Below are 72,089 nucleotides of genomic sequence, written 5' to 3' on the forward strand. Positions count from 1 at the left end.
TAGAAATACAGAGCAGACAATAGAAATACACAGTAGAAATACATATCACAATAGAAATACACAGTAGAAATACACAGCACAATAGAAATACACAGTAGAAATACAGAGCAGACAATAGAAATACACAGTGGAAATACACGTCACAGTAGAAATACACAGTAGAAATACACAGCACACAGTACAAATACACTAGAAATACATAAGACACAGTCGAAATATACAGTGGAAATACACATCACAATAGAAATACACAGTAGAAATACACAGCAGACAATAGAAATACACAGTGGAAATACACATCACAGTAGAAATACACATCACAATAGAAATACACAGTAGAAATACACATCACAGTAGAAATACACATCACAATAGAAATACACAGTAGAAATACACATCACTGTAGAAACACAGAAGAAATACACAGCACACACTGCAAATACACAAGAAATACATAGCACACAGTCAAAATACACAGTAGAAAAAAGGAGGAGACAATAGACATACACAGAGAAATAGAAATCACAGTAGAAATACACATCACAATAGAAATACACAGTAGAAATACACAGCACACAGTGCAAATACACTAGAAATACATAGCACACAGTCAAAATACACAGTAGAAATACAGAGCAGACAAGAGAAATACACAGTAGAAATACACAGCACACAGTAGAAATACACAGTAGAAATACACAGCACACAGTAGTAATACAGAGCAGACAATAGAAATACACAGTGGAAATACACGTCACAGTAGAAATACACATCACAATAGAAATACACAGTAGAAATGCACATCACAATAGAAATACACAGTAGAAATACACATCACAGTAGTAATACAGAGCAGACAATAGAAATACACAGTGGAAATACACGTCACAGTGGAAATACACGTCACAGTAGAAATACACATCACAATAGAAATACACAGTAGAAATGCACAGTAGAAATACACAGCACACAGTACAAATACACTAGAAATACATAAGACACAGTCGAAATACACAGTGGAAATACACATCACAGTAGAAATACACATCACAATAGAAATACACAGTAGAAATACACATCACAATAGAAACACACAGAAGAAATACACAGCACACACTGCAAATACACAAGAAATACATAGCACACAGTCAAAATACACAGTAGAAAAAAGGAGGAGACAATAGACATACACAGAGAAATAGAAATCACAGTAGAAATACACATCACAATAGAAATACACAGTAGAAATACACAGCACACAGTGCAAATACACTAGAAATACATAGCACACAGTCAAAATACACAGTAGAAATACAGAGCAGACAAGAGAAATACACAGTAGAAATACACAGCACACAGTAGAAATACACAGTAGAAATACACAGCACAGAGTCGAAATACACTTTAGAAATGAAGAGCAGACAATAGAAATACGCAGTAGAAATACACATCACAATAGAAATGCACAGTAGAAATACACAGCACACAGTCAAAATACACAGTAGAAATACACAGCACACAGTGCAAATACACTAGAAATACATAGCACACAGTTGAAATACACAGTAGAAATACAGAGCAGACAAGAGAAATACACAGTAGAAATACACAGCACACAGTAGAAATACAGAGCAGACAAGAGAAATACACAGTAGAAATACACAGCACACAGTAGGAATACACTAGAAATACATAGCAGACGGTAGAAATACATTGTAGAAATACACATCATAAAGTCCAAATACACTGTAGAAATACACAGTAGAAATACACATCACAGTGGAAATACACAGTAGAAATATAGATCACAGTAGAAATACACATCACAGTAGAAATACACAGCACACAGTACAAATACTATAGAAATACATAGCACACAGTCAATATACACGGTAGAAATACAGAGCAGACAATAGAAATACACAGTAGAAATACATATCACAATAGAAATACACAGTAGAAATACACAGCACAATAGAAATACACAGTAGAAATACAGAGCAGACAATAGAAATACACAGTAGAAATACACATCACAGTAGTAATGCAGAGCAGACAATAGAAATACACAGTGGAAATACACGTCACAGTAGAAATACACAGTAGAAATACACAGCACACAGTACAAATACACTAGAAATACATAAGACACAGTCGAAATATACAGTGGAAATACACATCACAATAGAAATACACAGTAGAAATACACAGCAGACAATAGAAATACACAGTGGAAATACACATCACAGTAGAAATACACATCACAATAGAAATACACAGTAGAAATACACATCACAGTAGAAATACACATCACAATAGAAATACACAGTAGAAATACACATCACTGTAGAAACACAGAAGAAATACACAGCACACACTGCAAATACACAAGAAATACATAGCACACAGTCAAAATACACAGTAGAAAAAAGGAGGAGACAATAGACATACACAGAGAAATAGAAATCACAGTAGAAATACACATCACAATAGAAATACACAGTAGAAATACACAGCACACAGTGCAAATACACTAGAAATACATAGCACACAGTCAAAATACACAGTAGAAATACAGAGCAGACAAGAGAAATACACAGTAGAAATACACAGCACACAGTAGAAATACACAGTAGAAATACACAGCACACAGTAGAAATACACTAGAAATACATAGCAGACAGTAGAAATACATTGTAGAAATACACATCATAAAGTCCAAATACACTGTAGAAATACACATCACAGTGGAAATACACAGTAGAAATATAGATCACAGTAGAAATACACATCACAGTAGAAATACACAGCACACAGTACAAATACTATAGAAATACATACAGTAGGTACTACTTCAAAGTGGCCATTTCACTCGCGGGGAGCGAGATTCACGCAACGCGTGAAATGTCAGTGACAACTGTAGCCACTAGGTGGAAGCATAGTACTGAATTGCAGCTGAAACGATTTTGGGACAATTCCACATTTGACCACAATGTAGCTGCAATGGAGAGTGGCGCTGTTTTAGGCTACAGGTAGAGTGAATGGAGAGGGGGACTGCTAAACCGTATTCACCGATTCAGACTGATTGTTTCACAGCGGTGGGACACCTCAGTTATCTGGGTGACCTTGGATAATCACTTGTGCTTTCTTTGTTTTACAGTAGAGCTAAACTACATTAGTCGTTTTTTAAGGAACATTTGTTTACTGGTAAAATTGCCGACCTGAATTATTGTCCCAGTCCGCCCCCGTGAGCATATATCACGGCCTGACTGGATGTTGCTTAAATATAAGAATAGCCAATAAAAATATCTGATACCCTAAAGACATCTGAGGTTGTGATTTCGCTTGCTCGCTCGCTGCAGCCATGGCTAATAAGCGGAGGCAGAAACAATTACGCACAGCCTACAGAATTTTCTACGTCCATACAAGCATTTAAGAAATTATTCTTATCAGTTCCATAATTCAGAGAGGATTTTTACTCAACGAAAAAATTTATAAAGATCATCTTTTAGGTTGAAGACACGACAGCAGCACGTATGTCCAGAGGCTGGTGTGTGTTATGACTGACGTATAGCTCCCCTGGTAGAGCAGCTCCCTCAGAAAGCAGAATCTGCCGCTAGTGTGAGTTCGAATCTCAGTTTAGGCTGTAACTTTAGTTAATGTGTTTTCTTTTCTCATCATCATCATCATTATGATCACATATAGCTCCAAGTTTGAGCAAATAAATGAGCAAATGAGCATTAATTCTCTGCCGGGCCGCGGCACCAGCTTTCCTGCTTGTGTACATAAAATACATTAAATTCTGACACCACAACTGTAGCGTACCGAATATCAATAGATGATAACCAGAAAAAAAACGTTCTATTGATCTGATTCACCGGCTTCATGGACGTCGGAACTATTTTCTGAGAGGGGGGGCGGGGGAAGCACGCACTTTTATCAATGATTAAGGATTTGATTTTAAGTTATTTTATAATGGCGTGCAGTTATAAGAGAACTAGATGGATGAACACGGCATCTTTATTGTTAAGAAAATGAAACTCCAGGAAGCTCCCCACTGCGTAAAAACGCAGCGCAGCCAGGAGCTGCACCTCCGGGCTGAGGGCAAAATTGCAGCGGGTTGCTCTCTGGATGTGTGGAGACAGAGTGATCAGCCGTTGGATCTCCGCACGGGGCAGCCGGTACTTTGCCTGGACAGCCCGGTCTGACAGCACGTCCAGTGGGGAGAAGTGCTGACGCACGTATGCATTTATGTAAACCGTCTGGCTTCGCGCACGGCGACGCTGTTGGTTCGCAGCGAGAATGTGCTGTATTGTAGCCATCGTTTCTCACACGCGCGGACTTTGGCAACGCATTTATATACTGTAGAGTAGCAGGTGAAGCCTCTCTGGATGAGGTTCAGTTGAGTTTAATTACATCTGTTTCCTTGATATCTGTGAAATGCCACAGGGTTGTTGTATTTTTATGTGTAGCAGCCTACTATAAACTCATATGCAGATATGTGTGGAAAACTTAAACGTGTAATTCAATAACAAGGTTTTTTCTTCTTCTTCTATTAGCCTATGTTTCTTGCGCCAGTGGTCCGCAGCTATGAGCGCATTTCAACATTGAGCATTGTTTTATTATTTCGAAAAGTGGAGGATGTAAATTTCCCTGACGCGGCTTGATCACTGAGCATTTGGCTGTAAGAAGGCTGTTAAGAGTGGGTCAGCTCGATCTTACATTTCCTTCTTAGTGAAAGATCTTCTTAAGCTAAGAGCGACTCTGGAAAACACATCCTTCTTTCACAGCGTTCTTAAGAGCGCTCCTAAGAAGATCTTAGCACTTAAGAGCTCCTTAACGAATCTGAGAAACGCGGCCATTGGCAGGGCCAGACACAGCTTAATGAGCTTCTCCACCTCCGAATGCAGGATGGACACATCCTGGATGGTGCTTACTTCTCGTCCCCTACACACATTCCTCAGTATGGGGGAATGCAAATGTTAAGGCATCTGGAACAAGTTGCTTAACTGGAAAGACCACATCCATCCCCCACACTTTTGAAAAGCTTGCTACGCCAGCGCCCCCACCCCCACCCCCGCGCGCTGAGGACAGCAAAGAGGTCTGCAACAAATACATTGATCACTTGGCCAAGGGATCTCCTCCTGCAGGGAGACGGCTTCAGGGACTCAGTCCGCTTTAAATAACCTTCTGTATATCCGACTACTGTGAAGCTGCTGATTATGTATTTTAATAAAGCTAGAGAAAACTGTCTGACATGACGTGGCGTCGTTCTTCTTTCTATAAGCCTGTTGTAGAAAATATAAGGAATAGAAAGCACAAATATTTGTGTTAAATTCTGACACCACAACTGAAATAAAGAAAGCCGGTCATAGACGTCGGAACTCACGCACCCCATCAGCCACCCTACCCACGGGAAGATACGAGAAGTAAGCACCATCCAGGATGTGCATATGGACCTGGTGCGCTCCGAGGCGGAGCGGCGTTTTGATCAGGAAGGACTCCGCATAGCTGCAGGGCGAGAGCAGGCAGTTCTTGAGGCGGCTCAGGGGAAACGAGTGGATGTGGGTTCCTCGGAACTGACCCCCTTTCCATGAGAGAGGTGGAGAAGCTCATTAAGCTGTGCCTGGCCCTGCCAATATCTGTCGCGGCATCCGAGCACTCTTTCTCAGCCTTGCGCAGGCTGAAAACCTGGCTGCACACCATGACGCAGGAGAGACCAACACATTTGACCGTTATGAACGTTCACAGTGACCTTATGGATGAAAGCGATGTCTCGACCCTGCTTAAAATCTTCATCAGTGGGTCAACTGAGAGAAGGTCCACTTTTGGATATGCATGAAAGCCCTGAGTCAGGAGCGCAGACTTTTCTTTTTTTCATTCAAGGGTACAAATAATGCCGTTATGTTCCTTAAATGGCTTGATTTAGTGATCAAAGTTTCATTTTCTTAACAATAAAGATGCCGTGTTCATCCATCTAGTTCTCTTATAACTGCACGCCATTATAAAATAACTTCAAATCAAATCCTTAATCATTGATAAAAGTGCGTGCTTCCCCCGCCCCCCCTCTCAGAAAATAGTTCCGACGTCCATGAAGCCGGTGAATCAGATCAATAGAACGTTTTTTTTCTGGTTATCATCTATTGATATTCGGTACGCTACAGTTGTGGTGTCAGAATCTATGTACACAAGCAGGAAAGCTGGTGCCGCGGCCGGCGGAGAATTAATGCTCATTTGCTCATTTATTTGCGCAAACTTGGAGCCATATGTGATCATAATGATGATGAGAAAAGAAAAAACATTAACTTAAGTTACAGCCTACACAGAGATTCGAACTCGTATCAGCGGGTGATTCTGCTTACTGAGGGAGCTGCTCTACCAGGGGAGCTATACGTCAGTCACAATGTTTTCATGTGCCTTATCTTTCACCGACCCGCTGCCCCAGCTGACACACCAGCGTCTGGACATACGTGCTGCTGTCGTGTCTTCAACCTAAAAGCTGATCTTTATACACTTTTTCGTTGAGTAAAAATCCTCTCTGAATTATTGAACTGATAAGAATCATTTCTTAAATGCTTATATGGACGTTGAAACTTCTGTAGGCTGTGCGTAATTTAAAAGGCTTCATAGTGAAAAAAAATCATTCATCTCATCCGCCATCAACATCATCAACAACTCACTAAGTTTGTCCTTGCTAGAGGGACCCTGTAGCGACAGGCTGAAGGAAGGAGTTGGAATGAGGTGTGGAGTGGGTGAGGTATTATTAGCTACATTCTTGTATTTAAGCAACAATGAACAGAAACATAAATCAGGCAACTCTGTCCATTCCCGTTCATGGTCACTGCTCCCTGCTGCTGCATGTTGTCGTCCTCCTGCTCACAGATGCCACCTGGTGGTTGTTTGGGCACATTGCCGCTTCTCATGAAAACACAATTTATCCGCCACTAAAAAGGTGTGTGATTCTCGCGTGATTCACGCGAGAATCACGCGTGAACTCGGCCACAACGAAGTACTACCTACTGTAGCACACAGTCAATATACACAGTAGAAATACAGAGCAGACAAGAGAAATACACAGTAGAAATACAGAGCCAACAATAGAAATAAACAGTAGAAATACATATCACAATAGAAATACACAGTAGAAATACACAGCACAGAGTTGAAATACACTTTAGAAATACAGAGCAGACAATAGAAATACACAGTAGAAATACACATCACAGTAGTAATACAGAGCAGACAATAGAAATACACAGTGGAAATACACGTCACAGTGGAAATACACGTCACAGTAGAAATACACATCACAATAGAAATACACAGTAGAAATGCACAGTAGAAATACACAGCACACAGTACAAATACACTAGAAATACATTAGACACAGTCGAAATACACAGTGGAAATACACATCACAGTAGAAATACACATCACAATAGAAATACACAGTAGAAATACACATCACAATAGAAACACACAGAAGAAATACACAGCACACACTGCAAATACACAAGAAATACATAGCACACAGTCAAAATACACAGTAGAAAAAAGGAGGAGACAATAGACATACACAGAGAAATAGAAATCACAGTAGAAATACACATCACAATAGAAATACACAGTAGAAATACACAGCACACAGTGCAAATACACTAGAAATACATAGCACACAGTCAAAATACACAGTAGAAATACAGAGCAGACAAGAGAAATACACAGTAGAAATACACAGCACACAGTAGAAATACACAGTAGAAATACACAGCACACAGTAGTAATACAGAGCAGACAATAGAAATACACAGTGGAAATACACGTCACAGTAGAAATACACATCACAATAGAAATACACAGTAGAAATGCACATCACAATAGAAATACACAGTAGAAATACACATCACAGTAGTAATACAGAGCAGACAATAGAAATACACAGTGGAAATACACGTCACAGTGGAAATACACGTCACAGTAGAAATACACATCACAATAGAAATACACAGTAGAAATGCACAGTAGAAATACACAGCACACAGTACAAATACACTAGAAATACATAAGACACAGTCGAAATACACAGTGGAAATACACATCACAGTAGAAATACACATCACAATAGAAATACACAGTAGAAATACACATCACAATAGAAACACACAGAAGAAATACACAGCACACACTGCAAATACACAAGAAATACATAGCACACAGTCAAAATACACAGTAGAAAAAAGGAGGAGACAATAGACATACACAGAGAAATAGAAATCACAGTAGAAATACACATCACAATAGAAATACACAGTAGAAATACACAGCACACAGTGCAAATACACTAGAAATACATAGCACACAGTCAAAATACACAGTAGAAATACAGAGCAGACAAGAGAAATACACAGTAGAAATACACAGCACACAGTAGAAATACACAGTAGAAATACACAGCACACAGTAGTAATACAGAGCAGACAATAGAAATACACAGTGGAAATACACGTCACAGTAGAAATACACATCACAATAGAAATACACAGTAGAAATGCACATCACAATAGAAATACACAGTAGAAATACACATCACAGTAGTAATACAGAGCAGACAATAGAAATACACAGTGGAAATACACGTCACAGTAGAAATACACATCACAATAGAAATACACAGTAGAAATGCACATCACAATAGAAATACACAGTAGAAACACACAGCACACAATACAAATACACTAGAAATACATAGGACACAGTCGAAATATACAGTAGAAATACACATCACAATAGAAATACACAGTAGAAATACACATCACTGTAGAAACACACAGAAGAAATACACAGCACGCAGCGCAAATACACAAGAAATACATAGCACACAGTCAAAATACACAGTAGAAAAAAGGAGGACACAATAGATATACACAGAGAAATACAAATCACAGTAGAAATAGACAGTAGAAATACACATCACAATAGAAATACACAGTAGAAACACACAGCACACAGTACAAATACACTAGAAATACATAGGACACAGTCGAAATATACAGTAGAAATACACATCACAATAGACATACACAGTAGAAATACACAGCAGACAGTAGAAATACACAGCAGACAATAGAAATACACAGTGGAAATACACATCACAGTAGAAATACACATCACAATAGAAATACACAATAGAAATACACAGTAGAAATACACATCACAGTAGAAATACACATCACAATAGAAGTACACAGTAGAAATACACATCACTGTAGAAACACAGAAGAAATACACAGCACACAGTGCAAATACACAAGAAATACATAGCACACAGTCGAAATACACAGTAGAAAAAAGGAGGAGACAATAGATATACACAGAGAAATACAAATCACAGTAGAAATACACAGTAGAAATACACATCACAATAGAAATACACAGTAGAAATACACAGCAAACAGTAGAAATACACTAGAAATACATAGCACACAGTCGAAATACACAGTAGAAATACGCATCACAGTAGAAATACACAGTAGAAATACACAGCACACAGTACAAATGCACTAGAAATACACAGCACAGTCGAAATACACAGAGCAGACAAGAGAAATACACAGTAGAAATACAGAGCCAACAATAGAAATAAACAGTAGAAATACACAGTAGAAATACGCAGCACAGAGTTGAAATACACTTTAGAAATACAGAGCAGATAATAGAAATACACAGTAGAAATACACATCACAGCAGTAATACAGAGCAGACAATAGAAATACACAGTGGAAATACACGTCACAGTAGAAATACACATCACAATAGAAATACACAGTAGAAATGCACATCACAATAGAAATACACAGTAGAAATACACAGCACACAGTACAAATACACTAGAAATACATAGGACACAGTCGAAATATACAGTAGAAATACACATCACAATAGAAATACACAGTAGAAAAAAGGAGGAGACAATAGACATACACAGAGAAATACAAATCACAGTAGAAATACATAGTAGAAATACACATCACAATAGAAATACACAGTAGAAATACACAGCAAACAGTAGAAATACACTAGAAATACATATCACACAGTCGAAATACACAGTAGAAATACGCATCACAGTAGAAATACACAGTAGAAATACACAGCACACAGTACAAATGCACTAGAAATACACAGCACAGTCGAAATACACAGTAGAAATACAGAGCAGACAAGAGAAATACACAGTAGAAATACAGAGCCAACAATAGAAATAAACAGTAGAAATACACAGCACAGAGTTGAAATACACTTTAGAAATACAGAGCAGATAATAGAAATACACAGTAGAAATACACATCACAGTAGTAATACAGAGCAGACAATAGAAATACACAGTGGAAATACATGTCACAGTAGAAATACACATCACAATAGAAATACACAGTAGAAATGCACATCACAATAGAAATACACAGTAGAAATACACAGCACACAGTAGAAATACACTAGAAATACATAGGACACAGTCCAAATATACAGTAGAAATACACATTACAATAGAAATACACAGTAGAAATACACAGCAGACAGTAGAAATACACAGCAGACAATAGAAATACACAGTGGAAATACACATCACAGTAGAAATACACATCACAATAGAAATACAAAGTAGAAATACACATCACAGTAGAAATACACATCACAATAGAAATACACAGTAGAAATACACATCACTGTAGAAACACACAGAAGAAATACACAGCACACAGTGCAAATTCACAAGAAATACATAGCACACAGTGCAAATACACAGTAGAAAAAAGGAGGAGACAATAGACATACACAGAGAAATACAACTCACAGTAGAAATACACAGTAGAAATACACATCACAATAGAAATACACAGTAGAAATACATAGCAAACAGTAGAAATACACTAGAAATACATAGCACACAGTCGAAATACACAGTAGAAATACGCATCACAGTAGAAATACACAGTAGAAATACACAGCACACAGTACAAATGCACTAGAAATACACAGCACAGTCGAAATACACAGTAGAAATACAGAGCAGACAAGAGAAATACACATCACAATAGAAATACAGGGTAGAAATACACCGCACACAGTACAAATACACTAGAAATACATAGCACAGTCAAAATACACAGTAGAATTACATATCACAATGGAAATACACATCACAGTAGAAATACACAGTAGAAATACACAGCACACAGTGCAAATACACTAGAAATACATAGCACACAGTTGAAATGCACAGTAGAAATACACAGTATTTAATAACAACCAAATTGTGATAAGACAGAGGCCCATTACTTTTTCTCAGTGGGAGAAGAAAGGCATTCACACCTTAGGGGATGTTTATAATGATACTGGTCTTCGCTCATTTCAGGATCTGAAAGACTGTTATGACCTGCCAGGCTCATCTTTCTTTTTTTATCTTCAGCTTAGGGCGGCACTTAAGGCCTATGGAGTCCCGTGGGGTTAGCCACTGAAACAACACCCCTTTCACAAACTTGTTACGAGCAGAGGAACCTCCCGGGGCTTTGTCTCTACTTTTTATACTTTTCTACTGAAGTCCTCTTACAAGGACCTGCTCTTAGACAAACAGTGGAGAAGTGATTTTGATTGGGACACGGTTTGGTCTGACATTTTGTTGACTTCACGTAATCCAAATCACCAACAAATCCACCTGAATTATGCTCATAGAACTTACCTAACCGCACGAAGATTGCACTTAATGGGTCTGGTGGCTGACTCCCGGTGCACCCTGTGTTCCCTCGGGGCTCCTGGTACATTTCTTCACATGTTCTGGCAATGCCCTCCTGTCGCTAGTTTTTGGAGCCGTGTATCTTCTCACTTATCAAATATTTTTTCTTTGACAATTCCGGTGTCAATAACTACTTTACTCCTGAATGATTTATCTCAGTTTTCAACATCTGGACAGCAGAAAAGACTTATTTTTGCTGGCCTTACTGCAGCTAAGAAATTAGTAGCTATGAGGTAGAAACACCCCGATAAGCTGTCAGTGAACAATTGGATCCTCACATTTCTTGATATTATTTACCTGGAGTTGTCCACTGCTCGTGTGATTGGAGTCAAGGAATCCGAGATTGAGCTGTGGGTCTCAGTGGCAGGGAAACTAAAGGAGCGGATCTAGCCACCTAATTTGCTAGTAGCTTTTGGTTCTGGGGGGCCCAGGGGTGGTGGTGGTGGTGGTGGTGGGCGGGTGGGGTGGTTATTTTATATGTTGTTTTTTTTTTTTTTTTTTACTATTGTGGTTTTCTCATTCTTATGTCTGTCATCATGTTTTGTATTTGTTATTAAAATGCACTGCCTTTTTCAAAGTTTGGAAAATAAAATAAAAATTTCATCACAAGAAAAAAGAAATGCACAGTAGAAATACACAGCACACAGTCAAAATACACAGTAGAAATACACATCACAGTAGAAATACACAGTAGAAATACACAGCACACAGTGCAAATACACTAGAAATACATAGCACACAGTCGAAATACACATTAGAAATACAGAGCAGACAAGAGAAATACACAGTAGAAATACACAGCACACAGTAGAAATACACAGTAGAAATACACAGCACACAGTAGAAATACACTAGAAATACATAGCAGACAGTAGAAATACATTGGAGAAATACACATCACAATGTCCAAATATACTGTAGAAATACACAGTAGAAATACACATCACAGTAGAAATACACAGTAGAAATATAGATCACAGTAGAAATACACATCACAGTAGAAATACACAGCACACAGTACAAATACTATAGAAATACATAGCACACAGTCAAAATACACAGTAGAAATACAGAGCCAACAATAGAAATAAACAGTAGAAATACACAGCACAGAGTTGAAATACACTTTAGAAATACAGAGCAGACAATAGAAATACACAGTAGAAATACACATCACAGTATAAATACAGAGCAGACAGTAGAAATACACAGTAGAAATACACATCACAATGGAAATACACATCACAGTCGAAATACACTTTAGAAATACACAGCACACAGTGCACATAGACTAGAAATACATAGCACACAGTTGAAGTACACAGTAGAAATACACAGCACAGAGTCCAAATACACTTAAGAAATACAGAGCAGACAATAGAAATACACAGTAGAAATAGACATCACAGTACAAATACACATCACAATAGAAATACACAGTAGAAATACACATTACAGTAGAAATACACATCACAATAGAAATACACAGTAGAAATACACAGCACACAGTACAAATACAGATCAGACAATAGAAATACACAGTAGAAATACACAGCACACAGTGCAAATACACACTAGAAATACACAGCACACAGTGCAAATACACTAGAAATACATAGCACACAGTTGAAATACACAGTAGAAATACACATCACAGTAGAAATACACATCACAATAGAAATACACAGTAGAAATACACAACACACAGTACAAATACACTAGAAATACATAGCACACAGTCTAAATACACAGTAGAAATACAGAGCAGACAAGAGAAACACACAGTAGAAATACACATCACAGTAGAAATACACAGTAGAAATACACAGCACACAATGCAAATACACAGTAGAAATACACAGCACACAGTGCAAATACACTAGAAATACATAGCACACAGTTGAAATACACAGTAGAAATACACACCACAGTAGAAGTACACATCACAATAGAAATACACAGTAAAAATACACATCACAGTAGAAATACACATCACAATAGAAATACACGGTACAAATACACAACACACAGTACAAATACACTAGAAATACATAGCACACAGTCTAAATACACAGTAGAAATACACATCACAATAGAATTACACAGTAGAAGTACACAGCACACAGTAGAAATACACAGCGCAGAGTCAAAATACACTTTAGAAATACAGAGCAGACAATAGAAATACACAGTAGAAATACACATCACAGTAGAAATACACTTCAGAAATATAGAGCAGACAATAGAAATACACAGTAGAAATACAAAGCCTCGTTTGCCATAAAGAAGATCCAAATTCAACCACTTCAGGCTAGAAAACTTAAGTGAAAGACCTTTTTTCAGTCAAATACAGCTTATGCAAATCAAAAATCAAATCAAATAAAATTTTATTTGTATAGCCCAAATTCACAAATCACAGTTTGCCTCAGAGGGCTTTACAATCTGTACAGAGACGACACCCTCTGTCCTTCGACCCTCGATTCGAGTGAGGAAAAACTTGCCCCCCCAAAAAAGGACCTTTTAACAGGCAAAAAAAATGCGGAAGAAACCTCAGGGAGAGCCACAGAGGAGGGATCCCTCTCCCAGGACGGACAGACGTGCAATAGATGTCGCATGTACAGAGCAGATCAACGAGATCACAATGTATTCAATTATAAGCGATGGTTGACAGGAGTGAAAGTACATAAAGATGTATTACAGCAATAATAATGAAATGCACATGGAAATGTGATTACTAGTGATAACAGTAGTAGTGATTAATGGTAAGGATGGTATGTAGTAATGCATTACAATAATAGTAGTGGAACGTATGTAACAGAGATGTGACTAATATTAGCGACAGTAGTGGTGGGTGTCAGAGGCAGGGTCATGGCAGTAGGCGCATCCACGATCAGGCAGGGCCATAGCAGTAGGCGCATCCACGATCAGGCAGGGCCATAGCAGTGGGCGCATCCAGTGGGCGCATCTATGCTACTGTAAGTGCAAAAAAAGCGACTTTCTCGGTCTGACACGCTGAAAATTGACATGAGCCAGTTTTCACCCTTAATGAATTAAATTCCAGGTAAAGCCTCGTTTGCCATAAAGAAGATCCAAATTCAACCACTTCAGGCTAGAAAAGAAGTGAAAGACCTTTTTTCAGTCAAATACAGCTTATGCTGTTGCCCAGCAGCCAGCAGCCAGTCAGCCCAGCACAGGTGCTGGCAATGATGACGACGAGCAGCCCAGCTGTTCCACATCATCATCTACTCTGCCTGAGTATTAGAGGAGGCTGAGAGGGGGCGCCCGTTGCTTGAACGTCGACTATTGTGGTCAGGTTAGCCGGCTGTGTACTAGCAGCACTCGTAAATCTTCGAATAGACTGTATTGTATATCTTTGCTAATCCTGTTCTCCTCTTTGTTTGTTCCAGGCTCCCTCCGTTAAAACCAGTGTCTCCTCGCTCCGTCCATGCCTTCCAGGCCCCTCACCTTCACCCTCACCTAACCACCACGTGGACCCTCCACCCTCTCTCCTCTCCCTGGATACCCAATCTCTCCCTCCTCTGCTCCACTCCCACGTAAAGTTGTTTAATAAAGTTGTTAAACTTGAAGCACGGTTCTGTGTCTTTGTCTCTGGGGTACCTGGCACATTTGGCTGCTGTAACTTTAGAGCCTAACAGAACGTTCAAGTCACCATGAGCCAAGCCGGGTCCCCAGGGGCAGGGAACCAGACTCCTGCAGATTTAGGAGGTTTGATTGCCAAACAGGCCCGTGACCTTGCCGAGCTGCAGCAGGAGTTGAAGAAGGCCTTTCTCACTGTGCAAAGTCAGATAGCAGTGCTTGAAAGTGCCTCCCGTTCCACAGTAGGAACTGTGGCGTCCCTTTCCACCCAAGTGAGCGCCATCTCCGGAGCGTTGGCCGACATTCAGAAATCCCTGGATACCCTTACAGCCCGAACACCGGTCAGCGGACTTCCAGCTCCCATCGCCAACACCAGTCCCAGCCCTCCCATTGCAGCGGCGGGTTCAGCGGCCTCCCCAGCCCAGTCGCACCCCCAAACTGAGCCCAACTTGGTCAGCCCTAGGCCGTTCGACGGAGACTTCATCCACTGTCGGGGTTTCCTCGCTCAATGTGAGTTACTTTTCACTCATCAGCCGTCTAGATATTCTTCCGATGGGTCTAGGATTGCCTTGGTCATGTCTCTTCTGATTGATGAGGCTCTCAGTTGGGCTATAGCTGCAGTTGAAGGCAACCTTTCTCTTGCTACTGACTACGCACAGTTTAAGAGGGAGTTTCAGGCAGTGTTCGATCACCCTGTAGACGGGAAGGACGCCGCCAGTCGTTTGCTGGTAATCCGTCAGGGGTCTCGCTCTGTGGCTCAGTATACCCTGGAGTTCCGAATCCTGGCAGCGGAGAGCCGATGGGACACCAATGCCCTTCTCAGTGTTTATCGCAAGGGGCTGAGTGATGCCATCAAGGATCTCGTTGTCCGTGACTGCCCTGAAACCCTCAACGACTTAATATCCCTGGCCCTCCTAATGGACTCCCGGCTTCAGGAACGTCGCGCAAGGAGCCCATTGAGGCTCTCCTCGCCAACCCTCCCACCACCCAGCTACGGAGGTTCCAACTCTGTTCTCTGCTAGCCGAGCTGAGCCCCCTCCTTCACCTCTGCGTTCCCCAGCTCCTTTGGCTGATCACGACTCACACCAGAGGAGAGAGAACAGAGACTGAACAACAGGCTGTGTCTCTACTGTGGTGAGTCAGGTCATTTCATTCGCTCTTGCCCCACTCGCCCAAAAGATCCTGCTCGCTGGTAGGGGCTATACTGGTGAGCAAGACTATTTTCCACCAGCCCAAGAAGAATCCCAACCGCCTCTTCCCTGCTACGCTGGCCTGGGGCACAGAGACACTTTCTGTCAGCGCCCTCATTGATTCTGGTGCGGATGAGTGCCTCATGGACGTTTCCTTTGCTCGCCAAGCAGGTGTCCCCTTGGTTCCCTTGGACCACTCGTTGTTCCCCCAGGCCATAGACGGACGTCCATTAGGCGCTATCTCCTATTCTACCAGGCCCCTCATGCTCACCCTTTCAGGTAATCACACCGAGTCAATCTGTTTCTTTGTTCTACATGCCTTGGTGTTGGGTCGACCTTGGTTGGAGAAGCATGAGCCCCATATCTGCTGGGCCTCCGGCCGGATCCTGGGATAGAGCACTACCTGCCATGCAACCTGCCTGCGTTCCGCACTGTCCCCGCCCTGTGGTTCCCAAGCGGTGCCCTCTCCCCCAGACCTCACAGGTGTTCCCCCCGAGTATCATGATCTTGCCCCAGTGTTTAGTTAGGACAGGGCTATGTCGCTTCCCCCTCACCGGCCGTATGATTGTGCCATCAATCTCCTACCTGGGACCCCCTTCCTGAAGGGACGGCTTTACAACATCTCTCTTCCAGAGAAGGAAGCAATGCGCAACTACATTGCGGAATCCCTGCATTCAGGCATCATCAGACCCTCGTCTTCCCCCCTTGCAGCAGGCTTTTTCTTTGTGGCTAAAAAGGATGGCGGCCTGAGACCATGTATTGATTACCGTGGGCTAAACAAACTCACTTTGAAGAATAAATATCCTCTTCCCCTTATCAGCTCCACCCTCGAGCCACTTACTCATGCCAAAGTTTTCAAGAAGCTTGACCTCCGAAACGCCTACCACTTAGTCCGGATCAGGGAGGGCGACGAATGGAAAACGGCCTTCAACACCCATCTTGGCCACTTCGAGTATGCCGTTTGGCCTGTCCAATGCCCCGGCCATTTTCCAAGCCCTTGTGAACGACGTGCTGAGAGACATGCTTAACATCTTTGCGGTGGTGTACCTGGACGACATCCTCGTCTTCTCCAAGTCTTTGAAGGAACACCACCAGCATATCCGCCTGGTTCTTCAGCGGCTGTTGGAGAATTGCCTGTACGTCAAGGCTGAAAAATGTGTGTTCCACTCTGACTCTGTTACGTACCTGGGCAATGTACTGGAGAATGGACAGACCCGGGTGGATCCTGCCAAGGTCAAGGCAGTAGAGGAATGGCCACGTCCCAACGACCGAACTCAGCTAAGGCGTTTCCTGGGGTTTGCTGGCTTCGTCTGCAGGTTCATCAAGGGTTTCAGTCAACTAGCAGCCCCTCTCAATTCCCTCACTTCCCCTTTCACTCCTTTCTCCTGGACAGCGGAGGCGGAGGCAGCTTTCTGTAAGCTTAAGAGCCTGTTCGTTTCAGCTCCTGTGCTGGTCTACCCCAACCCAACAAGGCAGTTTGTCGTCGAAGTAGATGCCTCGGATACGGGCATCGGGGCAGTTCTCTCTCAACGGTCTGAGGGGGACCAGAGAGTGCATCCTTGTGCCTACAACCCCGCTGAGTGGAACTACGACGTGGGTAATAAGGAGCTACTGGCGGTCCATGATGCACTGAAAGAGTGGAGACACTGGTTGGAGGGAGCGAAGCTGCCATTCATAGTGTGGTCAGACCACAAGAATCTGACCTACTTAAGGACAGCAAAGAGGCTTAACTCCAGATAGGCCCGCTGGGCCCTATTTTTCAGCCGGTTTGATTTTGCCCTTAGTTACCGCCCGGGTTCCAAGAACATCAGGGCTGATGCTCTCTCCCGTCAGGTCACTGGGGAACTACCTGAGGTCCAAGAGGTGCCGAACACCATCCTTTCCCCCACCCGAGTCGTGGGTGTAGTCACCTGGCCTATCGACTCCATGGTAAGGCGGGCCCAGCGAACCCAGCCTGATCCGGGCAATGGACCCCGAAACAGACTGTTCGTTCCCACCTCTGTCTGCCCACAAGTGTTGGAGTGGGGTCACTCCAGTCACATTGCCTGCCACCCAGGGGAACGCCGAACAGCAGAATTCATCAGCCGCAGATTCTGGTGGCCCTCCCTCAACAAGGATGTTAAGGAGTTTGTAGCTGCCTGCACCGTCTGCGCCCGGAGCAAGGCTTCCCATCGTCCTCCAGCGGGCCTGCTTTAACCACTCCCCGTCCCCACTCGGCCATGGTCCCACATAGGTATGGACTTTGTTACAGGGCTCTCGGTATCCCAGGGCAATAATACCATCCTGACTGTGGTTGACCGGTTCTCTAAGGCTGTCCACTTTATTCCACTCCCCAAGCTTCCTTCCGCTGTAGAGACTGCAGACCTCCTCACCCTCCATGTTGTTCGCCTGCATGGAATTCCCTCAGACATTGTGTCTGACCGTGGTCCCCAATTCGTCTCAAAGGTGTGGCAAGCCTTCTGTAAGGGAATCGGGGCCACAGTCAGCCTCTCCTCTGGCCACCATCCACAGACCAATGGGCAAACAGAGCGTGCCAACCAGACACTTGAGACGGCCCTTCGCTGTGTCACCACCAGCAACCCTTTGACCTGGTCCAGATACCTGCCCTGGGTGGAGTACTCTCTCAACGCCATGGAGAGCGCAGCAACTGGTATGTCCCCTTTCCAATGCTCACTGGGTTACCAACCCCCTCTGTTTCCCCAACAGGAGCTGGAGGTGGCAGTCCCATCCACCAGGGTCCACCTCCGCCGGTGTAGACGGGTCTGGAAGGCGGCCCGGGCTGCGCTTCTTCGTACCACCGCACAAGCCCAGCGTGGGGCCAACCAGTGGAGGATATGCGCTCCTGTCTACCAACCTGGCCAGAAGGTTTGGCTGTTGGCCCGGGACCTGCGCCTCCAGACCTCTCAGACCTCAACCCGCAAGCTGAATCCCCGGTATGTTGGCCCCTACTCTGTGGAACGCATCATTAGCCCTTTGGCAGTACGTCTGATTCTCCCTCCTGCTCTCAAGGTTCACCCAGTTTTCCACGTCTCTCAGCTTAAACCTGTGGCCACAAGCGCCTTGTCTCCTGTTTCAGCTCCTCCGCCTCCCGAGTCCTGGCTGATGGTGACCCTGTGTGGACAGTTCACAAGCTGCTCGCCGTCCGTCGCCGTGGTCGGGGATTCCAGTACTTAGTGGACTGGGAAGGCTATGGTCCCAAAGAACGATGCTGGGTGCACTCGTCTTACCTCGCTGACCCCTCCTTGTTGGATGCTTTCTACAGGGACAACCCAGGTGCCCCTGAGCGGTCATCCGGTGCCTCCCCTCAGGGGGGGGGGTACTGTTGGGGCTGCCCAGCAGCCAGCAGCCAGTCAGCCCAGCTCAGGTGCTGGCAATGATGACGACGAGCAGCCCAGCTGCTCCACATCGTCATCTACTCTGCCTGAGTATTAGAGGAGGCTGAGAGGGGGCGCCCGTTGCTTGAACGTCGACTATTGTGGTCAGGTTAGCTGGCTGTGTACTAGCAGCACTCGTAAATCTTCGAATAGACTGTATTGTATATCTTTGCTAATCCTGTTCTCCTCTTTGTTTGTTCCAGGCTCCCTCCGTTAAAACCAGTGTCTCCTCGCTCCATCCACGCTTTCCAGGCCCCTCACCTAACGACCACGTGGACCCTCCACCCTCTCTCCTCTCCCTGGATACCCAGTCTCTCCCTCCTCGGCCCAGCTCCACTCCCACGTAAAGTTGTTTAATAAAGTTGTTAAACTTGAAGCACGGTTCTGTGTCTTTGTCTCTGGGGTACCTGGCACATTTGGCTACTGTAACTTTAGAGCCTAACATGTGCTACTGTAAGTGCAAAAAAAGGGCTCTTCTCGGTCTGACACGCTGAAAATTGACATGTGCCAGTTTTCACCCTTAATGAATTAAATTCCAGGTAAAGCCTCGTGTGCCATAAAGAAGATCCAAATTCAACCACTTCAGGCTAGAAAACTTAAGTGAAAGACCTTTTCTCAGTCAAATACAGCTTATGCTACTGTAAGTGCAAAAAAAGGGCCTTTCTCGGTCTGACACGCTGAAAATTGACATGAGCAAGTTTTGACCCTTAATGGATTAAATTCCAGGTAAAGCCTCGTTTGCCATAAAGAGGATCCAAATTCAACCACTTCAGGCTAGAAAACTTAAGTGAAAGACCTTTTTTCAGTCAAATACAGCTTATGCTACTGTAAGTGCAATAAAAGGGACTTTCTCGGTCTGACACGCTGAAAATTGACATGAGCCAGTTTTCACCCTTAATAAATTAAATTCCAGGTAAAAACTGCTTTGCCATGAAGAAGATCCAAATTCAACCAGTTCAGGCTAGAAAACCTGTTTGAAAGACCTTTTTTCAGTGAAATGCAGCTTAGGAGACTGTACAGTGCAGAAACAGGCTCCTCTCGCTCTGACACGCTGATTTTTGACATAAGCCACTTTTCACCCTTAATGAATTAAATTCCAGGTAAAAACTCCTTTGCCATGAAGAAGATCCAAATTCAACCAGGTCAGGCTAGAAAACCTGTTTGAAAACCCTTTTTCAGTGAAATGCAGCTTAGTGCAAAAACAGGCTGCTCTCGCTCTGAAACGCTCATTTTTCACATAAGCCACTTTTCAGCCTTAGGCGACTGTACAGTGCAAAAACAGGCTCCTCTCGCTCTGAAACGCTCATTTTTGACATAAGCCACTTTTCAGCCTTAATGAATTAAATTCCTGGTAAAAACTTCTTTGCCATGAAGAAGATCCAAATTCAACCGGTTCAGGCTAGAAAACCTGTTTGAAAGACCTTTTTTCAGTGAAATGCAGCTTAGGCGACTGTACAGTGCAGAAACAGGCTCCTCTCGCTCTGAAACACTCATTTTTGACAAAAGCCACTTTTCACCCTTAATGAATTAAATTCCAGGTAAAAACTCCTTTGCCATGAAGAAGATCCAAATTCAACCAGTTCAGGCTAGAAAACCTGTTTGAAAGACTTTTTTTCAGTGAACTGCAGCTTAGTGCAAAAACAGGCTCCTCTCGCTCTGAAACGCTCATTTTTGACATAAGCCACTTTTCACCCTTAATGAATTAAATTACAGGTAAAAACTCCTTTGCCATGAAGAAGATCCAAATTCAACCAGTTCAGGCTAGAAACCCTGTTCGAAAGACCTTTTTTCAGTGAAATGCAGCTTAGTCGACTGTACAGTGCAGAAACAGGCTCCTCTCGCTCTGAAAGGCTCATTTTTGACATAAGCCAGTTTTCACCCTTAATGAATTAAATTCCAGGTAAAAACTCCTTTGCCATGAAGAAGATCCATTCAACCAATTCAGGCTAGAAAACCTGTCTGAAAGACCTTTTTTCAGTCAAATGCAGCAACGTATTCTCATGAAGGGTTCGTATGGAAACGTACGAAAAGTTATGCACACATTTTTCGTGCATTATCCTACGAATATCAAAATGACACCAGTGCAATGACACCAGTGCGCATGCGCACATGACACCAGTGCAATGACACCAGTGCGCATGCGCACATATGTACAAATCTTTCGATATCCAATGACACCAGTAGCATGCGCAATTCCCATGCAGTGGAAAAAATGGCTTCCATTGCAGCATTTTAAGACCGTTTCGGCATTAAAGTGCGTTTTGATAACATTCCTTCGCTGTCGCTGACATACTTCTGCCAGTTTTTTTCTTCTTTTTTTACCGCCAACCTTCTCCCGCTTCAGGTAAGAACGCAACTTTGTTAGTAAATCAGAAATGCAATGAGCTTTATTGCCTTGAATATATTCTATTATTCTGTTCTATCTTTCATTGTACTATGCCTGCATGCCTTTTATTGTACTATGCCTGCATTTTAACTGTACAGAACTTTGGTCAACCTGGGTTGTTTTAAAATGTGCTTAAGAAATAAACTTGATTGATTGATTGATTGAAACCAGTCAGTTTTGTCAATAACAAACAAAGTTTGACAAATTTAGATAGATAGATAGATAGATAGATAGATAGATAGATATACTTTATTGATCGTGACTAGAGAAGGCTTTCTTGATTGTGCTCTCATTCTACTTTTATTACTGTTTTACAGATAACCAGTTTCCCTCAATCCTCTGTCCCTGTTCCTTCCTTTATAAAAAACCAACGGCTCTTTTAAGAGCCAACCTATTTGTCTGTGTGTGTGTGTGTGTGTGTGTGTGTGTTCATTTCTCTGGTAAGTAGTATGCACAATTTGAGATTGAGAAGGCTTTCTAGACTATGCTCTCACTGTACTGTTATTGCTGTTTTACAGATAACCAATTTCCCACATCTCTCAGTCCCTGTACCTTCTTTTACATAACCAACGGCTCTTTTAAGAGCCAACCAGAAGTCTGTCCAGAAGTGTCTTCAATTCTCTGGTAAGTGGTAGTAGCCCTTATAGCCCTCGATGTAAACAATATCAAAGGCAAGCTGGGACAGAAATATATATCATATAGGGTGCACTTTCCCCACAGATCAGAGATGGAGGATTTAACATCTTTTATTTTTGCTGTTTAGGCACTATGGCATCAGATGAGGATACCCTTAAGGATGTGATCAGAAAGGCACAGAGCCTGGCAGAGCATCTCAACTCACTAGTTGAGCCTGCACAGGTAATGTAACATCTTCAGTATCCTGTTCCATGCATGGGGATCAGATATTATGATGCATAGCAACATTCAAGAAGTTATTTGTGCAGGAAGTCTATATGGTTTACCTGCGTTACTTTGATTATATTGTGCTTTTTAGGTGAAAAAAAGAAGAAGATCAAAACCACCAGTCCAGATCCGGTGGAGACAGCGGGATAAAGATGGCAACATTATTGCCCAGACCATCAAGTCCTCTTCGTCCAAATCCCGTGGTTAGTTTATTATATCCAACTTTGCATAGCGTACTAAGCATTTTGTTGTAATAAGGTCAATGAATACTACCCACAGAAGAAGATTGTAATTATACTGGGTAGCTCTCAGTTGTGGATGTATTTAACTTTCTGAATGATCAGCAAGGCTTTTCTGGAAAAGAGCATACATGTTTGGCAAATCTTTCCTCTGTAAATTGTTCATTTCCTGAGCTACTGTAACCAGTAGCGAACTCACATTATGAATAAACATTCCATTCACATTGACACAACACTGATATTCTGTTGGCATCCTACACATTTAACTTTATCTTTTCAGGTGGAAGGGCCAGATCACTTCATCGCAGTGTTCCTGAGGAGACATCAGTGGAGATGCCTGATGAGGAAGAGGCAGGACTTAGTAAGTAATCATAATCTTTTTGTCTTATAGATTCCCATGAGTTTTGGCGTGACAGGTCAAACAATCAAGCATCGTGGTGTGATTTCTGTGGGGATCTACCAATCCAAGTCTGTAGAATACGATTTATAGGCCTGCACATCTCAGCATCGCCATAATGCTTAATGTGGAATGGCATTTTCATTCAATCCTTTATTTCAGACTCCAATACAGGGTCCATAGCATAATAAAATGACATAAAAGCACAAAACAAACAAAACTAACAAACAAAAGCAGAACAATCAGACATAGAGGCATTCTCTCCAATGTTTTCTTAACTTAGAGTAGTACCTCAAGGAACTCCTTGCTGGATTAACTAGGTTATCAATAATACCATTACCTGAGCTATCCAGGCGACACATAAATTTGTACATTAAATTGCTCAGGACTGCCTCACATGATGGCACACTGGAGACCGCAAACAAGTAGCTGGCACTGAACCATCTGGGTAACTTCAGTAACATCCTCATAGTGTCATTATACGCAACTGTAAGCTCTTGTAGACTGCTTTTCTTGTACCCACACCACAAATGAGCAGTATACATAGGTGTACAAAAGGCTTTAAACAGAGAACATTTCACATTGAAAGAGCACATACTAAACTTGCGAAGTAACATGTTCGCTTGAGCATATAGTTTGCGCCATTGACGGTATGTATCTTTGTCATCACTGAGATCATCTGAGAATATGTGACCAAGATACTGTACTTCTTTAGACACCATAAGTGGACTATTACAGAGATAAAATACAGGATCCTCTCTGCTTCTAACTATCTTGATACACATTTTCCTCTAGAAAATATTTGTAGCTTGTAAAATTACGATTCATTGCTAAGCCCCAATTTTGCTTTATCAACATTTTACCCCCCTCCTGAAACAGATGCTGCTTTAAAAGAACTGGAGAGACATCTCAGTGCATCACACTGTGATGTCGGTATTGACGATGTGGACACCAGCCCACCAACAGCAGCCATGGACTGGAAAACCAGGAACGCTTTCTCCTCAGAGAGATGGAAGGAAGCCAGACAGATGCTGTTAGACAACATGCTGAAAGCTAACAGCATTAAACCAAGGCTCTGCCAAAGATGCCTCAGCAAGGAAGCCATCATAAGATGTCAAGAATGCATGCCTATGCAGTATAACTGTTTTGACTGTGACATACACCATGAGTCCCACGCACTGCACAATCGGCAATCAATGATTCATGGCTTCCACATGCCTCTGCCACCAACAGTTGTGGTCAAGGAAGCTCCAGAAGGGGGCTATTCCCATCACACATGCGGTACTATATATATAAAATCTTTTTCTTTTCTTTGCAAAACTCAATTTATTTTTGGCATCTTGAAAAAAGACCCCTCTCTAATTTTGGAATTTTTAAACCTCTCTTTTCCTTTTGTAGCTAGAATATTGCCAATGGAATTGCCACACCAGATTTGTGACTGCCCCCCAGAGAACATTTCTGTCATTCCTGGGAGGCCTGTGGTGTTCATCAACATGAAAGGTAACTCCATACCATAACCTCTATTTCCCTATGGTTCTACCCCCCTCTCCAATATAACATGAATTTATGCTTTTTTTCCCCAGGACAATATGATCTGACCCTCCCAGAGCTGCGATGTGGTGGCTGCTGTGCCAGCTGGACCCCAGGGCTGTATGATGTCCAAGTCAGTGGCTACTGGCCTGCAACCCTCCACTTCCATACAGTCTACGATGTAGCTATTTTTCAAGGTTTTCGGGAGATGAAGTTGGCTGCTCCATGGATTTCCCGCCTGACCTTTATGAGAATGCTGGAAGCGCAAACAGCAGCATATGGCAGGGTGGGCTGGCTACACAATATTTACCATAACCCCCTTTAAATTATGCATGTTAGTATAAATTTGTCTTTGATGATTCTTTCAACAGACTGGTAAAGTTTGCTCTGACACATTTTTCAAGAGCTTCATGGAGTGGGTCATCAGCTCCTATGAAGTGGACAAGTTGTGCTCAGAGCAACCATTCGCCTGCACAGCCTGTTCTCCCCAAATGCTGGCTGTGTCTGTGGATGGAAACAGGAAGCACTACCGCTTCAAAAAGGATGGACAGTCAGTTTATATTTTATATGTTTCATGGTCTAGGCATGTCCATGTATCAGCTCTCATTTGTTACACCAGTGAGCACATGTTAATTCTAATGCTAACATGAAATGATTGCAATCATCCTTGCAATTTATATTTCCATGTCTGATCTTTAGGTCTGAGGAAGGGGGTTATTTTGATGGTGTGCTCATCTGCAAGGATGACGAGGTTGCAGCATTTGTGGACGACCTCCAAAAGAGGGCCAAGCATGTAAGAACATTTTTTATTTATTTTTAATGAAATATATTCTCATTATACTTTGTATACCTTAAGTCAAATTTTATTTTAGGTAAGAACTACTATTGGCTATTATTTACAATTGCATGTATTCTGCAGTTTGATGCTGCAGAATTACAGCCCAAACTGTTAAATAAATTAAACATTATGTGACTATTCTCACTTTGTCCTTTTTGTAGTTACCAGGCAAAGGGGTTTGTGGCAGGTCTCAGCTGAACGCAGCAAAGGAGACAACAAGCAAGAGGGCTTGTTCCAGCCTTGATGAGCAAGTATGTTGTCTAGAGCTTTCCCTTTTCACAATATTACATTTTGTGGTAGTGCATTGTATTCCACCCTTTGCTTACACCACCCCTGTGAATTTCCCCATTGTGGGACTAATAAAGGAATATCTTATCTTATCTATAATGATAGGAAACTAGTTAATGGGAAATTCTTTATTTGCCAAATACAACATTTTAAGATAAGATAAGATAATATTTCCTTTATTGTCCCACAATGGGGGAAATGCACATTAACCTATCCTTACTATTTAGAGGCAGTGGGCAGCCGTGGTCCAGGGACCAAATGCCTGTGTCCTCATCAAGGGAAATGGCAGTTGCAACAGTTAACGAGCATGCATAGCAAAATGATTTGCTTTTTCATATGGAGAAAAGTAGCAGTAATAACATTTAAATACGCATACAGAATTGAAGCAAAGGCCGAATTATTGTTAAATTAAAATAAATTAAATTGAATTGAATTTTTAATTCTTCCCCAGGGTCTAGAAGTAGCAGTGTGCCGTCATGGCATTATCCTTCGGGCCCTGAATATGTACAGGCAAGTATAAAAACATTCTTTGTATTTTCACTACACTTCCATTTATTTCAAATGCTCATGAAGTGACACTTAATTAATGCAATGATGTTATACAATCCCACAGGGGCTTCAGGGCTGAGAATATGTGACCAAGATACTGTACTTCTTTAGACACCATAAGTGGACTATTACAGAGATAAAATACAGGATCCTCTCTGCTTCTAACTATCTTGATACACATTTTCCTCTAGAAAATATTTGTAGCTTGTAAAATTACGATTCATTGCTAAGCCCCAATTTTGCTTTATCAACATTTTACCCCCCTCCTGAAACAGATGCTGCTTTAAAAGAACTGGAGAGACATCTCAGTGCATCACACTGTGATGTCGGTATTGACGATGTGGACACCAGCCCACCAACAGCAGCCATGGACTGGAAAACCAGGAACGCTTTCTCCTCAGAGAGATGGAAGGAAGCCAGACAGATGCTGTTAGACAACATGCTGAAAGCTAACAGCATTAAACCAAGGCTCTGCCAAAGATGCCTCAGCAAGGAAGCCATCATAAGATGTCAAGAATGCATGCCTATGCAGTATAACTGTTTTGACTGTGACATACACCATGAGTCCCACGCACTGCACAATCGGCAATCAATGATTCATGGCTTCCACATGCCTCTGCCACCAACAGTTGTGGTCAAGGAAGCTCCAGAAGGGGGCTATTCCCATCACACATGCGGTACTATATATATAAAATCTTTTTCTTTTCTTTGCAAAACTCAATTTATTTTTGGCATCTTGAAAAAAGACCCCTCTCTAATTTTGGAATTTTTAAACCTCTCTTTTCCTTTTGTAGCTAGAATATTGCCAATGGAATTGCCACACCAGATTTGTGACTGCCCCCCAGAGAACATTTCTGTCATTCCTGGGAGGCCTGTGGTGTTCATCAACATGAAAGGTAACTCCATACCATAACCTCTATTTCCCTATGGTTCTACCCCCCTCTCCAATATAACATGAATTTATGCTTTTTTTCCCCAGGACAATATGATCTGACCCTCCCAGAGCTGCGATGTGGTGGCTGCTGTGCCAGCTGGACCCCAGGGCTGTATGATGTCCAAGTCAGTGGCTACTGGCCTGCAACCCTCCACTTCCATACAGTCTACGATGTAGCTATTTTTCAAGGTTTTCGGGAGATGAAGTTGGCTGCTCCATGGATTTCCCGCCTGACCTTTATGAGAATGCTGGAAGCGCAAACAGCAGCATATGGCAGGGTGGGCTGGCTACACAATATGTACCATAACCCCCTTTAAATTATGCATGTTAGTATAAATTTGTCTTTGATGATTCTTTCAACAGACTGGTAAAGTTTGCTCTGACACATTTTTCAAGAGCTTCATGGAGTGGGTCATCAGCTCCTATGAAGTGGACAAGTTGTGCTCAGAGCAACCATTCGCCTGCACAGCCTGTTCTCCCCAAATGCTGGCTGTGTCTGTGGATGGAAACAGGAAGCACTACCGCTTCAAAAAGGATGGACAGTCAGTTTATATTTTATATGTTTCATGGTCTAGGCATGTCCATGTATCAGCTCTCATTTGTTACACCAGTGAGCACATGTTAATTCTAATGCTAACATGAAATGATTGCAATCATCCTTGCAATTTATATTTCCATGTCTGATCTTTAGGTCTGAGGAAGGGGGTTATTTTGATGGTGTGCTCATCTGCAAGGATGACGAGGTTGCAGCATTTGTGGACGACCTCCAAAAGAGGGCCAAGCATGTAAGAACATTTTTTATTTATTTTTAATGAAATATATTCTCATTATACTTTGTATACCTTAAGTCAAATTTTATTTTAGGTAAGAACTACTATTGGCTATTATTTACAATTGCATGTATTCTGCAGTTTGATGCTGCAGAATTACAGCCCAAACTGTTAAATAAATTAAACATTATGTGACTATTCTCACTTTGTCCTTTTTGTAGTTACCAGGCAAAGGGGTTTGTGGCAGGTCTCAGCTGAACGCAGCAAAGGAGACAACAAGCAAGAGGGCTTGTTCCAGCCTTGATGAGCAAGTATGTTGTCTAGAGCTTTTCCTTTTCACAATATTACATTTTGTGGTAGTGCATTGTATTCCACCCTTTGCTTACACCACCCCTGTGAATTTCCCCATTGTGGGACTAATAAAGGAATATCTTATCTTATCTATAATGATAGGAAACTAGTTAATGGGAAATTCTTTATTTGCCAAATACAACATTTTAAGATAAGATAAGATAATATTTCCTTTATTGTCCCACAATGGGGGAAATGCACATTAACCTATCCTTACTATTTAGAGGCAGTGGGCAGCCGTGGTCCAGGGACCAAATGCCTGTGTCCTCATCAAGGGAAATGGCAGTTGCAACAGTTAACGAGCATGCATAGCAAAATGATTTGCTTTTTCATATGGAGAAAAGTAGCAGTAATAACATTTAAATACGCATACAGAATTGAAGCAAAGGCCGAATTATTGTTAAATTAAAATAAATTAAATTGAATTGAATTTTTAATTCTTCCCCAGGGTCTAGAAGTAGCAGTGTGCCGTCATGGCATTATCCTTCGGGCCCTGAATATGTACAGGCAAGTATAAAAACATTCTTTGTATTTTCACTACACTTCCATTTATTTCAAATGCTCATGAAGTGACACTTAATTAATGCAATGATGTTATACAATCCCACAGGGGTGAGATCTTTGCATATCCGATGTTCCTGCAGAAGGAAATCACAGCCAGTCCACCAGCCTTCTTCTGCATGGACGTAATATGCAAGTACTGGCCTTACATCCAGAGAATTGCTGAAGCCTGCCCAGAGTACAGTCACCTCACCACCATGAAGCCTCTGTTGTCTGTGCTCCATGCGAAAGCACATGGCATCAAGTGTGAGGTATTTTTTACTCATCTCTTGTGTTTCGATGCCAGTAATTTTTCCATGTCAAATCCAATCTGCTTGATTACAGAGCCAAAACAACAATGCATGTTTCCCTGAACTCAGATTAATAGACTGCACTGTATATTCCTAAAATGTCAGATAAAATGGGGAGGAGGCAATCAGGATGGAGCGGGTTCTACCCTGGGAGAGGAGGTGGAAATGGTTAACTCCTTCCTGTCCAGGACCGCCATAATCACAAAGTTCATGGGCAAAGGAGGTTGGTTATAGGCTTTGATATTTTATGAAATATCAAATCTTTTTCATATTTGATATTTTATGTCCAGAATAGTCATATAGATAGCATGACTTGACAGCATAGAGTTACACTAGTGGAGCCTTTTAACAGCATTGTTGTTAACTGGAGCTGCTAGGCAAACATAATTTTTGTCTTCTTTTTTCGTCTGTAACAGCACGCACAGACATGCTAACTGTCCAGATTATGGACTGGAATAAGAGAAAGATGGAGAACATGTGTAAAACCTTGTGCACAAGATTTCGTAAGGTAACCGTCTTCTTTCAGAAAAGCGGCCACATTGCAATATGAGTGACAAATGTCACTCTTAAAGTTTAATTCCCCCCATCCCTCCTTTTCCTACAGACACAGCAGAATCTTGAGAGGGAGAGGCAGAGCCTAGAGACCCTCAAGGGAGAGATGTCTGCAAATGATGGGACTGTGGAACAGTGGGTCAGAGATGTCCGGGACTGGGCTGAACATGGTAGGTATCTTTAATCAACTTGTATAATATGCAACATTTCCGCATTACAATTGAAGCAAGCATTTTTGCTGTTTCTGCAGAAAGCAAAATGTTTGGTCAATGTTTTTATCTGTTATGGACCATGGCAATGTCAATTATGAGCATGTTATTTCTTTGAGTTGGTGTTGTCTGTTATGTTGATTTCCTTGTATAATTTGTTGATTTGCAGTACACTGTAACTTCAGTGTTCTTCTATTGTTTTTATATATACTTTAATCAGGGTGTCCATGTAAAAGAGAGCAGTCTCTTAAGGGCCTTCTCTGATTAAATAAATCAGTCAGTACAATGTTCTTGCATAACTCAACATTGCTTTGTGTTAAAGAACCGCCTGCAGCCAGTAATGATTCTCTGCTACAAGTGAGATCAAGGATTGAGGAGACTTATCTGGGCCTAAGGCAGCGCAGGGCACGGCTTTATAGCCAAACAGCTACAAAGTTTGTGAAAGACATCAGATGTTTTAAGAATGTTTTTCACATTTGATTATTAGAGTTTTTTCATGTATCGGAATGTGTCTTCTCTGATTTCTCCCAGACAGCAACTCAGGACGCTCTGTGATCCGCAACCGCATGTGGAGGGAGCAGAAGCAGCTTGAGATCTACAGTACAGACCAAAAGTTTGGCCACACCTTCTCATTCAAAGAGTTTTCTTTATTTTCATGACTATGAAAATTGTAGATTCACACTGAAGGCATCAAAACTATGAATTAACACATGTGGAATTATATACTTAACAAAAAAGTGTGAAACAACTGAAAATATGTCTTATATTCTAGGTTCTTCAAAGTAGCCACCTTTTGCTTTGATTACTGCTTCGCACACTCTTGGCATTCTCTTGATGAGCTTCAAGAGGTAGTCACCTGAAATGGTCTTCCAACAGTCTTGAAGGAGTTCCCAGAGATGCTTAGCACTTGTTGGCCCTTTTGCCTTCACTCTGCGGTCCAGCTCACCCCAAACCATCTCGATTGGGTTCAGGTCCGGTGACTGTGGAGGCCAGGTCATCTGGCGCAGCACCCCATCACTCTCCTTCTTGGTCAAATAGCCCTTACACAGCCTGGAGGTGTGTTTGGGGTCATTGTCCTGTTGAAAAATAAATGATGGTCCAACTAAACGCAAACCGGATGGAATAGCATGCCGCTGCAAGATGCTGTGGTAGCCATGCTGGTTCAGTATGCCTTCAATTTTGAATAAATCCCCAACAGTGTCACCAGCAAAGCACCCCCACACCATCACACCTCCTCCTCCATGCTTCACGGTGGGAACCAGGCATGTAGAGTCCATCCGTTCACCTTTTCTGCGTCGCACAAAGACACGGTGGTTGGAACCAAAGATCTCAAATTTGGACTCATCAGACCAAAGCACAGATTTCCACTGGTCTAATGTCCATTCCTTGTGTTCTTTAGCCCAAACAAGTCTCTTCTGCTTGTTGCCTGTCCTTAGCAGTGGTTTCCTAGCAGCTATTCTACCATGAAGGCCTGATTCACACAGTCTCCTCTTAACAGTTGTTCTAGAGATGTGTCTGCTGCTAGAACTCTGTGTGGCATTGACCTGGTCTCTAATCTGAGCTGCTGTTAACCTGCGATTTCTGAGGCTGGTGACTCGGATAAACTTATCCTCCGCAGCAGAGGTGACTCTTGGTCTTCCTTTCCTGGGGCGGTCCTCATGTGAGCCAGTTTCTTTGTAGCGCTTGATGGTTTTTGCGACTGCACTTGGGGACACTTTCAAAGTTTTCCCAATTTTTCGGACTGACTGACCTTCATTTCTTAAAGTAATGATGGCCACTCGTTTTTCTTTACTTAGCTGCTTTTTTCTTGCCATAATACAAATTCTAACAGTCTATTCAGTAGGACTATCAGCTGTGTATCCACCTGACTTCTGCACAACACAACTGATGGTCCCAACCCCATTTATAAGGCAAGAAATCCCACTTATTAAACCTGACAGGGCACACCTGTGAAGTGAAAACCATTTCAGGTGACTACCTCTTGAAGCTCATCAAGAGAATGCAGAGTGTGTGCAAAGCAGTAATCAGAGCAAAAGGTGGCTACTAAGAAACTAGAATATAAGGCGTATTTTCAGTTGTTTTACACTTTTTTGTTAAGTACATATTTCCACATGTGTTAATTCATAGTTTTGATGCCTTCAGTGTGAATCTACAATGTCAATAGTCATGAAAAGAAAGGAAACTCATTGAATGAGAAGGTGTGTCCAAACTTTTGGTCTGTACTGTATATATATTAAAATAAATAAATAAATATATCTCCGCAGTAAAGTGGATGCGCCTGTAGAGAGATTTACACAATAAGTAAAACACAGTGAGCTGGATAATTTAGCTTCCCCAGTACACACGAATAGTCTAATATTAGCCCATATAACAATAATAATATGTATTTATCTCTGCTTTCAAACGTTCGGGCCGCCATGGGCAGGTAGCTAGGCTACTTACACTCACAATGGAGGTGCGCGGTGCAACTTTTCTGTAGCATCAAAATCGCTATTTTTAAAACACTAAGAAGACTCGACACAACATGAAACTTTGCTCGTAGCATCACCAGGGTCTCTACACATGAACACGAACATTGAGAACATCATTTGTGTACACAAAGTTTGCTAAAAAGGTTTTTCACAACTCACGTTAGCAGTAGCCTAGCAGTAGCAGTCCTGCCAGTCCTGCGTCGATCCCCGAGTGCGGCGTAACATGGAGCTTTCTCCTTCATGTTATGCCGTACTCGGGGAGGTCATCCTTCTTCTTTTCAAAATGATCCCATATTTTAGACGTCTTTCCCGACATGGTTGGCTATTAATTGTTAACTGTCTAACCGCGATGTCGAAGGGACCTGCCGTGTGAAAAAAAACCACTGACAGTGAGTGAGTGTCACGACCTCCTGTGTCTGGCCCTTCAAATTAAAAGCCCTCCAGCCTTTTATACACAGACCAGCCGCCATTCACATAGATTTTGACTTAAATTTGACAAGACACGGCTCCAAATGTTTTTGGCTTTTTTTTCTGCGACCAATCGACCAATGAAATTTTGGTCTGCTAATGATTTTTTGGTCGACCAGTGCTTGGTCGACTATTTGGGGGCAGCCCTAGTGCTAACTTTTCGGTCATTCACTGTTCTGCTGATGGCAGCGGTCATGGGTGCCGTCCTTAAATATCTTTTTATTAGTCTTTATTTCTGGTAAGGTAATGTGTGCACGCCAACTAGTTTGTATGGGAAAATTTATAGAATATAGGTCTACTCTCTTTTCAAATTGGCACTCGGAGGTTAATAAGTGTGGGGGATGGGTAACTCTGACATTGGCTTTGGCGAAACGTGGCTGCGGTAACAAAATGGAGGAAAACCGACTCGCCGATATTTTGTTTTGGGGGTGGGGGGTAGTTGCTGATAGTGGTTGTGCATGTTTGCCTCATGCTAATCTATTACAGCAGCATGAGAAAGGAAAGGGAGAGTAATGAATAGCCATTTTTAGATAGAAAAGGGGGCACATTTGCTCCAAGGTAAGGGCGGCAATCTACCGCCTTGTCTTTCTGAAAAGGGAGGCGTAATATTCCTCCTTTTCCAAAAACTGCCACTTGGCTGCCACTGGGGTAGTCGTAAACATGTGACGTGACATAAAGCACGAAGTTGGGCAGTGAACAGTGAAAACGAAAAAATGAGAGCTTTACATTGCACCCCATTGGATTTTAGAACTGTGTTTGTAGCTGAGGGCTTTTAATTTGAAAGTAGCGACCGTTCGTAGCTTGCCGCTACACAACAGGTTGACAGCAGCTACTAGCTGTTTGGTTGTGTCCGCTAGCTGTCAGCTACAGAGACCGAGGGGACGCTAGCACCTCCCGGATGTCAGCGGCTTTCCAGTTGCTCATCTTGACGTCCGCGGATGAAGTGATGGACTGACTGCTGTGATCAGCTGTTTCCTGGTTTTAAAATTCTCTGGCTGTGGGTCGCACAACAGTGCAGGTCATCGACACCTCCGCCCATCTCACGCAATTGCCGGCACGTTGATGAACTGCGCCTTGCCTGGAAGGTGGACAAGACCAGGCGGCAGCAGCAGGGGGCGGTGACAAAAAGCTGCAGTCAAGTTGGACAGTTTCCAGCCGCCGTCAAAGAATATACAGGAGGTCACAGAAATATTTACATCCTGTTAGATCCACCTGTAGGCTACATGTAGTTTGCAGAACACGTTCGGATAGCTATGGCTGAAGAAATTGCGAATGCGTTCTTGATCGCTGATGAAATTGAAGCAGAAGAGATCCCCCTACTTTTCCACTTTGCACATAAATTCCACTGTTTTAATCCTCTTAATGGGCAGATGGGATGTAGTGTAATTTTTACTATTTATTCTCAGAAATGTAACAAATAGAAATACAAACTTTGTACCAATGAATTGATCATACTTTTTAGGTTCACGGTTTTGAGGTCATACAAAATAGATTTTTCTAAAATGACTACTACTTTTCACTGTGGTCTAGATCTGTCAATCATAACTTTTTATTTGTTTAACGATGACACTCTTTTGATTGAGATGAGAATCAGAACGATTGGGCATATGTTGGCCCTCGGAAGTCATATTTATTGAATAAGAATTGCCTACAAAGTAGTTTTATGTAAAGGCACTGTCATTTATTAATCATACAATCCCTAAATTTAAGAAGTTGAACCACTGAATTAACAGTCCAAACGTTCTCACAGCTACATATATAGGCTACACATGGGGAGGACAAGCAGCAAAGGTTTCTTATAATCTTTATTTATTGATGTATTTATATTTGTAATTATATACAGTATATATGTGGGAATATATTGTATTCTACCCTTTGTTTTTTGTCTGCCTTGAAAGCACTGATTGCTCATTTTGATAAGTGTTATATAAATAACCTTTATTATTATTATTATTATTAATATTATTATCAACCACACAAAATATGTGTGTGAACAGATCGAACCTTCATTGCACAACATGACAGTCATATAATCTAGCATCAAATATAACAGTTATACAGAAAATTAGGATTTTCGACAAAACGTAGTGTCTGTAGTCTAACTAAGAGCCAATCAGCTCTTTGATCAGGCGACAGCCAGGTGTTTCCCATCATACCCATACTCTTGCAGTCTTTTCTTTTTTTTTTTTCAAAGCTTTATTTCAATTCACAATTTGTCTGAGGTCTTGCAGTCGGTGGAGAGCAACTTTTTTTTTTTTTTAAACTTTATTTAACTTCTCAAAAATACTTACAAATTCTCTCAAAGGGAACATAAATTGCATTTATCGTCTCTCTATTACATAAATAAAATCTACAAGGCTTGTCAAAAATAATAAGATTAAAACAAGGGAAAAATAAATAAATTAAAAAAATGCAAGATTACACATCAAGGCATACTCTCTAATTGAGACTCTTCTGCGCCCGACACTCTGCATCGCACAGCAGCCTCTATCAGCCCACAAATTCCTTCATATTCATCTTAGGGGTGTTCCAACAAGGGTACCTCACGATTCGATTCGATTTCGATTATGGGAGCTTCGATTCGATTATTGGCCACGATTCTTCGATTATTGTGACTATAGCATAGCAGGAGACGGTAGCATCTCCCGGATCTCAGCGGCTTTCCAGTTGCTCATCTTGACATCCGCGGATGAAGTGATAAACTGACTGCTGTGATCAGCTGTTTCCTGGTTTTAAAACTCCCGGCTGCGGGTCGCACAACAAGTGCACGTTATCGACACCTCCACCCATGTCCCGCAATTGCCAGCACATTGACGCCTCGGATTTAGATAGCCATGGAGGCGGCAGTAAGTGTACCCTCAGAGGCGTCAAATTGGCGGACCAAAACAGACCGCCAATTTGCCGCCTTCTGTCTAAATGCGCGGACCTAGCAAAGCATTGACGTTAATTAATCGATGCCGAATCGTCACGTGAAGCATCGCGATGCATCGCCACATCGATGAATTGCACCCACCTCTAATTCATCTGCCAGCAGACCCAAGGCTTCAAAGTACTTGTTCAACTAATTTTTAAAACACATTAAAGGATAACTACCGTTTTTTACAACCTGGACCTTATTTCCAGCAAAATATATGGTCATTTACTCACCCAGATAACTTTGGTGTCATTCGGCGTCGTTCGGACGAAATTAGATCCAGCGTAGCGCCGATATATCCATATAATGCGAGTGACGGGGCAGCGACACACAGCCTCTATAACGCATTATCTGCCACGAAACTAGTTCATTTCACCAATATTTTGTTACGATATGCTAGTGCTATTCCCCTCTGAGTCCGGGCTCGTCCGTTATCAACATCCGGGGTCAAACTAGCAGCAGCAGCTACAGGTAAACAAGCTGGGCTGTCGTGGGTGCGCGCGCAGCTCAGAGACGACATCTTCCAGGTCAGAGGTAGTAGGGCAACCTACAGACCCCGGATGTTGACAACAGACGATAGAGGGTAGATAGAGGGTGATCTACCTTTCCACTAACAAGTGTGTATGTGATATTTGCCTAAAACTATAATTATATTGATTAGATCAGACATTTTTGGGGGGACATTTTCATTGTATACCAAAACTTGAACCTTATTAAAGGGTGTGATGTTATCTGTTTTACTTTTTAACCAGTTATACATGGATTGCCAAAACTGGGTCACTACCGGACATGAATACAAAAGGTGCTCGATAGTTTCACTATCTAATTGACAGAAGCCACATGGCTCCACCTCGAAACCAAATCTTCTTTTTAATGTGTCTGCAGCTGGATGATAACCATTGATAATTTTAAATTGTAATTCTTTTGCTTTTGAGGAGATTGGCCATTTCATATATTTAACATGTTTGTTTGAGATTTTTGAGTTGCTCTCGCTTGTTTTAATATTTATTGCTTTATAAGATCATGAAAAAGAATTTCTTTACACTTATTCCGTATGACTTTATTGCTGCATTTTTTATCTCCAATTTGGATTTGTCCAATTCGAATATCTGGTAAGATTATCCTTACTTCTGAATGTGCAAGTGTGTTTTGAATTTGCTGGATTAAGGGAGCTGGTATTGCTTGACATATTTTACTGTATTCTCTATAAGAGCTGTATATCAAATTTTTCTTTGAAGGAGTCAAGTTTCATGATTGACCCTTGATTATCCATCAGATCAGCTATAAATATAATTTTCTTGTCATACCAAGTTTGTGTAAATAGAGTTTTTCTATTTATTTTGACTGTTCTGTTATTCCATAAGGTGGAGCCATGCGGGCTAAAATTATGTGTAAATATCATTTTCCAGTAGTGTAATACTTGCTTATGAAATTCAGATAGTTTCACAGGCAATTTTGTAATTTCATAATCACATTTTAACAAAAAATCCAAACCTCCCACTTTTTTGAATATATTTTTGGGGATATGAAAGGCTTTTATCCAATTTATTCTGAACATTCCTATCATTGATTCAAAGTCTAATGTATTTAATCCTTGCTCACATTTTTGACTAAATGTGACTTTTTTATATAACGTGTTTTATTTCTCCATATAAAATTATATATAATTGAATTGGCTTTCGTGATGTTTTGAGGAGCAACAAATAAAGACTGGCATGGGTAAACCAGTTTTGAAATGCCTTCAGCTTTGGACAATATGTTTCTTCCAAAAATGGAAAGATCTCTAGTTAACCAATGATTTAGAGTTTTCTTCATAATCTCTAGTTTTTCATGAAAATTATTACTTTCCCTTAATGTGTTATCTTTGATTATATTTAAACCCAAGTATTTTACTTCTTTTTTCACAGGAATGGACATTATATGGTCTTCGTTGCAGTGGGACAGTGAGAGAAGCTCACATTTGTTTAAATTCAAACTCAAACCAGATGCTCTGGAGAATATGGAGATTACGTTTAAAGCTTTTTCAATTATAGATTTATCTCGTAGAAAGAATACTGTATCATCAGCAAACTGACTGATACAAAAATTCATAGTCAAAAAAGGTAATCCCTTTCATTTCCTAATGATTAACAATCAAATATGCCAGTATTTGAGTACACAAAATGAAAAGTTTGGGTGATATGGGACACCCTTGTCTAATTCCTCGATTAATTTTTATTTTAGGGGTCATCCCTGGATTAAGAGAGATGTAGCTACTTATGTCATTGTAGAACATTTTAATGATCGCACAGAATTTAACCCCAAACCCAAATTTTTCAAGTGTTTTGATCAGAAATGTATGTTCTATGGAGTCAAATGCTTTGAAAAAAATCAATGAACAGAATAAAGCCTTCTGTTTCAAGGAGGGATTGATATAGTCTAGCATATCTAATATTAATCTGACATTGTTATGAATATTCCTACCTTTAATAAAAGCAGACTGGTATTCATCCACTAATTCAGCCAAAACCTGTTTGAGTCGATTAGCGTACACAAGACCTAGTATCTTATAATCATTGCAAAGCAGGGTTATTGGTCTCCAATTGTCAAGCTTCAGTAGATCCTTATTTGATTTAGGTAGTAGAGTTATCAACCCTATTATCAATCCCCTCATTGTTGAGGATAAGCATCCTTTTTTCTATCCATTCAATGAAGGCATTATATAACAAGTCTTTGATGTAATTCCAAAAATTAGTTTGTAGAATTCAGTTTGTCAGTTTACAAATCTTCTTTTTACTTTGTTTGTGCTTTTCTAATCCGAAGAAGTAAACTGAATTTTTTTCTCCATGTTCGAGCCACCTGGCTCTTGATCTTACATAATCCCTGTTTGCCTTTTCTAAGTAGAGTTCATCTAACTGAAGTTGAAGGGCATGTAGTTTAGCCTTTTCCTCCACTGAAGGTTCCGATTTATTACATATTTTATTTATGTTTTCAATTAACTGTTTCTGTTTACATTTTCTTTTTTGTGATAATTCTTTTCCAGTTTCTATTGCTATCTGTTTGAGTTTGAATTTAAACCATTCCCATTTATTTAGGTCTGACATTTCAAGCATGAGAACACTTTGATATAAGGCTTTAACCTGACTACAGAAACCCCTATTATGTAGCTTAACTGTTGTTAAATTTCCATATATTGTCTGATTTCCTATTTTGTTGAATAGTCACAACTTGTATGTTAATCATACAGTGATCTGTGAGCGGGGATGCTGATATTTCACACTTCAAGATATCTTTACATAACATTTGAGAAATAAGCCAGTAGTCTAATCTTGAATAGTGTGTGTTGTTTGAAGAGCTGGTCCATGTGTACTTTAAGGAGGTAGGATTTGATTCTCCAGTAATCAACTGTGTTAGTTGTTACACATAAATTGGACAAGGTGTCATCATATTCTGGTTGTGGATCTCTATGAGGTATTCGATCCATCCAGGAGTTTGGTGCTATATTAAAATCTCCTCCTAATATCGCCTTTCACAAATTTCGTTTTCCATTCATTTATGAGTATTCCCAAACTTTCTATCATGGCTCTGTTGTTAGTTCGATTATTGTAACCATATACACATGCTAAAATTAATCTTTGGTCATGAATTTCTACCACTACCATAAGCCAGTGTCCACCCGTATCACTTTTGTGCTCAATTATCTTTCCAGGTGATCTGTTGAACAATATCATAACCCCTGCAGAGTGAGAAGTTCCATGTCAAAACAGTATTTTATCTCCCCACTGTTGTTTCCATAGTTTTTCATCTGTTGTTCCCGAATGAGTCTCTTGAAGGAAAATGCAATTTGCCTTTTGTTCTTTACAAAATAAAAAAATAGCCTTGCGTTTAACAATATTTTTCAACCCTCTAACATTAACAGAAACACATAAAACAGACATTGTACTTTCAAAAGTCCTTGAATGCGCTTTATGTATTAACTGAGCGCAGGAATGAACATGTTGTCCTAAGATATTAGTTCCAATGCATCAACTTATTAGTTTTGGTTAACTCTCTTAACTCTCTCTTAACAACCCACTTAACTTTTTTTTTCTCTCTTCTACCTCTAATTAGGTTCTCTCTTAAGGTATACAAAAACATATTTCACCTCTTTATCCAACACAATAACTGACTCAAAATTATTTTCTTCTTCCATTTCTAAGGTCTACCAGTTTAACCTGAGTTCTGTGTTGCCACAAAATAAAAGACAATTTGACTTTTATCATGTCCACTTATTAAGGTTCAATTCTCCGTCCATCGATTACCGCATATCCCTCTTTTAGGAAGGCCCTTCTGCCGTTTCGTCGAGCTTCCTCCACTTTTGGCCACAGCTTTGCCCGAGCCTCTCTGTCCTCCTTCGAAAAGTCCTCTTTGAAGTGGATGTTCATCTCTTTGCAGACTCTTGCCTCTTTGGATTTCCTCCAGACTTCGTTTCGGGCCGTCCGCGTTGCAAACTGTATGATGATGGGCCTCTGCATCTTGTTCTGTGCAGCATCATTTTTTTCCCCCAGGTGATGGACCATGTCGACCATTTCTTTGAGTTTGTCAACCGCCACTGGGATCACCCTTGTGAGAATGCCGACCACCACGTCTTTTGAGTCCTCATTTTCTCTTTCTTTCAATCCCATTAGTCTGAGATTCCACCGTCTTTTATATCTCGCATTTTCAAGGCATATTTCCTTGAGGGAGCGGTTTTTTATTTGTCAGAGCCTCAATTTATTTCTGTACTTTTCCAATATTCTCCTTGTTCTCTTCGACTGCTTTTGAATTGGCCTCTATGCGGAATTGAAAGATTTTGAGCCGCTTGTCCTGCTCGTCAAATTTCATGAGAACTGCTTGAACAGCTTCGAAGATACTTTTATTGCTCACCTCCGTTTCTTTTTCTTTCGTGTCGTTCTTGATTTTCTTTGGGTTTGGAGTTGGCAGTGGCGTGTGATCTTTAGTAGTCTCTTTTTGTCTCTCCATCTCTTCTAGCATGTCTTCATCGCATGCCTCTCGCAGAGCTAGCATGCCATAGTTGTGGTCCAGCATGCTACTGTTTTTAGCTTTAGCCATTAGCATTTTTCAGTCAATGCAAAGTTCGAACTTTTCTGGTGTGCCTTTGCTGATCCAAAACTTGTTTCCTGGTGTCGGGTTGGTTTTCCGTGGTTTCTTAATTTGTTGGTGCTTTTAAATGCCAGTATTAGGACTTTAAAAGTAAACTCTTTCTGCCCCTGCTGAAAATGCAGCCGCTCACTCTGCCATCTTGACGCCCCTCAGGTGGAGAGCAACTGCGGCGCCTGGCTCTAAAAACTGCGGCTGCCTTGATCTCGTGAGGTTATCGTTGCCGGCGCGTGCATGACGTCAGAGCAAGTCGGACACAAATCTAACCGGCATGTATTGTGCGGTGGTCGCCAGTGATTGATTCTGCCCAGGCCTGGCTCATCTCGAACGAGCCTATTGACGTCTCAGATTTAGATAGCAATGGAGGCGGAAAAAAGTGTACAAATTGGGTACAAAGGGGTCAAATTGGCGGACCAAAACAGACCACCAATTTGCCGCCTTCTGTCTAAATCTGCGGTCCTGGTCGCAAAAAGGATGGCCAATTGGCGGCTTATTGCCCGGTATAAAAACAGTTCATGACTGCGGACAACCAGTGCAAGTCCACTGCACACAGCTCCATGGACCTGCTTCTCCGGCAGCAACATGCAGGGTTTGTACGGCTGCTTGAAATCCTTGAAAGTGCTTGAATTTCAATGTTGTGTTTTCAAGGTCTGAAAAGTGCTTGGATTTTAGTTTAAGTGCTTGAAAGTGCTTGACATTATCACTCTATGCCCTGTGCTCTTCAAAATAAAAGTTCTTCCGTTTGATAATGTCGACAAAAATATTACTGTATTATAGACACTAGCAGACACAGAGGTCCCCAACACCCACAGTCAAGACTGACCCGGCTTCAAATAAAAATAATAGTATTCATTAGTGGTGTCAACAATAATCTATTCGGCGATGCATTGCAATGCGGGGCATGCACAATTCAGCATCGATGCTATAAGCCTTGCGGGCCGCCAGGTCTTACTTGCCCCCCCGCCAGGCTAAGCATTGTTTATTTATATTCTTGAAATCAGTTTTTGCGCTCCATCAACACGTGATCAGGTGTCTTTTTCATCACCTGACAATGTCACAACTTCGTCGCACATAACGCGACATGTCACGGACATCATGCTCATCAGACCGCTGCTTCACCAGCTGACCGACCTCGTAGCCGTTAGCGTGAGCCGAGCCGCGGCTCTAGAGGCTCAGCCAGCTGCTGCAGCAGCTAGTAGCTGTAAGCTGTTAGCACGTCGTCCCCTGCAGCGTCAGAGCTGCTTTGAGCCGAGCTGCTTTCACCAGATGTGAAAATGACCGAGTGTTTCATTTTTCAGCTCGTACGGTTCGCGTTTACACACGTTTGTTTTCTGTGGCCCAAACAGTAGATTACAGAGTATCTTTGGTAGATCTGTGATTGTCACGTTTCCATGACGACTGACCGGAAACAGACACGTGGTCATGTTCATGTGACTCCAGATTGTAAAAATCTCTGAGGAAAAAAATAAAAATCTCTGGAGACACCAGGCAGTTGTTTTTTAGTTTTTAGTGCACGTTGCAGCATCGATGCTGAATTGTGCATGCCCCGCATTGCAATGCATCACCGAATCGATTATTGTTGACACCACTACCCATTAGCACTTGGTACTTTCCTCCTGATGAAGTCAAATATATCATACGCAGGACACACACCATTGGGATGGAGAGGACTCGCTACGTGTTTGCGTAAATTAATTAAAGTAATTAACACGTCAAAAATCGACCAATCAGAATTTTGGTCGAGCCAGAACGTATCGACCAATAAATCGACCAGTCGACTAGGAGATTACAGCCCTAGATTATATAGTATAGTATTAAACAGGGGTTGCCTAGATTGGACACGGCCATCTTCCCCCCTCCCTGAATCGAATGTGGACGTCAAGCTGTTCCTTTTTTGTTGATTTGTTGAGCGACTCATCAAACATTTAGACGAACTAGCCAGCCTTGTTGATTGTGTCGATGAGCTCCTGCTTTAAGTATAGTGCTAAGCCGAATAGTATAATGTAACCAGATTTGTCCTTACCACAAGCAAAAGACTTGGCTATGTCTGAATCGGGAAACAAGTCCCTGAAAACGTCAGCCAAGTTTTTGTTACTGTTCAGCGAGTGGCGTTTCTCCGCTGTGTGGAGACACCATAACACCTACGCACGCAGCGTTGCTGTGCCGCCCAGCGCCACCCTGATGTCGGCAGAAAATGAGGAGGCAGATCGTAGCTGTAATGTTAGGTTCAGGTTCGGCTGCCAGTGGTAGTGTGATGGCACTAGGTTGTGGTGGTGCACAGAAAGTAGCAATGGAGAGCTGCCGCTCTCGGCTACGAGCAGCGGCTTTGTGGCTAGTGCAACACATGTTGGACCTTAATGCCTTAATTCCCATAGACACGATGTTAATCCTCTTCTTGCACATTCTACAATATGCCTCCTTGGTATTCCCCTCCACTGGCTGCAGCCATTGTTTAAAGTCCTGCATGTCAAGCCAGGACTCCGCAAACTTGCACTTCCCCATGACCGTTCACCATGCCTTCTCTTCCGTTTTTTCGCGCTGAGGGCGTCATGTGACATAAGGTGCGTTTTTAATATGCACTGGGAGCGCCAGAGCGTACTTTGTGAATTTCAGAGTGCACTCTGGCGCTCTCGGAGACAATTTACGAACGCACCCACAATAGCGTAGTTTTTTATGTACGGGTTCATCTTTGTTTTTTAATGAAATGAATAAATTCTCACACGGTTACGATGTTTTTAGGACCCAAACTCTTCTGACCCAAATTCAGAAAAAATACCTTCAAAATTTAAGTTGTGAAAAGTTTTTTAAATACTCTTTAAGGGTCTTAATTTTCCCAAAATTGATTTATCACCTTTTAATACTTTTTAAAGACACCGCAGATACCCTGTACATTATTAGTTAATACAGCGCCAAAACTGGCAATGTTTACCTTTGGTCTCTGGAGAACGTCCCCAGGGCCTGGCACGTACCAGACCGCGGATTTTGCCCCGCTTCCTCCCTGATTTTCTAAAGGCTGTGTCATAGGAGAGAGGGGGGAAAAGAAAACAGAGAGAGAAGGAGAGAAAAGGAAGTTTTAAGTCAGAGCTGTTGATGTTCAATGGTTGCAATATGCCTTGTCTGTCGTGTAAGAACAAGTTAACTAACAATACTAGGACCAATAATTACCAGTTACAAGTTACATAAGCAACCTGCTAGTTCCAGTCACTTAATGAGTGAAACTGCCTTGACCTGGTTTAAGAAATGTAAAGTACACCCAGAGATTCCAGAGGCGGTCCAAGTCGGACCTGGCATTGGCCACGGGACCTCCCTTCTTCCAAACGAAGAAGCAGCCCATGTCACCCTGTGCTTGAGCTTGCCTCTTCAGGCAGAGCGGCCTCATGCCCGTGAAGTATGCATCAAACCACTGTCGGTGGGAAAGGAAATGCCAAGCTGGTTTTTCAAGTCTGCCATCTTATGGAAATGATGATGCAGGGCAACATTTGGCCAATCATCTCTCTCAGTGCAAGGTACACACTTATGGAATTCTTTACCATCAGAAATTAAATCCCAAACAGAACACAAGAGGTTTAGTGTGAAAGTTAAACATTGGCTTAAGGAGCAGCAGAAATGTGAACATTAACTTCTCTCAAGTCATTGTCAATACAGCACTTCACTAATGTTGAATGCTAAATTTAACTCTTTTGTTTTAATCTGAAATTTATAACTGCAGCTGTGTTTATTTATTCATGGTACCTACTCACTGTATTATCAACTGTATTTGTATCACTGCATATTTTTGTATTCAGTATATTTTATTCTATTCTAAAGCCTGACCAGGGACAAAGACTGCAAATTAGCTGAAGCTAAACGTCTTATATGCATCAAATTTTCCGATTTTCTGTGGTAATGTTGTACGTATCGTCCCTGTTAAATAAACATTAAATAAAATTAAAAAAATGTTTTTTTGACTGACTTTTGATTACCACTGTGTCCGCCGGTCTTTCTTTGAACTGGCGACACCCCGGCACCGGCACCGACACCAACCTGCCTGTATTTCCAGTCAGTCGCCTGTGATGGGGGATTATTTTTGTAGGCAAGGACACAAACAACTTTCGATGCTTACCTTGAAATCCACAACTGTGTAGATTTGACACATCGAAAAAAGAGTCAGCTTAAATGTCAAATAAATCATAAGCATAACCAACCTCCCCTCTGCACCCTGCGGTGTCTCCTCTCCTTCACTGAGCACAAAGAGTCCTTTGCTCCTCATTCGTTGCAATCAAGCCTATTCAACACACCTGGCTTGGTAGAAACTCACTTGATAGCTACTTAACTTCAATGGTCTCACAACAACTGACACAAAAAGTATCTAGACAAGATTAAATATTTCAACTAACCTTCTTCACAGAATGCCTAAACACCAAGTCTACAATTTCTTTTCACTCACCAGCAGCAGTTCAGCTTCCTTCACCTGGACAAAATGTATCTTCTTGTGTTCGACCAGTGATTGGCAAGCCTTATCTGGAACAAAGGAGGACAAAGTCTCGTATTCCCAGCATCTGCCAACCCTGGTCCACTCTCTCTGCGACTCTTTTGCCCTTTTGACTTCAGCTTCCCATTCCTCTTGAGTGTTGTCCTTCTTGCAGGATCTTTTGAGGTGGTCAGGCAGTGTGTCACACCCCTTTTTGCACCGGAGGAGAATAATGTGGAGATGGACAGAAGCAACAGTGAGGGTGGCGCCATAGAGGGGTCAAAGGTCAGTTGTCAAGTCAAGTCAAGTCACAATTTATTTATAAAGCACATTTAAAACAACCTCAGTTGACCAAAGTGCTGTACAATTGCAAAAGCACAACAAAGTTAATCACAAAAACAATAAACAGCAATAATGCAATAAACAATTAAAAACAACACAAGGGATAGTAGTCAATTTAAAACAAATTTAGATTAAAAAGAGAATAAAAAGAGAGTAAAAAGAGAGAGAGAGGGAAAAGAAAAAGAGAGAGCCAAGATTGTTTGCTTAGCTGGGAGTGAACGCCAAGGAAAAAAGATACGTTTTTAGGAGTGTTTTAAAATGTTCAACGGACTGTGCAGCTCTAACATGGAGAGGTAGGCTGTTCCACAGCTTAGGAGCCGCGACTGAGAAGGCTCTGTCTCCACGAGTGGAGAGTCTGGACCTGGGTACTGCCAGGAGCAGCTGGTTAGATGACCTGAGTGCCCTAGCAGTGGTGTGCAACTGTAAAAGCTCAGATAAATAAGGTGGTGCCAAACATTCATACATTTAAAAGCAATTAATACAATTTTAAACTGAATCCTAAAATTAATAGGCAGCCAGTGCAAAGATGCAAGGACAGGAGTTATGTGCTCGCGTTTTTTCTTTCCAGTCAGCAGGCGGGCAGCCGCATTTTGAACAACCTGCAAGCGGCGCAGTGCTTTCTGGTCAAGGCCAACAAACAAGGAATTACAATAATCTAAACGAGATGTAATAAAGGTATGAATTAATCTCTCAAATACATGTCTTGGGAGATAAACCTTTGCTTTTGCCAACAGCCTTAGTTGGAAGAAGCTTGTTTTGACAATGGAGGATATCTGCTTGTCACACCTAAAGTCACTCTCTAAGATAACACCAAGGTTCCTTGCAAAAGGATGACAGTAAGACTTAAGGGAGCCAATGGCGCTGTCACATCCATCATGATTTCAGTTTTGTTTTTGTTTAAAGACAGAAAATTAACTTCCATCCAAGTTTGGATATCTTTAAGGCAGTCTAGTAGAGTCTGAACAGAGGCTCGCCCATTAATCTTTAGGGGTAAATAGATTTGTACATCATCGGCAAAACAATGAAAAGAGATGTTGTACTTTCTAAATATGGATCCCAGAGGCAACATATATATCGAGAAAAGGAGGGGGCCCAAAACAGAACCTTGGGGCACTCCACAACTTAGAGGGGAAGTTGCCGAAAAATGCTGGCCAAGCTGGACAGAGAAGCTCCGGTCTGAGAGGTAGGACTGAAACCACTTTGTATAGTTGTATGGTAAATGACATAAGAAGTCATAAAAAATGTCGTAGTTTAGTATATTCGGTTAAAAAACATTAATTTCTTTGAGTCTAAATCTAAATCGAACGATAGAAACATCAAAGTATAGTGACTTAAAATATCATATAGAAAAAAGTGTCAGTAGAATACCAATACGTTATCGTGTAATCACAGATGTTGAATCAGACTCACATTAGACTGGTCTGATACTGACTTAGGTCTACGTGAGACTAGAATAACCATCTGTTACTTAGTATGAGCCAGTATAAACCAGTAGGTAACCAGACTGGGACTGTGTGATCTTCAGGTGAGTAGAGACTCTGATGAGGAGTGGACTCACCCAAGCTCCAGAGGGGTCGACCCCTCTATTGGAGAACTACAATCCCTCCCACAGACAGACAGAGGGGGCTCTGGGGTATCAGCAGGGTCCAACAGGTTTGAGGGAGGCAGCTTTGTACCCACACCTGCCTCAAGGTAAGACCACATCTTGCAGCAGAATTGGCCAGAATTTTTACGGACAGACACCTTGGGGGCTGGACATTCAAATGAAATGATATAAAAATCACATTTTTTAGAAGCTTGTGGAGATCAAAGGCTGACAACAAGGGGGAACACGGACGAACAGAGGAAGGCAAGACCAAGACGGACAGAGACGGACACAGTCTAACAGACGCTAACACGGAGAAAAGTCGGGAACGGGAAATCACAAAACATCACGGAGGGAGACATGAAACGGACTAACGAAGACAAGAGGGAGGACAAAGAGTAAATACCAACAACACTAATGAGGGGATGAGAAACAGGTGGAGTGAGGAGGGACACGGACAGGTGAGGGAATCAACGGAAAAACACAGGAGGAACTGTCAAGCGGGACACGACACACAAGGGCAAAACTTCAAAGTAAAACAGGAAACAGAAACAAACAGACACTGAAACATGACATCTGATAGTTATTTCAGTCTCAGTTGTTTTTTCTGTTGCTTTTATAGCGGGGACCACACAATATTTTCTCTTTGATCCTCACAATTTTGGAATCCAGTCGCAGGCCGGATTGGAAGGTTTGGCGACTGCCAGTTGATGATCACTACTTTATGGTGTCCCTTCTTACCTATGAACCCCACTCCCTCCCGAGGGATGGACCCCCATCTCGTGGAGTCCTTGGCCCACATGCTATGCTGACACGACACCTTCTGGCCAAAAACTCTGACATCGGAGCTGCATGCGACACCATCCAGTATGCCAAACAGCCCTGGCCACACCAGCCCTGATGACTGTCCCTGACATCGCCTATACTAAACCAATGGCGTACCCAGAGAACATTTTTCTGTTTTGTATACATTTCAAAAATAAAAACATGAAACTGAACCCTCTGGATCTTAAACTCCTAAACTCAAGTTTAAACCGATTCACAAACATGTGTTACTGATCTGTTATAAAATCATCAGGTCAATAAACAAAACAATAAACTGACAGTTTCCTCTGATCTGCTCATTATTTTACATCACACAGAGATGAAACAGTTCACAGAAAATTAACCCAAAGGGGATTTTATTATTGAAATAGAAACTTGAACACATTCATATTTAGTTAGTTGGCTTGCTCTGAAGTGCCTGACAAATAAGGATCATAGACTATAAACATAGAATATAAATGATGAAGAAGGTAGTTAGTTAAGTTATTTTACAGTCTTTTTTACAAGAGACTAACCAATTAATTTCAGAACAGGTGGAGAGTGTCAGTCAGTATTAAACTGTCCTGTTAGTTTTTCTTAGTGACCCAATAGTTAAAAACCAAATAAACAGTTTTACCTCACAGGTGGTTTAAGATAGTTGTGTAAGTGATAAAAGTGGTTTATGTGCATCCCATAAAATGGTAATTAAAAATTGATATTCTGTTGAAGCAAGAGATCTATAGAATGCTTAAGCAGTTTTTTTCCCAAGATTGCTGGGAAAGTCGCTCCTGGTGTAAGGGCACTCCAGTTTATCAAATGTGAACATTACAGCTAGAGCTACATGAACTAGAATATATTTTTGATATTTTCTCAATTGTATTTGTTTTTCAGATGCAGCAGCCAAACAGGCAGCCGTTTCCTCATCTTCAGTGGTACATCAATGTACTTCAACCTCCTGAACTTCCTGTTCTCCCTTCTTTTGATGATGTCACTGTGTCACAAAACCACCCTGATGGTGAGGAGAAAAAGACATGGATCAGGAAAGGTTGTTCTCAACAGGAGTCTGGCTTGTGGCTCCACCCTGATGGTTGGCCGGTCTGCCCCCGCACTCTCCTTCATGTTTTAGCCTGCGTTGCACACGGGCCTACACATGTAGGAAAAGGGGGGGTAAATGACATAATCTGATCGCAGTGGTTTTGCACCAGGCATTACAAATGTTGCACAAACACTGGTGAATAATTGCATGATATGTCAACAGACAAGATGAGCAGGTAATACCATCAGCCATAACCATTTGCCGCCGCCATCAGGTACTTTTGTAAATATGCAGATTGATTTTGATAAAAATACTTGCTTGTAATCACTAATATGTTTTCCAAATGGGTGGAAGCGTATCCATCAAGAAAAGAAGATGCACGAACAGCTGTAGAATGTTTGATAAAAGAGCTTATCCCGTATTTAGGGGTAACTATGTGAATAGTGATAGGGGCCCTGTTTTTGTTGCAAAAATTACTCAGTCTTGCATCAATACTGGGGATCCAGTGGTGATTGCATGTTCCCTATCACCCACAAAGCTCAGGTCAAGTGGAGAGAATGAACTCCACCATCAAAGGAAAGTTAACAAAGACTATGATGACAAAAGGGCTAAAATGGCCTGGTGCCCTTCTACTAGTGCTGTATGCTATTCGCAGCACGTCAAACTCCACAACGGGATTTAGCCCCCATGAAGTCATGATGGGCAGAGCTATGACTATTGGAGTCAGTTCACATCCAACCCCGCATCAAGTCACCCAATAATGGATGGATGATTACATGGTCATGTATGTCATGTAGAGATGTGCATCTGCTTACAACAAAATTCAAACAAACTTCTGTTATCCTTTGTTTTCAGGCCTGTCCTGGACGAGCTCTTAGTTATGCTGCTATAGGCCTAGTCCGGGGGACAATGACACACTGAGCTTCTCTCTCCTCCCCTCTCCTCTCCTCTCCATCTGTATACATTATGCCTGTATACATGCCCCATCTCTGCATGTCACTGACTTGCTTCTTCCCCGGAGTCCTTGTGCTTTCTAGTCCTACAGGCTCCCTTGGATCCTGGCCGCGCCCGGGTCGTGGATCATGGATGCGCCCACTGCTATGGCCCTGCCTGATCGTAGATGCGCCCACTGCTATGGCCCTGCCTGATCGTGGATGCGCCCACTGCTATGGCCCTGCCTGATCGTGGATGCGCCTACTGCTATGGCCCTGCCTGATCGTGGATGCACCTACTGCCATGACCCTGCCTGACACCCACCACTACTGTCGCTAATATTAGTCACATCTCTGTTACATACGTTCCACTACTATTATCGTACTGCATTGCTACATACCATCCTTGCCATTGATCATTACTACTGTTATCACTAGTAATCACATTTCCATGTGCATTTCATCATTATTGCTGTAATACATCTTTGTGTACTTTCACTCCTGTCAACCATCGCTTATAATTGAATACATTGTGATCTCGTTGATCTGCTCTGTACATGCGACATCTATTGCACGTCTGTCCGTCCTGGGAGAGGGATCCCTCCTCTGTGGCTCTCCCTGAGGTTTCTTCCGCATTTTTTCCCTGTTAAAAGGGCCTTTTTTGGGGCAAGTTTTTCCTCACTCGAATCGAGGGTCGAAGGACAGAGGGTGTCGTCTCTGTACAGATTGTAAAGCCCTCTGAGGCAAACTGTGATTTGTGAATTTGGGCTATACAAATAAAATTTGATTTGATTTGATTTGATTTGTTTTTAAACACAGAATAGCAAGCCCGTGGCCAGGAGAAGACCAATGTAGGGGGTCCGGGCCCCAGCATGGAGGTCTTCAGACTCCCTGTGAAGGAGAGGTTTAGGTTGGAGCTGCTGAAGGGAGTGCTTGATGCTATGGATGAGGGTGCTGAAGCTAAACAGGACATTGATGTCAGCTCACATGGTCACACAATTATTATTATCTTTGTCTTTAAAACTAATGGATGCTGATGGCATGAATGAGGGGGGAAAAGGGGGGCAGGAATGAGGACAGTGGAAAGAGAATTTAAAAAGTAAAAACTGGCCTTAAAAACATATAGTTTGGATTGTGTTTTTTATTATTACAGTAATCACAATTATAACTGTGGCTACTGTCATTCAACATTGTTTAAATATTCAAGTGCAATAATAATACTCTGCATATATGATAAATAAAACATCTTGTTTACATGACTGATGCCTGACACTGGCAGTCATATCTTGCTGATGTCTTCAGAACAGTCATTTGTGAGAGGAAGTTGAAATGTGTTTTCATGCCAGGGCCACTAGATGGCCGCAAGAGACTGCACAGTAAGCCAGAATTAGTCACTTTGACACTTGATGAAAAGCCTCCAGGAAAAGACAAACACATTAATGTGGCTTGGATGTGATGGTGGCCTGCGCGCTATGCCACACGCTTGTACCTTGAGATGCATTTACAGCTACTTTGCCTTTATTCACAGAGCTCAACGTTTGTGTGAGAAGCACATGGTTCATCATGGTTCTTGATTTTTATATTTTTATGCTTGGGCATGACAGTGATGCAGTCAGGACCAACGCGCTTGCGCCGTGGTCAGTTGGCATCACTTTGTGCTACTTTTCATGTCCAAAAGCAAGTAGATCCTCCTTAGTAACGTCTGTAGCAACCTAGATGTTACTGTGTACACGCTGTCACAGACTCAGAGCGCCAGCTGAGAGAGGAGAGACGCATCCAGTGAGGTCAAAGCTGAACAGGAATATCATTTCAATACATTTTTAGGGGCTCTTGCTAATAGACCATTCAGTTTTTTTGATTTAAGATCAGGGTTATCACAGATTTGTTGATTAAAAGCTGATTCCAGTGTAGGCCTACAAATGGATATTCAGCCTATGTAGGAAAAGTTTTGAGAGCAACAAAAAAACAGATTAGTTCAATCAAAAACCTATGCAATAGGCTATTAAAATGAACAAATAATATAATATAAAGTTCTCACGTATCACTTGTTTTTTTTGTTCTGTGACAACACTGGTTTTTGAAGCGGGTTACAATAGATAACCACACAGTCTCAGTAAATAAGTTATAGGCAGCGATATATGATAGTGATGAGGCATTTTTTTCAATTGACAATGGTAAGGTGTGCTGTATTTAAGCATTTTCTAAATGTCTAGCTGACCAATCAGATTGCTTGGTCAGAACTACTTGTTGTATAGGTTCAATTATTACCTATTTTTCTTCACCACCTGACCATGATCTTCTCTGACGACATCTCAACCGCTGACAGGAAAAGACTCGACAAACTGATCAGGAAGGCCAGCTCTGTCCTGGGTTGCCCCCTTGACTCAGTGCAGGTGGTGGTAGAGAGGAGGATGATAACAAAACTATCATCACTGTGATAGTGCGAAATACAGGGGTGGTCCGGGGGGGCTCGACCCCCCGATTAACCCATGAGACCCCCTGAAAGCCTTGAAAGCAACATTTAAAAGGGGTCTCAAGTTTTGTTAAAAAAATAAAAAATAAAATATTTTATTGTCATTAATGGTCACTAAAATGTGTTTAAGCTCACCATGTCCAGTATTCAGAATCCAAAACATTTATTCACAAATATGATTAAATTTTTGCCAAGCGGAGCCAGCCGGTCCTGTGCACGTATGCAAATAAGCCATGTGTGCCAAACAGAAGAAAGACATAATGTTGAGAAGTCATACAAAAAATGGCTAGTGAAGAAGCCCGTGAAGTTGAGGCCGAGTGCTCCGAAGACGCAGCAGGTGCTGAGGTAACGTTAGCTGCTACTGCTGCTAGTACAAGTGACTTTCCGGCTGGTTGGACAACGAAGCAGGTGGGTGAATGGAAAGACCGCAAGTTATGTAGGTCTTGTGGTTGGTTGTGGTCTTGAAGAGAGCACCCGCCGAGGTGATGTTTGGCTTGTTGTATCTAGCTCAGTTTCAGCAGCAGCAGGTTACTCATCCTCATCTCATCTCTCATTAAGTGGTGACTGAAAGCAGTGTGCAAAATACCCGTCAATATTCAGGGGTCCCCATCTCCCGATTGTTGCGCAATACAGAAATACATTTTCTCAATATGCAGTAGGCCTATAATATTACAATATTGCATGGATGCAAGCCAAGACAATCAGTCTATAGCCTAAATGGCAACTAGGGGCGCCGCCAGGGATTTTGGGCCCCATGAAAAGAAATCTAATTGGGCCCCTGTATAGGCCGGCAAAAAAAATCTCATGCTGTTTTATGTAAAACTATGCATTTTAATGATACTTTTGACCATCAGTCCCATATTTTTGAAAAGAACAACATGACAGTTACTTGGTTACTGCTCACTGTCTCACTTGTAGTTCCACATGCAGGTCTAACTTATCTCCACAACTGTAGACTCACAGGTGGTGGCGTTGGATTTGGGGTTAAAAAATACATATATGGGGCTATATGGTCGTTGCGATTTAATCTTCTGATTTCAAGAAAATATAAACATTTATCTGATTGTATTGAGAGTTGTATTGGGTGATCTACAACTGTTCCTTGGTTTGCACACATGTTTTGCTATCCACATATACATGTGTATTTGTAAATAAAATGTGTATTTGTAAATATATAATTTTCCATTTGTGAAACGGAAAATTCTGCTTGTGAAGTGTGATTCATCATTTGTGGATCACCAATCGCACACACGCATCTCTTTCCTCAATGACGTATTTCTGAGACGTTCTTGTCGAGATTCACACAGATCCACAAACATATAGGTCGTGATTCACAAATGGCCAGCCCTCCTCACCACTGGGTGGCAGTGTTGTTCTATACATGTAAATATTCCTTCCACAAACACAAAGTTAGGATGTGTAACTTGTGTGTTGGTTTTTACAAATAAATGTGTATTTGTAAATATAATTTTTTCATTCGTAAAAAAAGGACATTTGCAAAAATGGAAAATTCTGCTTTTTAAGTATGATTCAGCATTTGTGGATCATTACTACAAGTGAGGAAACTTGTTCATAATCACAGAGGTTATAGAGTAGTAGGCTATCTGAAGTACACATAGAATAAATCGTTCAAAGGTCAGGCTTCATCTGTCCATTATAGTACATTTCGAGTGAAGTAGATTTAATAGACGTAATTGAAGCCAGAAAACAATCACAGTGATCTTGATTTTGGATATCGACGTTTATTTAGTTCGACAAATTCCAAACCAGGAATTGAATTACAGCGTGTTATATGTCAATCACATGAGGAAATTATTGCCTTGGTTTTTCCGTTCAGTAGGAAGTACGACGTTACGACGTACAAAAGAATAAAAGCATTTATTTTGATGTGTGGGCCATGTTGCAAAATCTTGTAGATAATAACAACACCAGAACATTGAATTAAACAATGCAATTGTTGTTAGTTTTAATTTACTTGGGTGAAAGCAAGCGCAGCGCTGTTTCTGCCTTCGCTGAATGAATGCGTGCTCCCGCGGTCAGGTAAACAGTTTCTGTCGGGGATACCTACATTGGCACGACACCAGCACCAGCAGGCTCCTTAGCTTGTCATAAGCTAGCGGGCAGGCAGCAGGCTGTATTGTTTTGCCCATAGACTTGCCCTCCAAGTGGGGCGTTAAACCATTCAGCTACTTGAAAACACTGCCACCTAGTGGTGGGGAGGACGGGCCATTTGTGAATCACGAGAACGTCAAGAACGTCTTAGAAATACGTCATCGAGGAAAGAGATGTGTAGAAAAGGCCCCAAAGTTACTGTGTATTTGGTGCTGTTAGATGTGTTATCTAGTTATCATTAGAGGATTGATGTGTGAGCAGCGCCCCCTGCTGGGCTTATAGCGTAATTGACCGCACTCGGTCGCGCAGCGGTGTTTTGGCCACAGTGAGTGACGGACGTGAGGAGTAACTGTCGGGTCATCTGTTCGTGTTATGGCGACTGTCTGTGCGTGAATGAAGCATGTAAGTACGTCTGTCGGGGTTGTGAGAGTGTTGTATGTATGCTGGTGCATTGGTGAACGTTTGGGCCGTATGATGTGTGACTTTAGCACTCGCCATGCTGTAGCTTTTTATGATCGTTACGTCCGCTAGCTTATTTTACGAGCGAGTGTATTAAGTGTCACGTGATATGCCCGTGTTTATATTGATCGTTATCATCTGGTTAATCAGCGCGCTGTTGCGTAGTGTGTTATGGTAGTTATAAGAGGGATTTATGACTGTGTTCATATTATGTTTCTCTGATAGTGCTAGTTAGCTAAGCTAATTACAGAGCTATAATTGTGTCAGTCTTTATGTTAGCTTACTGAATCTGAGCTAAGTGATTTGATTTATTGATGATTATTTACTCATTTATGTATTTGTCATTTTATGTTTAGAACCACAGAACAATCGCCTGTAAGAGGAAAATAAACAGGACACAGTCAAACACATTCAGTCTCTGAAGATTAGGCTGAAAGTGGTGTCCTGGCCGACACACCGAAGTGAACTCAGTGATACCCCCTGAATCAGCTGCATACACCTAGGGTCTCCACTACAAGATGCGTGTGTGTGATTGGTGATCCACAAATGCTGAATCATACTTCACAAGCAGAATTTTCCGTTTTCGCAAATGTCTTTTTTTCTACGAATGAAAAAAATTATATTTACAAATACACATTTATTTGTAAAAACCAACACAAAAGTTACACATCCTAACTTTGTGTTTGTGGAAGGAATATCACACTTCACAGGCACTTCACAGGCAGAATTTTCCATTTCACAAATGGAAAATTATATATTTACACATGTATTTGTAAAAACCAAAATACAAGTTACAAATTAGAAATTTGTATTTGTGGATATCAAAACACGTGTGTAAACCAAGGAATATTTGTAGATCACCCTCTGTGCGTTTACAAATATATATGAGACAAAAATAACCCCATAAAGCATTAACAGTAAGAAGTTACAAAAAAGGTTAATGGACAGTCAAAACTAAAGCTCAAGTCAACACGATAACAAAAACATTTCAGCACACTGAATAGCCTCCAGGTCACAACACTGTAACAGCTTCATGCATTCATTCCAGCAGTTTGTTTTTGATTACCTGGATTTTGGTCGAAAGTCTGTGTCTATCAAGTTCCATCAGGATCTTTTAAATGAATTCAAAAGTGTACCTGAGGTAAGTTGGATAGCTCAGGTTCAGGTCGTAGATGATCCCAAACAGTAAGGCACAAGCAGTGGCGACATCTCTGAGAAGCACCTGCACACCTTCAACTATCATGCCAACATCTTCTGGAAGTTGATCAACACCTGCACCTGGATGTTTCATCACATAGATGCCGATGACCGTCTGATCCAAATCTGTCTGGGTTACATGAGGGTTCTCACTCTAAAAACAGACAAAAGGGGACAACATAATTTAATAAAAACTCTCCCACTGAAAGCACATAACTCACATGAAACTTGCACCATTTTAATATTCATCTTGATAACTGACTTCACCAGTAAGTGAAGTCAGTAAAATAAAAATAAATAAAAACTTTTTGGGAGAAAATGTAAAGACTCTATCAAGGGAAAAAAAATCCTCTAACAAACAACTGGTATTGGAAAGGTTCGTCAAAGTGTACAAATCATATATTCTGCGATATTTGTAGGCACAATGAAAGTGAATGTGGAGGTAAAACTCAACACCTCTCCTTCACAGAGGCATTGAATCTTGGTGAGTCAATTACAAAATTTGACACATTGATGAGAGCATATTTAGCTCTATTCAATGTTGAGTGAAAATATCACTTTAAAACAACTGATGACAGTTACTCCGTACTCCTTCACTAGCTTTTCAGGGTCTTCATTGAGATACAAAGCTAGTGCTTGGAGACTGCAAGCTCTCCTTGTTGCGATGGAGTCGTTCTGCAAAACACAACAGGAAATATACTGTATAAACAAGTCATTGACATTTAGAAGATGGAAGAATTCCAGAAAGTGATCCCTGACACAGATATTAGTTGGCCAGACAGCCTTCATGCAGAGGTCACTCACACATTCATAAAATCACAGTTAGCTAGAGGTGCACTTGCCAATTAGCAACAAAGGCAGAGCAAAGAGTGAGTGAACTGTGTTACTGTAAGGGTGGGGGTGGGGCAGATTTATTATGCAAAGTGTCGCGACCACACGCCACCCTGGAAATCACAGATTTAATGATAGGGCTCCCGTGAGTCTAGGCTACAGGGATGACACGGCGGCGCATATTTTTTTTAAAATGGAAACTGGAGCTTGGTGGGAGTCTGCTGCCATACTGCACAATGCTCGAGTTACTGGTTGCTTTCACCGACGCTCACCACCCGTAGCTCGGTCCGAGAGGTCTTCCAGGGACGTCGGCGTCCCACTTCGGAGGCGTCGGGCCCTGCCAGCTGCTCCAGCGTCCTGGTTCCGTCTACCTCCGTCCGTTGACTCCCGGTCGCGGTTTTAGTTAGTTCAGTTGTTTGTTTAGACGAGACGATAAATAAATCATAATACACTCTCTGGAGCAGGGGCGTCACTAGGTTTTAAGGACAGGGGGGGCTTAGCCCCAAGGAGATGCACAGAATGTGAGCGAACGTTTAATTTCACAAACAGCTAACAAAAACTGAGAAATTGCACGTTCTGGACAGATTTAACAGAGATACTTTACTGTGTAAATGTTTTAGGCCACCATTACATTTTTAACACAGTACAACAACAAACACAGGAACTACTGTATGTTTACAGCATTAACAACAACAAAAAAAGAAAAAAAATCCACATAGTTACAGTGCCGTATTTAACCAATGCTTCTTATTCATCAAGAGCCCACATGTATTAGCCAAAACTGTGTGCAAAAAAAAGAGCACTGTGTTCTCACAAAGTACACCATTTTAAAATAACATGGCTACAATTGGCAGTTTCTTGGTGGGTGGAAACATCAAAGAATGTCGTCTGTTTTTAAGGGTGGCAAAGGCGTCTATCACTCTATTGTGATTTAGGTGCTGAAGCTCCTCTTTTTCAATTGACATGACTGCAAGACTGTGAAGTCTTTTCTGACCCATTGTTTGACGTAGCCAGGAGTGCAGCCGACGCAGTGCACTAAAGGACCTTTCACACGAGCAGCTGCTTACAGGCACTGTTAGGGCAACTTGGATGGTTGCCTTCAGAGAGGGAAACATGTCTGAATCAAGGAGGTTGTGCACAGTCAACATATCTTTGGGTGAACATCCAGCCTCTGTTTTCCGGGCAAGAAAGTTTCTGGCCACCAGAACCTCCTCTGTTTTCAGGTCAATGCTGTAGTGTTTTGCAAGTTCATTCAAGTGTGATTCACTCAAGAAGTTCTCAGACTTAGGACTGCATGCCTGTATGCCTCTTAGTAGCCCTGCATCTACACTGCAAAATCTTTGCTCAAGCTCACCAACCATCCTATCCACACAAGGGAAAAGGAACTCTCTTTTCAATGTGTCTGAGTTGTTCAATTCAGTGCGTGCACCTGCAGTTGTCTCCAGCACAAAATCTTCCATTTTCCTCTGTTTATGCCTTGTCCTGGCACCTTGTTCAGGGATATTGTGGGTGTGGCACAGGGTTTTGGTTCTCTCATAAAGCTCTGTGGCAAATGCATCTGTGCGTTTGCCCTTAAGTGTGTCACACACTGCTTGTTTGCAGATCAAAGCTTCTGCCAGGTCTAAAGTCTCTTTCTGAAGGAGCTTGTGGAGTCCTTCGGTTACAGACAGAAGTGACTGAAACATCAGTAGTGCATAGACTGCTGAGAACTTATAGAGCTTTGCTCTGAGACCAACAGCTATAGGGGATCTAATAGCAGAAAGGCACTCCAAAATGGCAGACAATGTGTCAAGAACTGCACTGATTGACCGCAGCTGACATGCCCAGCGAGTGTTTGAAAGTTGCACAAGCTCAACTGTTGTCAATCCAAGCCTTGTCTGAGCCTCCATGAACTTGTGATGATTCACTAGGGAGGTGCTGAAGAAAGAGTAAACACACTCCAACAAGCTGAAAAGCTCCACAGCCTCTGGGATGGCCTTGCAAGTATGGCATAACACCAGGTTGAGTTCATGAGCATAACAATGCACATAGATAGCTTCAGGATGGAGCCTTCTAAAGTGTGCTTGTACACCTCCAGCGGTCCCACTCATGACAGCTGCGCCATCATATGTTTGTGCTACAACACTTAAGCTCTGCAAGACCGTTGTTTTGAATCTGCTGCTGCAGCTCATTTGCAATGGACTGGGCATCAAATGATCTCATCTCTGCAAGTGCTAGGAAACGTTCCTTCACTGCCCCACCTGACACATACCTGACACAAACAGCTAACTGCTCTGATTTGACATCTCTTGCCTCATCTGCCATGATGGCATAGATTTTGGACTTTGTCATTTCAGTTACAATGACACTTGTCACTTCCTGGGCACAACAGTCAATCATCTCATTCTGGGAGGTTGCTGAGGTATAATGAGCATTTGATGGGGGGTTATGTTTTTGAAGAAAAGGATCAAATTCCTTCAAAAGCTCCATGCACGCAAGAAAATTCCCTCTGTTTGTGCTGTCTTTTCCTTCATCATGGCCACGAAAAGGGAGTCCCTGTCTCCCTAACATAGAAGTGACTGCAACAATTCGCCTGAGATATTCTCTTCTCTCTACTATCTCACTCACATTTGCAGAAGCTATCATCTGTGCAACGTCTCCCTGTTTTCTAGTTGCCTGGTAGCTTTTCCATGCAACAACACTGTCCTTATGTGTTTGTGCAATCTCATGTTTGCCAAAGATGACTAAAGCTTTCTTCCAGTTCTTGCAACCACTACTGACCAAACTATCATGTTTGATGTTTTTGCCGAACACTCTACATGGGAAGCAGAAAGCTGTATTCTGATTGACTGAATATTCTAACCAGTTGTGCTTTTCAAACCAGCTGTGGTGAAATGCTCGCTTCTGCGTACCAAAGCTATCTTGTGGGTAGCTCTTCAGCTTTACCTGTCTGGGCCCTGTGTCTTTGTCACCTAAATCAAACCCTGTAGTGGAGTGAGATGCTGCAGCTGCTTCATCAATTTCCCTCTCTTGGTCTGTTTGCTCTCCTTCTCTCTCTGTAATATCTTGATCTTCCTCTGCCTCTTGATCCATCTCTGGATCCCCTTGCTCTCTCTGCCTTGACCTTGCCTGTTGATCTTTCTCTCCCTCCACATCTCCTTCTGCCTGACCCTTCATGTTACATTAAACACAATGAATGCCATCATCTTCCTCCTGGACAGATCACTGTCCCACCTGGAGCAGCCTGGAAGCACTGTGAGGATCATGTTCTTTGATTTCTCCAGTGCTTTCAACACCATACAGCCTGCACTGTTGGGGGACAAGCTGGAGCTCACGGGGGTGGACCAACACCTCACGTCCTGGATCCTCGATTACCTCACCAACCGGCCACAGTATGTGAGGACTCGGGACTGCGTGTCGGACACGGTTGTCTGCAGTACAGGGGCCCCACAGGGAACAGTCCTGGCCCCTTTCCTGTTCACCCTGTACACTGCTGATTTCTCCCACCAAACACCCCACAGCCATCTACAAAAGTTCTCTGACGACTCTGCTATCGTCGGCCTCATCAGGGACGGGGATGACGGAGCCTACAGAGAACTTATTCAGGACTTTGTGGACTGGTGCCAGCGGAACCACCTCCAGCTCAACGCCGGGAAGACCAAAGAGCTGGTGGTGGATTTCCGCAGGCGCAACCAACCCTGCATTCAGGTGAACATCCTGGGAACGGACATTGAGATGGTGACGTCTTACAAGTACCTGGGAGTTCACCTGAACAACAAACTGGACTGGACTCATCACACTGCAGCAATATACAAGAAAGGTCAGAGCAGACTCCATCTGCTGAGGAAGCTCAGGTCCTTTGGAGTGCAGGGGGCACTCCTGACTTCTTTCTATGACTCTGTGGTGGCATCAGCCATTTTCTATGGTATAGTCTGCTGGAGCAGCAGCATTTCGGCAGCAGATAGGAAGAGACTTGATAAACTTATCAAGAAGGCCAGCTCCATCCTGGGATGCCCTCTTGACCCAGTGCAGGTGGTGGGAGACAGCAGGATGATGGCCAAGCTATCATCGCTGCTGATGAAGGAGTCCCACCCCCTACAGGCCACTATCACAGCACTGGTCAGCTCCTTCAGTGACAGGCTGATACACCCCAAGTGTGTGAAGGAGAGGTATCGCAGGTCCTTCCTTCCTGCTGCTGTCAGAATCTACAACCAGCACTGCTCCCAGTAGACCTCACTGTGCACTGTGCAATAAAAAAACTCTGCACATATCCACACACTTTCTGGTTTGCACAAATTGGACAATTTTTAATATCCATATTTATTATTTATTGTTTGTAAATAAAAATAGCAACTGTTTAAACTTACACTGTCCATATTATAAATAGTAAATACTATGTCATATTGTAAATACCAATTTCATATTGTAGATATTATGTATATACCAGTTAAATTCTATTTCTTATGTCTTATTATATTGTTTATTTTTTACTTTTATTACTGTTTAAGTGTGATACTGTCCTTTGGCTGTTGTGACAAAGAAATTTCCCCATTTGCGGGACAAATAAAGGAATTCTGATTCTGATTCTGATTCTGATGATTTGAATTAATAACTGATCAACAAAGAGGGTAATGCCATGACTTTCACTCACAACACAATAATTGTTTACCCCCAAATATTTTGAAGTCGCACAGAATACATTTTGGGCACATATGTGACTAAAATGGTTGTAATTTCAAGCCCTGAAAAAATATTACTTAATTACATAAATTACAGTTATATTAAGGTACTCTTGAAAATATTTGGGCCAGGCTAATTTGGCTTATACATCTCTCTCTTGGCTATCTCCACTTTCCAATCATTACTCTCCTAAATAAAAGCTCAAGTTAAATAAGTCTTATATGGTGCACTTTGACTGAAATGTTTCATATTTCATATTCATATCAAGTTCCTTACAATTCCAAGACTGTCTGCATCACAAATGACTCTATCCTGTGAAATCCTTTAGACTCACCTTTCCAGTAGAGGTTTCTCCCCTCTCACTCTCTCTGCTCCTCTGTCCTGACTCCTACAGGTCAATAGGGGTGGTGAAGTAATTATTATTAATGTATTATTTATTATTATTATTATTATCATTATTATTATTTTCCACTGATGAAAATCATGCGTGAATGTGCTCAGCTCTTGTTTCACTGTGTGCATCCATGCGTAAAGTGAGAAACACAGCTGATAATCCAGAAGGAAGTCACCCCATAAAATTCCAAAACTGTCTGCATCACAAATGACTCTATCCTGTGAAATCCTTTAGACTCACCTTTCCAGTAGAGGTTTCTCCCCTCTCACTCTCTCTGCTCCTCTGTCCTGACTCCTACAGGTCAATAGGGGTGGTGGAGGGATTGTTATTAGTGTATTATTATTATTAAATATCCACATAATCATACGTGAATGAGCTGTTTCACGGTGTGCATCTGATAATGGAGCTGATGTTTATTGACCAAATAATTCAGAGTAAATAAATGAAATGGCAATTTAAATGAATAACAGGTAACAGGACATGTGAATAACTAAGTAATGGGTTATTAGTGGAATATGGGCTGATGGTGAGATCACGAGTTAGGTTGAAGCATTTAGCCTAAATATTACGAGAGTCATTTTAATACTAACAAATCCTAACTGAATTTCTCTTAAACTAAAAGATCAGAACCATAAGACACCAACTCATCATGTGTGAATCCAGCTGTTATGGGTGATGGAGAGCCTACTTTCTTAGCAGAGTGGCAGAGTCAGCGGCGGAGGGTTTCTCTCCGGTGGTTTGCGACTCTAGCCGGAAGTCCTGGTCCAATGGCCGGGTGTCAGCTCGTCCGGTATCAGCTGGTTGGGGACCTCAGTCCGATGTCTTAGGAAGAGTGTGGCCGGTCCAGTACCGGGCCGGTGACGATCCTGGTTCAATGCCCAGCGGGGAGTTACCGCTTGAGAGCGTGGTGGGTCAGAGCCGTTCTGGCTTGTCAAAGTCTGTCTTTCGTTGGAAACCACTTGCACGGTTTCAGACACAGCAAGTTGCTGTAGTGTTGTGATGATGATTTTAATAAAGATGTTCTTCTTCGTTGCTTCGAGTGGTGGTTCTCAGGCTCTGATTTTATAAACTAAATTTAACTTCTTGGATAAAATAACGGAGGATGATACGTTGATCAGGCAGATCTTCCGTTGTTACTTAATACAAGATAATCTAAATTAAGTTCACTTCCTCTAAATCAGGTTACGATACTTAACTGTATAATAAAATTAAAACAGAACTTCGTTCTGGTACAAACTTAATAAAAAGAAGCTAATCAATACTGCGAAAAATATAAAAATGAGAAAAATCAATGCGTGAGCACTTCTGCTGATATCGCTGTCTTGAAGCGTGTTTCAAAGTAAAAGTAAAGAAAAATCAAAGATGAGAGTTTCAAAATTAAGAGTGAGACTAAGAATAACTAAGGACTTAAAAGAATGAAAAACAACTGAAAACAACTCGAAAACTCTGAGGAGAGAAGTGAGGTCTCTCTGTTTTGTTGTCTCCAAAAGGCGGGCGGGCCTGGGGGCAGGACTGCCAGCTTTTTGTCTCCAAGTAGATAGTGGTGAGTGTGAAGATTCATAGGAACTCACTAAAACTAAACTATAGTTTTAAACGTTTCAAAACCGTGCTTCACCTTTCACAGAATCTCACCATGGCTCAATAGATGGACCTTGTCTATCATGAAAAAGGATTATGTCATGATTAAAGATCACTGAACAATTAAAGGAAATTAAAACTGGATCAAAATAAAAACACACTGGAATATACCGTAGAACTAGTAGAATCACTTATACTTATTCCTCCTGGTTCTAGCTTAATACTTGTTTAAACAAAACATATCAGAAACATTTACTGGTTATCAAGGAACTTATTACACAAAAGATCTCCTGAAGGTCTGTTCCAATCGTACCAGGGCTTATCATCAGGAGGTGCTGTGGTTTTCACACAGGACACATTAAACATTAAATCTTGATTTCAGTCAAATTTCATCACAGTGACACGGGGAAAAGTTCAGTGTTATCAACTTCTTTAGCTGTTTCTTAATCTGCTAAAATTAAGAGCATAAGTTCCTGGTTTAATGATAATTTAGAACTTGCTTAAAATCTGGATGAGTGCAGAAACCATTAGAGGTTGGAATGTATGATAAGAGATAGTCGTAAACCATTTGGGCAGGAGGGCTAGGAAAACAGAGGAGAGGCCCAGAGTGCTTTTACTCTGGAGGGTGTACTTGATAATCCTTGTCACAAGAAGACAAGAAGACACCGAACATCAGAGTCGTTACCTAATTTCCAATTGCAAAGAAATAAGTTATAACATATGGTTATGACAGTTCTTCTGTTCCTCTTCATCCCTGAAGAGAGATTCATTTGATGATGAACTCGACCGACCTGAGAGAGAAAGGAGTGTTCATCTTGAGTGGGGGAAGAGGGCAAAAAGGGTTATTCAAGCTGTAAATAAAGAAGAGGGTTTTTTCCTGTGATGCGTCAATCTGACGGTTTCATTGGAAGCAAAACAAGTCAGGTGAAGAGGTGAGAGACTTCATGGCATCTCTTTCCTGAAAACAGTCAACTTGCAGATGAGAGGAGTAATTAATGCAAGAGCAGAACCTCAATGGAATGTAGAGGCGATGGACATGTGTTCCTACATACAGCTTTAAGACACTGTTTATCTACTTTATTATAGACACTATTTGTGCTGGAATTTATGGACAGTGACATTTGTTTGATTGATTCTTATTAGACTAATTTAACATGTATTTTTGTTCACAATGTACAATTATCAGGGAAAAAATAGGGTGCGCACGACGCAGCGATAGTGAGTTAAATTTTTTCATATTTTACCTATCAACATCACTAGAAATGCCTAATTTCCGCGAATTATCACAAAAAAATCGTTGATAAACCATAAACTAAGACGTTTACTTTCTACTGCTTTTAACACTTGATGCATGTGTAACCCTGGTTTCTGGATGGGTAGCGTGCCAGGGCCGTGGGTATTGCAGGTTACAAGGGGCTAAATACTTCTCAAATGAAAAGGGCAGTGGGAGGGCGAAAAGGCAAGGCCCCTGACAAGGCCGTGAGGCGAGGGGCTGGTGCTGTGCCCACCTCAGCAGGTACAGTAGGTGCCTGTCTGACAGGAGAGGTAGCTGGAAAAGTCCCTTTGTAGGTTTTCAGTCTGTTATGATGAACAATCCATTCTCGTGAGCCTATGCTCCTTGGATCCTTGATCTCATATGTAACACCTGGGTAACCACCATTGTTCATGCGCCGCAGGACCACATAGGGGCCCTTCCATCTGGGAGCCAGCTTATTCATCTTTCGTGCAGGATCATCCAGGAGAACTAAATCACCTGGATGATGAGGGTGGAACACAACCTATTTGTCATACTGGGTCTTTTGACGCTGCTTGTTTGTAGCAGAGTTGTGAGCTGCTTCTCTGAAAGCACATGACAAGCATGTAGCAAGGTGTGTTGCATAAGCTGCTGGTGTACCAGGGGTAGAAGAGGTTACAGTGGGACAACAGTTCAGCATAACATCAAGTGGCAAGTTAGGTTCTCTACCATTAACCAAGAAGAAAGGAGAAAACCCAGTGCTTGAATGAACACTTGAATTGTAGGCGAGCTCAGCCTGTGGCAAATACTGGTCCCATTCACCACTACTTTCAACAATGTACTGATCAAGCTGATCTTTCAGTGTCCGGTTCAGTCTCTCAACCATGCCATCTGACTGGGCGTGGTATGGTGATGTGCGGGTCTTGTTAATGCCAAGGAAACCACAGAGATGCTTGACGAGGTCTGACTCAAACTGTCTCCCTTGGTCAGTGTGAATTGACTCTGGCACCCCATGATGTCTGATGTACTCCTCAGAAATACACTTTGCCACTGTAGTAGCACGTTGATCCTTCAATGGGAAGAGGTTGACATACCTGGTAAAATAGTCCATAACTACAAGAACATATCTGTTGCCAGCTGATGTAACAGGAAGTTCAGTGATGTCTACGGCCACTTTCTGAAATGGCCTCTCAGCTTGGATAGGCTGCAGGGGAGCTCTTTCATGTGGAGTGGGGCAGGTCCGTGTCTGACATGGCAAACACTCAGCACAAAACTTATGGATATCACGGGTCATATATGGCCAATAACAGATACGTCTAGCTCTTTGAAGTGTGCGCTCTGCACTCAGATGACCACTGAAGTGATTACCATGTAAACATGTCAATGCTGTGGAGATGAGAACTGTGGGTAAAACAACCTGGAAGTTAACAGGTGTGTTTGGGTTTGCTTTGACCTTTCTACACAAGATTCCCTGTCGAATTAGCAACTTGGGAAATTCATGCCAAAGTTTTCTCAGTGTGGGGGAGGAGTGTTTTAAACGGCCAAATAGGGGGTCTGTGCTTTTTATCATGTAGCCATGCAATGACCTCCCTGAGACATTCATCTTCATTTTGCTGTTGCTGCAGTTTATCTAGGTCAACCGAAAAGTGTGTGGCTAAGTTCTGGCAAAATTGTGACAGTTCTGTCATTTGTGTACCTGCTAAGCAATGCTGTGGTTTCTGTGGTGGTGATGGAAGAGGTAACACACTGGACAGCTTTGTTGTGAACCTCAGTGGTCGGACGCCTGGACATGGCGTCTGCGTTAGCGTGCTGTACACATCCAGCTCAAAGATCCATCGACTGCGTCTCCCAGTAGGGTCACTGTCCACTGGGGTCTTCTTCAGACTCAGGAGGGGCTTATGATCTGTAATCACAGTGAATGTGCTGCCAGAGAGAAAGTGTTTAAAATGTCTCACAGACCAAACAACTGCCCAGAACTCAAGGTCAAATGTAGACCATTTCCTTTCAGAGGGACTGAGTGTGTGGCTTGCATAGGCAATAACACGTTCTTTATCATCTTGACGTTGAGACAACACAGAGCCAATGCTGCCCTGTGAAGCGTCAGTGTACAGGAGAAAAGGTTGTGTGAAAATGGGATGTGCCACGATAGGTGGATGAGTGAGAGCATGTTTCACGGATTGAAAAGCATCCTCACATTCAACAGTCCATTTGAAGATTGCTCCTTTGTGTGTGAGAGTGTGCAATGGAGCTGCAATGATAGAAAAGTGTTTGATGAACCTACGGTAGTAAGAGCACAGTCCAATGAATGCTCTCACCTCTGTAGCTGTCCTGGGCGTAGGCCATCTCCGAACCTTCTCAAGGTTCCTTGCATATGGTTGCAGTCCCTGATTGGAGACAACATGTCCGAGAAAGGTGACTTGTGTTTGTGCAAACTGGCACTTCTTGGCTTTCAACTTGAGACCAGCTGAGCGAAAACGGCTGAAAACCTCTGTGAGACTCTGTAGGTGATCTGCAAAAGAGCGACTGAAAACAAGGACATCATCCAGATAAATCAAACACTCTTTCCAGTGCAGGCCGTGAAGCACCAGCTCCATTAGTCTCTGAAATGTTGGTGGAGCATTGGTTAGGCCCATAGGCATAACCTTGAACTGGTACAGTCCACTGCCAGTGTTGAAAGCTGTTTTCTCCTTGTCTTGTGCTTCAAGCTCTACCTGCCAATATCCACTACATAAGTCCATGGTGCTGAACCAGCAAGCACCGGAAAGGCTGTCAAGAGCATCTGCAGGTCGTGGTAGGGGATATGAGTCCTTAATGGTGACTGCATTTACCTTTCTATAATCAATACAGAACCTGTAACTACCATCTTTCTTTCTGACGAGCACAACAGGGGAAGACCAGGGGCTACAACTTTCTTCAATGATGTTCTGTGAAAGGAGCTGCTGAACTTGCCTGTCTATCTCTGCTCTTATGTTGGGTGAGGTTCTGTATGCTCTCTGTTTAATGGGTGGAGCATCTCCTGTCCTGATACTGTGTCTAACTATCTTTGTGTGTCCATAGTCATGATCATGAGCACTGAAAACATCACTGTATGACAACAATAAAGACTGAAGCTTGTGTCGTTGTTCATCAGTAATTTCTGCCTGACCGAGATCAACATCCGGTAACAACTGTTGAAAAGATGGTTCTGTCCTAGCTGTAACTGTGGATACACTAGGTTCCTCAACATGGATGTCAACCTCGTTGTCTTCATCAAGTGCATGGAAATCACCTAATCTGGTGTCAGATGGAATGTGGAGCTCAGTATTAGTGGGGTTCATTACTCTAACATAAATCAACCCTGCCTGTACATGAGCTAGCGTCCTTGCTGCTAACAGGCCCTGGTAGCTTGGTGGACCTGGCTCTAGGATACCTGTGTAGTCTGTGTCAAGATCAGTTACACCAATAGTGGGCTGAACCTTAGCTAAAACAGTCATCTGTGACATAGCAGGAACAACTACGGGTGATAGAGTGACAGCATGGCAGCTCAAAGGAGCCACATCAGTAGCACGCAGGAGAGGAACAGTGGTATTGCTGCCCACTTTCAAATTACCTTCCCCCACGTTCAATACTGCATGGTGTGAAAGCAAAAAGTCCCAACCTAGGATTACTGGCTGTGTTATGTTCCTGACCACTTGGACTATGTGGGTGAACATCTCATTACCTAGCCTGATGGTTATAGGAAGTGTGCCTAAGTTATCTAAATAGTCACCAGTCACTGCCCTAGGTAAAAGCTCAGAGCGTTGCATGGGTTTAGTTCTCAAAGAGGGGACTGACATCCTAAAGGCCTCACTAATCAGTGAAATGTCCGACCCTGAGTCTGAGAAAACTTTAGTGGCAATGTTCTCTATAATAGAAATCACATAGCGTGTGGGGGCTTTACAAGGGAGAGGTGACTTTGGTTGTTGGGCCTCACGTTTGGTAGCAGCAGACACTTGGCCCTCAGCACCTGCTGCCATTCTTTTCCCTGATGGGGGTCTTCTTCAGTGAAGCTGACATGATAGTCCCTTTCTCCTTGCTGCTGATGCCTCTGCCTGGCAGAGAGAGGAGAGTGTGAATCATACCTGGATCTGTCAGAGTCATTGGAGGTGTATCTGTGAGCGTCACCATGATGTGGGTCTCATGGACTGGGACGATGAGTAGCGCCTGTCTGGGCTGCCCCACCTGAAGCGATCCTGCTGGTAAGCAGAATGATGATCATATCGGTGAGGTGAAGAAAATGGAGGAGTAGGTGAGTATCGTCTGTCACGGTGAGTAGAGGGATATCTGGGGCGATGATCACTGCTGGACCGGCTGAGCCTGTGATGGTCATGATCACTGTGGGACCAGCTGGATCTGTGATGTCGTGCAGGAGAATATCCGCCACGGTCAGGTGACGCAGATGGGGAGCGACGATATCTTTCTCTGCCACGCCGATACCTCTGTTCATCGTGTTGGTCATATTTTTGGGTGGAAGCTGCAACATGTGGAGTGCAGTGTTGCGCTGCGAGGTCAGGATTACGTCCCAGCTGAGAAACTTCCAGCCGGAGAGCATGAAGATCATTAGAAAGCTGTTTAACTGCCTCAAAAAGTCCAGAAGATGGGTCTGATTGAGATTTCTTTTGTCTGGTTGACACCATAGCTGCAAACAGTTCCTCTTGTGGAGCAGGAATAGCAGAAGGCGTGAGTGCAGGTGCAATGACAGGTGGAGGAAGAAGTTTCAATGCCTCTTGTGCACGTTCCCATTTACATGCAACAGCCAAAGCATCCTCAAGAGTAGCTGCACCATGCTCGTGACATTTGGGCTGAAGAATGGGGTCCAGGCCAGAAATGAATCTTCTGAAGCGCTTCATGGCAATAGCTGGTTTGCCATATTCTGGGAAAGCTTCAATTACTAGTCTAGTAATTTCTGCAGCATAAACTTCTAAGGGTTCTTTAGGCAGGCGTTTTCTGGCATTTACAAATGTCTGAAAATGCAGCAAGAATTGTTTTCTTCCAAAAACTTCATTCAGCTTAGCTGCACATTTCTCATAGTCCTGTTGCACATCTGGTGATAAAGACAGCCAGTATGCCAGTGCATCTCCGCTTAGGTGAGTGGGAAGTATCGTAGCGATATCTAGCTGCTGTCCCTCTGCACATGCTTTAACTGCTAGTTCCAGTCTCGTTTTCCACAGAGAAAAACTTTCTTTGTCCTTACCATCGCCGTGAAAATATGGCGGCAACTCCACTCTGTAGTGAAGAACCGTCTTTGTCGTGTCTCTCTGGGTTGTGCAGCTTGCACCGTCATTGTCGGAGTGAGAGTCGTTGTCCTCAACGATGTCCTCAGCGCCATCCGCAACCGACTGCAGCGACATGATTCCCAAACTGTCCAACTTAAAACAACCAGGTGAAAAAAAACTCCAGCCCGCATTAGCACTGTAGCACTGTCCACAAAACCGTCTCGTCGAGATGAATGTGAAAAAACACACTTGCAGAGTGCTGCGCTGGCGGCCTGTAGTCCGGTAGATCCCACACGGCGTTAGCTAGTTGACTGCCTCGGCTAATTCACGGAAGAGAAAAAAAACCCACCGCTGCTACCAGTTTGTAACCCTGGTTTCTGGATGGGTAGCGTGCCAGGGCCGTGGGTATTGCTGGTACAAGGGGCTAAATACTTCTCAAATGAAAAGGGCACCGTTACGGCAGAACAGGAAGACTTTATTCTTCTCTTCACTTACAGGTCAGGTTCAACGACAAGGCAACGTACACTCGGGCGAGCTAGCTCTCTCTTGTGCATCTGTATAATCTGTCCCCACCAAAACAAGGTCACACGGAACCAACATCATACAACACATACTTTCTCTCTCTTGAAAACATCTCTAAAGGGAAACACAGAGTGATAATAAAATATTATAGACCAACTTAAATAATTAATTAAATTAATAGTACTTCATAATTTAACCCAAAATAAAACCAATGACATCCTGTTATATAATAACAATAATTCTAAGGGTAACAACCTAAAGTTTATAATTAAAATAATAAACACATAATAATCTACACGGTTACACATGCACTGATCGCTAAGCTAGTTAAAACTGCTAGCGAGCTAGCTTTATAAGCCACCTTCAATAAACATTTATATTCTAATATGCGGTGTAGTTAGAAAAGTTCACAACGGCATCGAGTTGACACAGTACTGTCATATAAACTATACATTTGGCTTTGTTTCTTACCTTCTTCGTGTAGGTCAAACTCTCTATGGAGACAGATATGTCGAGTCTTTCAG

The sequence above is a fragment of the Pagrus pagrus genome (genome assembly GCF_965226575.1).
Source record: "Pagrus pagrus genome assembly, contig: HAP1_SCAFFOLD_45, whole genome shotgun sequence".
NCBI lineage: Eukaryota > Metazoa > Chordata > Actinopteri > Spariformes > Sparidae > Pagrus > Pagrus pagrus.